We start from the raw sequence: 72,089 nt of genomic DNA on the forward strand, positions 1-72,089 counted from the left end.
GCTGCCTGACTTGAAAATAAAGAGTGTCTGTCAGGCTGACCTTTGCTCAGCCTGACGGGCCTTCTTTATAGTGGCCAAAAGGTGAGGGGATGTGGCCCCTCAGCCTATTAGTTTGGGTGACAGCTGGACAGCAGTGGAACCATCTGAAGGAACCAAAGACAGTCAAAACTGCATCTTTAAAGCTGTATATAGGAGTGTCAGGCTATGTGCTGCTAGCCACAGCCAAGGCACTGCAGAGAAAACATCCATGACGGCTTTGAGGAAGCATAGAAGCCTATAAGGGACATATTTGCAGTGATAGCCTGTGGCACTAGGCTACCTGTACAATATTTGCATTTGCAGAAAAAAACAGAGCAGATGGTGTGGGCCACAGTATCACATCTCGTTTTTGAATGTGAGATATTCACAATTTGTCTGCTGTCTAACAGCACAAATAAAGCCTGACTGCTGCATAGGAGTGTGTGCCAAAATTAGCGATCTGGACCCAGTGTTTAATTTGAGACAGTGGTTTCCGGCGTCCAGCACCAGCTCTTAATTTTTAACACCAGCACAAGTGACAGTCCGCCACATGGTGGCGCTGTCAGTCTAATTTTGAGATGAGCACGACAACAGTATTTAATAATTCAATATACATTAAAAATGACAATTCAGATTATTCCAAACGATTCTTATTGCTTTGAGTGGCCTGGAATAGTCTGAATTGTCACCCTTATACGAGTGCGATGATTAGTAGCTGCGTTGGGACTGCTACTTGCAGGGGCAGTGGGTGGTGCAGGCTGCAGTGGCCTCCTAAGAAGGGCCCTGGCCTTTACTGGGTTTTTTTTAAACTTTTTTTTTTACTTACAAATTAAGCACTGCCTAGACCACCAGTCAAAGAGAATTAATTAGCTGGATGAAGTTAAGATCAGTTGGGAGAACAGTGGCTAACATCAGAGAAGCTGGGCCCACAAGAGTATCAGAAAGTATTGCCTACCTGGAGAGTAGTCTAAGCAGAGAGGCAAGGAAAAGAAAAGGCAGAGTCAGTAACAGAACAAGGGACAAACACTCTGAAGAACTTTAGCAGTGCACTAGACTGTTGGCATTTCTTCTGTAGGGTGGGCAGAGACCATGCATGTTGTCAACTGATTGCTTTGCCGATGCCTTAAAACGGCTCTCCAGCCTAGTCAAAGCTGAACCTGTAGCTTTACTCATCCCTAAGAGCCAAAACACGAGTAGAACCTTCAAAATATTTGGGATCTAAATTATGCAACAAATAATGTAAAAACATGCTAAAGACTATTTTGAAGTGTTTCCTTAACATATGGAATTGTTTCAATTAAGAACTTTAACACAATATGAATTTAGAAACATGTATGCACCTTCCCTCCTCAGAACAATTCCATAAGTGAACCAAATGTTAGGTGCCCTTTACATTATGGCCAACATTACTGTTGTAGATGGAGCAACATTACAGGCTATTTAACCAAATACAGGGGAGTTTTTTGTATAGGACCCATCTTAAACTGAATTATTTGGAGGTGTTCTCAAATGTGACGATCAAGAAAATTATACATTTGGTTTATGCGGGTAAACCAGGATTTGTGCTAAGTTTATGGTTACAGACAGTGCAATTAAGCCACTGACAAAGATTCATATATTTTTCTCCGTCCTGACTAACACCAAAGGACAATGTTTTTGCACAATTTTGTCAGGAGCTAAATAGTACACTGTGTAAAATAAGTACACAGATATGGAAACATCGTTTACCACGCCACGCTGTCAGAACAACGCAGTGCCATTACAACGCAGGCACTACATTGAACACGTCGTTACCACGTGCTCCATTACAATGCAAGACATTGCAACTATTTGCTTTATGGAACTCATTTTTGGATTTTAAATCCAAAACCTTCCCTACTGTTGCACAGACTGGAGTTGAAATAGTAAAACATACTATTCCAAACTCCAGCGCTTCCCTTAAGCAAGACATTGTATTAACTTGCGTTGTAATGGAACATGTGGTAATAACGTGGTTGTTGTAAAGGCATGCGTTGTAAATGCTTGTGTGAAAACGTCATATATCCCACAGATAACATTAAAATCAAGTATACACAAGATCTAAAAGCTAAAATTACTGACTTTCTTAGTTTTATCTTAGTGATGCAACACCTCATGAGGTCAACTGGATGCCTGATTCTTTTGCTGTAAAATGGCAGTAAGAGAAAGCACGTGTGCTTTCCTGCCCAGATGCTCGCCTGTTCAAAACATCACCGGTTGCAGACACACGTCCATGTACTCCACTTTCTGGTTACAGGCCATCACAACGCAAAGGCAGAGCAGTCTCAGAAGGTCAAGGATGGCACAGTCTCCAAGTGGACTGTGAACAGGAGCTCTCCAAGGCTAAAATCAGAGACAAATGCCGCCTTTTGAAACATTCATAACGGACACTGGGCTTACTTTATGGACATGTGATCACCCTACATTGCACAGTGACTGTAGGAGACAGTTATTGGGCGGTTTGGCCCAGTGCTTAATTTGTAAGGAAATAAGTTTGAGGGCTCTCATCAGTAGGCCGCTGCAGCTTGCACCACACATTGTTCCTGCCATGCTGACAGTGATAGAAACAACACAACTGCTAACCATCGCACTCCTACAAGTGTGACAGTTCGCACAATTTCAGGCCCGTAAAGCTATAAGAATGGCTTGGGCGGCAAGTAATAGTCATTTCTAATCTATATTGAATAGATAATGAACTGTTGTTCTGGTCACCTCTAAATTAGATAGCGCCACCTTGTGGCAGACTGCCACAAGCACCGGTGTTGACAATTAAGTGCTGATGCCGAGCACCAGAAACCACCGACTCAAATTAAGCACTGGTTTGGAATAATTAAGTAGAAGACTGTGATGATGGAGTGGCATAATCCAAGGTTTCTTCTCAATCTATGAAACAGACATAAGAACAGAGAAACAAAAGAGTTAAACACAGGCACCTGACAACCTGCACTCCATTTTATCATTCTGCCATACCTAGGATGTTTTCTTTTACTGAAGATCAAGTCCTCTGACAGATGTCTTACAATTCTTTTGTATGTTGCACCACCAAAGCGCTAGACTGTGCTGGATTATGTTATGTGGAATCTAAGAGCACTGCAGCTCATTGGGGGAACCTCAAGTTAGTACTCCTTTTGACTTGAGAGGGAGTACCACTCCAGATGACCAGGCCATGGTATTGCTGATATGTGCTGGCAGTTGATTATCGAAGTGGGGTTCACTGGGAAGACTTCCTACCGACTCACCCTTGTATATCTGTTTAGAATGCTATATTTTTCACCCAAATCTATCAATCAGGATTTATGAAGCACGGCTAATCACCTGATAGGGTATCCTGGCGCTTGCATGTCCCAGCGGCTAATTCGAATAGCCAGATCTTGAGACCCGTTTGAAATTCTGGAAGTGAGGTAATGGTCCGAAGGTGCGTGGGGAGTCTCTTCAGGTCTTTGCTGCGGTGTGGGAGTAGAGTCCTCCACATCTGCTACAGTACTACGGGCAAGTGAAAGGGAGGTGAGGTGTAGTCTTCTCAATGGTTCGTGGAAGTTCAGGCGGTGGTTAATGTAGGTGGGTCCTTGGTTGTGTAGAGCCTTGTGTGCGTGAGTCAGCAGTTTGAATGGGCATCTCTTCTGTACGGGGAGCCTCTGGAGTATCCTGAGGTGGGGTGTGATGTGGGTTCATCAGGGAAGGCCAAGCATGAGTCTGGCTGTGGCATATGTCTATGTAGCAACTAAGGTTGTAGGGCATCCAATAGGGTTTAGTGATAGTGTCAGTGTCCTCTCTTTTCTTCCTACCTCCCCCAAGAACTGCACTCCTGCCAAAATCTGCATGATTTGCATGATTTGCTTGTTTATTACTTGTAATAGCGAAGGAAATCGATTTAGCTGAGTGATGTCTATCCCTTGAGTCCAGTGAAAACCTAAGCCTAATTACCCTTAGTAATGAGCCAATTGTGACTGTTCCAGGGGAGCCTGGGGAGGAAGACCCTGCCAGTGTGAACAATCTAAGGTACAGTGATTGCGGTCTCATAGTTAAAAAAGGAAAAAAGAATGAAATAATAGTAAGGATTAAAAGCGGGTTTAAAGGGACCTTTAGTGAGGCATCTATGAAAAAACACGATATTTTGACCCAGTGGTCGATGGGTGACCCAAATAATCGTGCTTGGGATGTTATTGCAGGGAAGCTTAAGGAAATAGTTGAATCTTGCATAGCCCCATTGGGGGAAATACTGAATGGGCTGGAGGAAGCAATTGGAAAACTTGCTAGTAAACATTAGCTTCCTAATCTGCAGGCCTGTAAAGTTTGGCCGGTCGGCCCCAAGTTCAATCTGATAGTGTGGGGACAACATCTCTGACTTGTGGTAATCCTAATAATCTAGTTAGACCTGCACCTCTCCAAATTGAATAACCCAGAGGGCAGACTGTAGTTTAATCATGACGTGACAGCAAGGGATAACGAAAACCTGACCGGAACCCCCAACGGGCTCTACTGATACACAAGTAAACGGACCCGAAATAAGGGCTAGAAGGAATGTGAGCTCTTGTCACCGATGTAATTTTCCTCTGGAATGTTGCAAATATCTGGTTGTGCTGTCAGATGCCCCCCATCAGCAGCCATAGAAGAATCCACCATACTGCTTAAGAACAAACTAAGCCATTGGCTTCTTAAGAACTCAAACCTTTTTCTCAGAGATTATAGAAACATACTCTTCATTCAAAGAGTTAATTGGATTGTCCCCAGTGTCAATGATTTGGGGATGATTGTGTGGTCATTACTTTTAAGTATCTACAATTGACACACCAACTATTTTTGAATAATCCAGCCGACCACATGCTTAACAATAATATCAACTTGCTCCCACTTGGTTTCTTTTATAGACACCTTAATCCTATTGTTAATCCACCACCCATCTCTTTGACTCAAATGTCCTACCAAAGATAATCTACCCATATTACAGTTTCAAATCGTATCTCCCTGCTATCAAATTTGGAAGAACCTGATTACTGAGTAATACCTCTAATATATACAATCTTTAAAGAGGCAATGGGGTTGCCAGGAACATAGTTGGCAATTTAATGCTCACCAGCATTGTAGGAGAGTAGAATCTGCTTAATATGGTTACCCCCACTTTTTGCTGGTGTTTCACTGTTTTTCGACTTTAGTCTGGCTGGGTTCCTGCTAACCAGGACCCCAGCCTACCTGCTACCTCTCTAAAATGATTGTATGTACATTAGGTACACTCCAGATTGGTTACTGTGTTACCCTTGTGAGTTCCTAGTATATGGTACCTTAGGTACTAAGGGCATAGGTACCCCAGAGGCCTACCAGGGGCTGAAGCATGTATTATGCCTTCCAGAATGGCACCACAGGTCTGCTACTGCAGCCTGGGTAAGGTGGTGAATGCACCCCTTACTAAGACATAGGTTACCTATATGTACCTTAATCACTGACACATATAAACCTATAAGTCACTCCTATGGCAGGCCTTATCAATCCTGAAGGCAGAGTGCTTGGTTTTGTGTGAGAGGGCGCCCATGCATGAGCAGGACCCCTCTGCAGCTTTCGGAATCTATTCTCTGTAGCTGTCCAGTGATGCAGCCAGACCATATACTCTTAAGTGCATTATAACCTCGCCTTAAATGCTAACTTTGGAATGGCTGCATGGAAACATGTTGTGTTTTGTGTCAAACACTTTTGGTGGGGGTAGAATTCCACCCTTCTAGAGGGAGAGACATGTACACAATGACCTAACCGGTAATAGTTTAAAAGAGCCCCAGCATCACAAAATGGATGCTGCAGCCACAGACACGAGTCTGACCTCCTGTTGCTGGATGAAACCTGGACAATAGGTTTCCTATCACAGGGAGGTGTAACCACCTCCCAGACAGGCTTTAGTGTATTGGGCTGGGTGGGTGCATTCAGATAATGCTTTTCAGAGTGTGCTGGGGGCACACTTGGTGTCCCTGTGCATATCCCAGTTCAAACCAGTTGCAGGGGCACTCAGCCCCTGCTGCTCTGTCATGAAACTGGACAAAGGGAAAGGGGTGTAGCCACCCCCTCCCTAGATCCTCCCATTGGTGAGTCCCCAGAGTATGTCCAACCCCCTAACTTAGTATAACTTAGTATAAGTATGGGAACCCAGTCCTTAGGACTTCAGATTACATCTGGACGAAACTCTGCAACATATATCCTGGAACTTCGACATTCTACATCGACTAGAAGACGGAAGAATCTCCCTTGGGGTCAAGGAGTGACTCCCCTGTTCAAACAGGCACCAAAGAAGCATCTTGCTGGTCTGCATTTCCAAGGCTCCCACCAGATCCCGATGGATTTGCGACTCAGGACATAAACTTCCAGACTTCTCAGAGGCTTACACGAGATCCCAGCAAAGCTGAGACCCGCAGCCCTCACGAGTGACATGGGACTGGAACTCCTAGACACAGTGCACATTTGCTAGTGCTTCGACTTCCCGAGATTTCCCACAATTGTGCATTGGGCTACTTGTAGTTCAAGCCCCGAGCATTATCTGCACTGAAGATTGTGGGCCTACACTCCACGAGTGTCCCGTCAGCCCGCTTCTAGCATTTCTACTTAAGGCCCCTTCGCGATCCCTGGTCCGTTGACTGGTGGGTCCATACGAAGGTAACTCTTCTGTTTCTTGGGTTTCTCCTCTTCTAAGTGTCCTTAATCTGTAATTTTCCAACCGCGAGTTTCCCCATAGAAGTTAATGGTGATTCACGGCTGTGTTTCTACACTGCACGCGTCCCGTGTGGGTCCCCTACCTTGGGTGGTTCCTGGTGGCCCCAGCGGTTCTAAAGGCTCTAGGCCTTGTATCTATGTCAGTCGTGGTTCTTATACCACTTTCTTAATATATGGTTTGGTATGCCCCTAGGGCTCAATGTATATTGTGCTAATTTACTGTGTGCTAAATAAGTTTACTGAATGTACTTTTGCCTCTAGCCTCATAAAGAGACTAGAGGGATGTGTTTAGAATAAATACATATATTTTATATATATATCTGGTGTGGTTCTCCTTTCATTTGGTCATTCACGGGATTATAGACTGGTAAAAACAAGCAGCTTTGCATTCCTTCGAGACTTAGCCTGAAGGCTGCTCTCCACAGCTACCACTAGGATAGCTTTCTATATAGGTTTTCTTTAAACCTACCATCAATGAGGGTCATTTGGACTGGTGCAAGGTGCCTACTAGAATAGTGGACAGCATATGCCAGGCCAACTTCTCACATTGGTGTGCAGCGTGTGGGATTCCAGCTTGCCATTTTTTTACCAGATAATCTCAAGTGTTTGATCATTTGAAAACCACTAAAGGTGCCAGAGGTACATATAATACAAGCTTAAATACAGTAAGTTCTACTGAACTTAGAGTTGCGTGTCAAGGGCTTAAGCACACCCTTTCTACAACTCAAGAGAGTTTAGTAGGTAAACAACTAGAATAGGTAGTGCATACACCACACCTCACTAGTTATGTCTTCAGTTCCAGGACCTAGTGTGTCCTTGCCAGATGTCAGTCAATTACAGACATTTAAGTATGACACATTCCCTTTCTCTGAGTTAAGGGCTCTGTGTACTATGAGAAAACTGAAACGCCTCAGAGAGGTATTACTGTTAGATGACCTTAGCAAGGCTTCAGGGCCTGAAGGGATAGGCAGTGGGGTGGGAGCAGCAGATGAGGAAGATCCCAGTGGTCCAATCCCACAGGATCCAGACTCTGATGCTGACCAGGCAGGTGACAATGATCTAGACCTGGGCAATCCAGCTCCTACTGGAGATGGAGATGGAGGCCCAGTGGGTCCCTTCTTTGTCCACCCAGGAAGAGTTTGGGGTGTGCCTAGAAGGCCAAGATCACCTTCAGTGGAATCTAGCCATTCTGACACATCTGTAGGGACCTCTGTCTCATCTCATAGGATGGACACCTCCTAAGAGAAGAGAGAGCATCAGATGAGACTTGAAGAAGCTCAACTGAGAATAAGGAGATAGAAAGTAGCCTTAGGAAGGGAGTCCCTAGAGCTTGAAAGAGCAAGAAAAAAGATGGAGCTGGAGCCCGATGGTGGCAGCAACTTCCCTTGTGGTAGGGAAAGGTCTTATGACCATAGAAACTTAAACAAGATTGTCGCTCCCTACCAGAGTGGAGATGCCATCCACAAATGGATAACTGCACTGGAGAGGGCCTGCAAAGTACAGAAGGAACCCCAGGAGCAGTGGGCAGCAATCTTGTGGTTCTCCTTTGCAGACAAAGGTAGAGGCAAGCTCCTTACTGTCAGAGAAGAGGATGCTGATGATTACAAAGTCCTGAAGAGTGCTCTAATAGATGGGTTTGGCCTAACCACTGAGCAGTATAGAATACAGTTCAGAGATACCCAAAAGACACAGACTCAGCACTGGGTTGACTTTGTAGATTGTGCTACTAAGGCTCTGGTGGGCTGGTTACTGGGCAGTAAAGTGAGTGATTGCACAGGGTTGTATAACTTGATCACAGGGGCGGTGGGTGACATTTGAAAGTGGTGGGGCGCAAAGTGATTAGCAAACAGCACCGTGCGAGCGAGCACAGCGAGCGAGCCCGAACCCCAAAAGGGGGGTTTGGGGGGATAACCCCCCCCAAGAAAAATTTGAGCCCGAACCCCAAAAGGGGGGTTTGGGGGGATAACCCCCCCCCAAGAAAAATTTGAAAAAAAAAGAAGAAAAATCGAGCATTTTCAAGCAAATTTGAGAAAGCAGGAAGGTTAATAAAGCAATTGTGAAAGTGCAGTTATTACATTAATAGATGGCATAACATAGGTAGCTGCTTATTCAGTATAACCACAGAATGACCATGCACGGTTCTACAGCATATTCTAAAGCAGAACAAAACAAGTGGAACTACCCCTCCCTTAAACCATACAAAAGAGGATGAATGAACTAGCCAAATAAAAAAAAAACAGGGGAGGAATAGGAAACATACATGGGCAAAAAAGCGAAATGACAGAGCAAAATTTACAGCGTGATAAACCAGTAAAATTAATAAAATATCAGATATGCATGTAATAGCAACCCAGCAGTAGGCTGCTCTCCCTCCTAGAGAGGGTAGAAGAACTACAAGGGCTGGCTACAGAGCCATGAAACACAGTTGGACGGCTCTCCGGAAGAACCAGTGCACAAATCTGGGGGAGACCCAAAGATTATGTGGTCTTAATGCATTCACCGCCATGTATCTGCAGCAGAAATGCTCTGGGTCTGAGAGAAGCACTGGCTTTTGAGAGATTTTGTTGCTGCCGTCTCTTGCTCAGGAATGTGTGTGTTCTCTTGCTCTCTCCTCTGTGTGCTGCTTCCCCTTTAGTTTCCCCCACCTCGTCACTTTCATTGTTGCTTCACTCTACTCGTCCATAGCTCCCTCCGCTCGTCCCCATCCTGCTCAACTTATTATAAAATATTTCACCTTTTCCCCATTAGCCCCAAGCCATTTGTTGCCTGGCACACCTTCCCATGCCTTCTAACCCTTTCCCAACACTCCTCTTTAATTTTTTTCAAACCTTTCAGTGCCTCCTGCACTATCTCTGAGTTTTTTTTATTTTTTATTTCCATTTCGAGGTTGCTGTGTGCGGGTGTGCTTGCACAACCAGGAGCCGGGGGCAGTTAGGAATACTTTGGTAATACTTTAGCATATCCCATTAAAAGCGTACATCCATCCATCCCATTAAAAACCACATCCACTTTGGGAACTGATGCTTGTCAGACAAGTCCTTTTAGCCAGTGAGAGATCAGTGGTCGTTCAATACTCAAGAGGCAAACTTGAGGCAAAGTTGGCAGGGTATGCTCAGACGTGAGTCCCTTGCTCACTTTGCCACAGGAGACATGGGAGGTGTACTTTCTTAAAGAATGTGACTGGGCTGCAGATGGCTACTAATTTCAAGAGACCTGTAATTTTCAATATACACATGATTGTGTTTTACCTCCTTTGGATCGTCTTACTCTCAAAAATAGCCAACAACTTTCAAAAGCAAGATCAAAGTCCTGAAATACTCTCCTAGACTGCAGTGGTTCTAAAATATCACTTCCAGCTGTGGGCCTCAGAAATATTCTTAAACCTGCTGGTTGATGTTTTATTACTGAGTCACCTGCTTTACTTCCTATGCCCTTACGGGACTCTAACAAGTCCAAGAGGCAGTCTGGCTCTCCACTCAGATCTCAGGCGTATGAAACGTAGAGTTGAGTGATTGCAAGCGGCATCCTGCACAGTTATTGCCTTACACTGACTTTTATCACAACAGCTAACATTTTACACACTGAAGTAATCAGACTTTCAAAAACTAGGCTCCCTTCCAATTTCAGTCTTAGCATTTTTCTCACAAACTGATTAATTCTGGAACTATGTTAGAAAACAGGTACAGCTGTCAATGACATCAAAAGAGTAATTATTGAATGTATGGATATTCTCTCCAGGGCCACTTCAAAGGAATTTATACATGTTACTAATATGATGTGATCATTCAGTACAGCGAAATTGCAAAGGACTGTTGTGGACGTGGTAAATATCAAGATGTACAGGCAACATGTCAACATTAATTGGAGACCCGTGGTTTTGCTTGGCAAAAAATAATGATAGTCTAGATTTTACTTTCTTAAAACTTTCTTCATGTCAGTGAAAGTTAATTTGTAAAAATACCTTTCCCATTATCCCATTCTCTAAATTCACAATTCCAGATTCTGGCAAACACAGATCACAGCCTACATTTAGAGATATCAGCTTGCCCCAAGTCAGTGAGTAGGCCTTGCCTTGATTTGAGTTTTAGTAGTTGTAACCTTGCACTTATAAATGTAAGATAACTAAAATTACATTCAAGTGTTTCAAAATGCAAAGTGAAGTAAACAGCCTTTCCTTGGTTTTTAATGTGCTCGCAAATCTATTGTGTTGCATTTATCCAGTTCATACCAAAATACCAAATACCAAAGCTGGGATCCGATTTAGAAACATTGTGGTTCTTGTCAAGCAGCATGTTAATCTAATTCTATTGTAATACAACGAGAATTTGCATAACTTCACATATGATCAGGCAGGTAAGCCAGAACTACATGCTCTACATTTATATTCCATTGCCACCTTCCTATTTTTTCTAACTATAAATCGACAACTCGCTGGATATATTTAATAAATTTAACTGTAACAGCTCATTCTTGATTGACAATAATTCATCTTTATTTCAGTTCTGTGACATTATTTTATATAACTGAAGTAAATTGTGGTTTTGATTTTCAAATGGTTTTTCTCTTCGCACTTTTCAAATGCAAAGCTCTCAGACAGCCTTTGGGCTAACTTCGGCGCTATACAAAAAAAAATATAATAATAAACTGGGGTCTGGAGGTTCTATAATCAGCACCATGGGCACTACTCACCGAGACCTCACGTTGTCACGATTGGTAACAGCAATTTGGTTTTCTTTGCATTCTGACACCTGCAGGAATGTAAAGAAAAAACAACACCGATCTGAAGGAGCTACACAGGCCTGATAAGGGAGAACTTGAGACGGCTGCAGCCTTAAATGCCCAAATCAGATTAACAATGCTAACGGTTTAACAGCGCAGGAATACGTGATCCGAGGTCTAGCTATTAAATTGGAAAATGACCCACTGAAATGACAGTCATCCGTCACTCACCACAGCAGAACAACACGTGCATTATGCAGTTTTCTATTACAGGAAAGCAGTTCAAGGCTTACTGGCAAATTTGGGATTGGGGGGGGCTGGGAGTGGAGAGGAAAACAATCCTCATTCACGAGTCTTGTTCCGACTTTCATTTTTACATTTGCTTCCCAAAAATGTGCTTCCTCAGGCCACAGCTAGGAATTTATCGGTGGTCTGTTTGAACTTTTTTATTTTTTTAAGTTAACAGAAAAAAAAGCAGACAACTAAGAGCAGGAGCGTGTGATCTGTGGCACCTGGCTGTGAGCACGGCGTCAGCAGAGCCCTGTGTGATCTGTGGCACCTGGCTGTGAGCACGGCAGCGCTGTGTGATCTGTGTCGTGACTGGAGTATTAGAGATACATTACTATGACCCAAATACAGCACTAAACAAATAGGCAGAGATGGCCAACCGCAGCACTCCCTTACTCTGCCAACAACAGTGACACAGGGAGGTGTGAGGGAGGCACAGTGCCCTTTTGAAAGTAGGCTCTGTGCACTGGGAATGCAGTGAGGGTGCGTGTGCCTTATTGAGTGGAGGCACTGTGGAAAAGCAGGAATTGTACAGTGTGGAGTAGAGGGGATGTGCCCTTTGGCGGGGCAAGGTGGGTCTGTGTCCTGTTGGAAGGGGCCATCTGCTGCGCTTGTTTGTGAAATCAAGCCAGTGCCTTGGGTGGGGATTGACTTGTGTGCAGCTTGATCCCAGTCTGTTTGCAGCCACCCAGGTCAGGAACCCCCAAACCGTGCACACCCCGCAGGGCCTCGAGGGTAATGCTAATGATACTTTGGTTTTTTTTAATGATTTTTCTCATGGAGATGAACAAGAAATTATCAGCATTAGGTAGATGGTCGGACAAAGGCGGTGTCAAATAAATACATCCCCAACCCCTCTGATTTCGGGCGCTTATTGCAGTTGGAGGTGACAATCCCAGGAGGGCTGGGATTGTTACAACAGGGGCCAAAAATGGCAGAGATCAAGGGGATAGGGTGATTTTCACAGCTGCAGATGCAGGTGGGGTGTGCTCCTACTTTTAGCCTCCTGTGCACATGTCCACAGAGCCACACCTACAAAACCTTACAGCCACATAGGATTTAAAGCAGACCACTCCATCAGTGGGTACATAAGAAGTAAGAGTGTCCCTAAGTGTGCATTGGACCTACGCGGGGAACTTCCTAGGATAACACAGCTCCCTCTGACCTCAGACATGCACTGAATGCTGAGCCCGAGCTCTGACTTGATTCTTGGAGCAGCAACAGCGCTATCTTATTAGAACCCGGCTACCATCATTAGTTGCAGGGCACTTTAACAGCACCCTGAAAAATTTGAAAGAAAAATCGAGCATTTTCAAGCAAATTTGAGAAAGCAGGAAGGTTAATAAAGCAATTGTGAAAGTGCAGTTATTACATTAATAGATGGCATAACATAGGTAGCTGCTTATTCAGTATAACCACAGAATGACCATGCACGGTTCTACAGCATATTCTAAAGCAGAACAAAACAAGTGGAACTACCCCTCCCTTAAACCATACAAAAGAGGATGAATGAACTAGCCAAATAAAAAAAAAACAGGGGAGGAATAGGAAACATACATGGGCAAAAAAGCGAAATGACAGAGCAAAATTTACAGCGTGATAAACCAGTAAAATTAATAAAATATCAGATATGCATGTAATAGCAACCCAGCAGTAGGCTGCTCTCCCTCCTAGAGAGGGTAGAAGAACTACAAGGGCTGGCTACAGAGCCATGAAACACAGTTGGACGGCTCTCCGGAAGAACCAGTGCACAAATCTGGGGGAGACCCAAAGATTATGTGGTCTTAATGCATTCACCGCCATGTATCTGCAGCAGAAATGCTCTGGGTCTGAGAGAAGCACTGGCTTTTGAGAGATTTTGTTGCTGCCGTCTCTTGCTCAGGAATGTGTGTGTTCTCTTGCTCTCTCCTCTGTGTGCTGCTTCCCCTTTAGTTTCCCCCACCTCGTCACTTTCATTGTTGCTTCACTCTACTCGTCCATAGCTCCCTCCGCTCGTCCCCATCCTGCTCAACTTATTATAAAATATTTCACCTTTTCCCCATTAGCCCCAAGCCATTTGTTGCCTGGCACACCTTCCCATGCCTTCTAACCCTTTCCCAACACTCCTCTTTAATTTTTTTCAAACCTTTCAGTGCCTCCTGCACTATCTCTGAGTTTTTTTTATTTTTTATTTCCATTTCGAGGTTGCTGTGTGCGGGTGTGCTTGCACAACCAGGAGCCGGGGGCAGTTAGGAATACTTTGGTAATACTTTAGCATATCCCATTAAAAGCGTACATCCATCCATCCCATTAAAAACCACATCCACTTTGGGAACTGATGCTTGTCAGACAAGTCCTTTTAGCCAGTGAGAGATCAGTGGTCGTTCAATACTCAAGAGGCAAACTTGAGGCAAAGTTGGCAGGGTATGCTCAGACGTGAGTCCCTTGCTCACTTTGCCACAGGAGACATGGGAGGTGTACTTTCTTAAAGAATGTGACTGGGCTGCAGATGGCTACTAATTTCAAGAGACCTGTAATTTTCAATATACACATGATTGTGTTTTACCTCCTTTGGATCGTCTTACTCTCAAAAATAGCCAACAACTTTCAAAAGCAAGATCAAAGTCCTGAAATACTCTCCTAGACTGCAGTGGTTCTAAAATATCACTTCCAGCTGTGGGCCTCAGAAATATTCTTAAACCTGCTGGTTGATGTTTTATTACTGAGTCACCTGCTTTACTTCCTATGCCCTTACGGGACTCTAACAAGTCCAAGAGGCAGTCTGGCTCTCCACTCAGATCTCAGGCGTATGAAACGTAGAGTTGAGTGATTGCAAGCGGCATCCTGCACAGTTATTGCATTACACTGACTTTTATCACAACAGCTAACATTTTACACACTGAAGTAATCAGACTTTCAAAAACTAGGCTCCCTTCCAATTTCAGTCTTAGCATTTTTCTCACAAACTGATTAATTCTGGAACTATGTTAGAAAACAGGTACAGCTGTCAATGACATCAAAAGAGTAATTATTGAATGTATGGATATTCTCTCCAGGGCCACTTCAAAGGAATTTATACATGTTACTAATATGATGTGATCATTCAGTACAGCGAAATTGCAAAGGACTGTTGTGGACGTGGTAAATATCAAGATGTACAGGCAACATGTCAACATTAATTGGAGACCCGTGGTTTTGCTTGGCAAAAAATAATGATAGTCTAGATTTTACTTTCTTAAAACTTTCTTCATGTCAGTGAAAGTTAATTTGTAAAAATACCTTTCCCATTATCCCATTCTCTAAATTCACAATTCCAGATTCTGGCAAACACAGATCACAGCCTACATTTAGAGATATCAGCTTGCCCCATGTCAGTGAGTAGGCCTTGCCTTGATTTGAGTTTTAGTAGTTGTAACCTTGCACTTATAAATGTAAGATAACTAAAATTACATTCAAGTGTTTCAAAATGCAAAGTGAAGTAAACAGCCTTTCCTTGGTTTTTAATGTGCTCGCAAATCTATTGTGTTGCATTTATCCAGTTCATACCAAAATACCAAATACCAAATACCAAAGCTGGGATCCGATTTAGAAACATTGTGGTTCTTGTCAAGCAGCATGTTAATCTAATTCTATTGTAATACAACGAGAATTTGCATAACTTCACATATGATCAGGCAGGTAAGCCAGAACTACATGCTCTACATTTATATTCCATTGCCACCTTCCTATTTTTTCTAACTATAAATCGACAACTCGCTGGATATATTTAATAAATTTAACTGTAACAGCTCATTCTTGATTGACAATAATTCATCTTTATTTCAGTTCTGTGACATTATTTTATATAACTGAAGTAAATTGTGGTTTTGATTTTCAAATGGTTTTTCTCTTCGCACTTTTCAAATGCAAAGCTCTCAGACAGCCTTTGGGCTAACTTCGGCGCTATACAAAAAAAAATATAATAATAAACTGGGGTCTGGAGGTTCTATAATCAGCACCATGGGCACTACTCACCGAGACCTCACGTTGTCACGATTGGTAACAGCAATTTGGTTTTCTTTGCATTCTGACACCTGCAGGAATGTAAAGAAAAAACAACACAGATCTGAAGGAGCTACACAGGCCTGATAAGGGAGAACTTGAGACGGCTGCAGCCTTAAATGCCCAAATCAGATTAACAATGCTAACGGTTTAACAGCGCAGGAATACGTGATCCGAGGTCTAGCTATTAAATTGGAAAATGACCCACTGAAATGACAGTCATCCGTCACTCACCACAGCAGAACAACACGTGCATTATGCAGTTTTCTATTACAGGAAAGCAGTTCAAGGCTTACTGGCAAATTTGGGATGGGGGGGGGCTGGGAGTGGAGAGGAAAACAATCCTCATTCACGAGTCTTGTTCCGACTTTCATTTTTACATTTGCTTCCCAAAAATGTGCTTCCTCAGGCCACAGCTAGGAATTTATCGGTGGTCTGTTTGAACTTTTTTATTTTTTTAAGTTAACAGAAAAAAAAGCAGACAACTAAGAGCAGGAGCGTGTGATCTGTGGCACCTGGCTGTGAGCACGGCGTCAGCAGAGCCCTGTGTGATCTGTGGCACCTGGCTGTGAGCACGGCAGCGCTGTGTGATCTGTGTCGTGACTGGAGTATTAGAGATACATTACTATGACCCAAATACAGCACTAAACAAATAGGCAGAGATGGCCAACCGCAGCACTCCCTTACTCTACCAACAACAGTGACACAGGGAGGTGTGAGGGAGGCACAGTGCCCTTTTGAAAGTAGGCTCTGTGCACTGGGAATGCAGTGAGGGTGCGTGTGCCTTATTGAGTGGAGGCACTGTGGAAAAGCAGGAATTGTACAGTGTGGAGTAGAGGGGATGTGCCCTTTGGCGGGGCAAGGTGGGTCTGTGTCCTGTTGGAAGGGGCCATCTGCTGCGCTTGTTTGTGAAATCAAGCCAGTGCCTTGGGTGGGGATTGACTTGTGTGCAGCTTGATCCCAGTCTGTTTGCAGCCACCCAGGTCAGGAACCCCCAAACCGTGCACACCCCGCAGGGCCTCGAGGGTAATGCTAATGATACTTTGGGTTTTTTTATGATTTTTCTCATGGAGATGAACAAGAAATTATCAGCATTAGGTAGATGGTCGGACAAAGGCGGTGTCAAATAAATACATCCCCAACCCCTCTGGTTTCGGGCGCTTATTGCAGTTGGAGGTGACAATCCCAGGAGGGCTGGGATTGTTACAACAGGGGCCAAAAATGGCAGAGATCAAGGGGATAGGGTGATTTTCACAGCTGCAGATGCAGGTGGGGTGTGCTCCTACTTTTAGCCTCCTGTGCACATGTCCACAGAGCCACACCTACAAAACCTTACAGCCACATAGGATTTAAAGCAGACCACTCCATCAGTGGGTACATAAGAAGTAAGAGTGTCCCTAAGTGTGCATTGGACCTACGCGGGGAACTTCCTAGGATAACACAGCTCCCTCTGACCTCAGACATGCACTGAATGCTGAGCCCGAGCTCTGACTTGATTCTTGGAGCAGCAACAGCGCTATCTTATTAGAACCCGGCTACCATCATTAGTGTCAGGGCACTTTAACAGCACCCTAAGAAGTCTGAGCACACACACTGCATGCACACTTCCCTCCCCAGGACCTGAGGGAATGTTTGTGGGGCTCACCCTCCTACAATGGTCTGTCTCTTACTGCAGTGAGGGGGAGAGTGTGCTGACAAGCAAAGGGCAGTGCACTTTATTGCATGGGTCACTCTGATTTGGGTCCTGCAACATTAGCCTAGGACTTCTCACTCCTCTCTAGCCTTCTCTTCGTCCACTTAGTTCTCCACCCCCCCCACCCCAGCCCAGTTCCCCATGGTCTTTCTCCATGAAATCCTCATTAACCTCCTGATCCTGCTGCACTCACTCCTGGGACCTTCATTCTCACATGGACTCAATTGCACTGTTCCCTAGGCCCCTCGCTCTCACCTGCGTCCTGCTATGTCCTCCACCTCGGCACACTCCACTGGGATCTGTACTAGCGCTTGATACCTTCGGGACGCGTTCGCTACTTGGCGCTATATAAAGCTGCAAATTACTGTAAAGACCCCACATCACCCACACCTTCGTTATCTGTCCCCAGATTTCATGAAGGGTATTACTGCCCAGCCCCAGCCTCAATAGAATTAATTATTTTTCGTTTGGCAGCGTGTCGTCTCAAACGCTGGTGCTTTCATGCAAAGAACGCTCCAAACTTCAGATTTAAAATTGGCTAAAGCTTAGGGTGGGGCGATTCACTGGGATCATGATGAGGGTACTTACGAGGCGCTGAATGGGCTTTTCAGCACAGGAAATGGGGCCCCATTGAGGGTACAGGTTGTGTCGGCTCCCCATGAGGGGGCGATGAGCCAAATGGGAAGGCGGGGCTGACACCTGATCTTAACTATGTACTAACGCCTTCGAGGGTGCGTGTTTATTATTTCAGGCATCACCATATGTCTTAGTAAAAACACTTGCACGTCCCGTTTTAGGCAAACTGTATTGTAAATGCATTTAGATAGCGCTTGCGACCCCTGACGAGGCAAACCCTTTTTTCTATTAACCGTGTCCAATAAAGGTTTAAATAGCCGAAAAAATGAATTCGCAACCCCAAAAATGAAAAAACCCTGAATTTCGGCACTTAAAACAGGAAGCAGAGTTGTTTTTTTTACTTATTTGCTACTCACCACACTTATCCCCGCAGTCAGGTCTGGCGAGATTCCGTGAGTGTTGTGCAACAACCAGCCAGGCAAACGTCACAGCGCACGTCCAGAATGACCAATCACTGCATGGCTTCACAGTGAAGTCACACAGTGATTGGCCATGCAGTGCTGAGCCAGAGCCAGTGTGCCACCAGCCAATCTGATTGGCTAGCGAGGCGCATTTGCTGCTCGCCCTGTCGCCCTTAGAAAACCCGGGCTGTGGCACCGAACAAGCACCCCTGGGTCCCGCTGGGGAACTTACAGTGCGCATGCTTGTGAAAGTTTTCAACTTTCCCAAGCATGCGCACTATAAGTTCCCCAACGAAACTGTGCCCTACTGTCTGCTGCAGCCTGAGTGTGGACTGTCACTCAAGCTGCAGCAGGCCACCCCCCTACACAATTCCCGCCGGCGGCTGATTGCTAGTAACTGTATTCTCAATGTATTTAATTGCGGCCGGCGGCCGCGATGCGTCCATGGTGGCTGGTGGGGCTACGCCCCTACGCCCCAATGGACGCACCGCTGCTGCTTGATCATGAGGGAGCAGATCCTTAATAACTGTCAGAATCTGCTGTTGTATCAGCACCTGGTAGACTCTGATCTGACCTCTCCCCAAGAATTGGGAAAGAAGGCAGACAAATGGGTCACAACCAGGGTGAAGCAGAAGGTACAGAACCAAGGTGGTGACCAGAAGAAGCAAGATTCTAATAAGGGTGGGGAGAAGGGTAAAGACCAGAAGTCTTCACAAGGCACCCAAAAATCTTCTAGTGGTGGGGATTCCCAATCTTCTAAAAAGAAAGGCCAAAAGAAACCAGAGTGTAAAATCTGTAAACAGAATAGCCACCGGACTAGTGCTTGCACTAAGATAGATGCAACTCCAGCCACCATTGCCCCTAAGGCAACTGTTCCCCCTAGTTCAGCTTCAAGTGGTGGTACTCTGCAGAAGGGTGTAGTAGGGTTAACCCTGGGTACTGAGATGGGCTCTGACCTAGTCAGAGTATAAACTCAGGCCGTCCTGGTCTGTGATGGAGGCATGGATATGTCCTCCTCTGTGAGTCCCAGTAACTTGGGCAAGTACAGAAAGCAGCCTTTGATCAATGGAAAAGAGGCTATGGCCTACAGGGTCACAGGAGCAAGTGGTACTATGGTGAGACCTTGTGGACCCTGGACAGATCATACTTGGTGAACTTTACCAAGTAACCAATGCTAGCAATGTCAGGACCAACCATGCCCTGGCAGTTGTTAATTTCTCCTGGGGAGGGGTAACTGGCCTTAAGAAAGTTGTGGTGAGTGCAGACCTCCCTGTTGAATGCTTGCTTGGCAATGATCTAGATACTTCAGCCTGGTCTGAAGTGGAGTTGAGGACCCATGCAGATATGTTAGGAATCTCTGTACATGTGTTTGCCGTGAATAGGTCACAGGCCAAAATGTCTAGAACTGAACAGGCCCTGGATTCTGGAATAATGGACCAGGTGCCTTCCAAGAAAAGGAGCAGTAGGGTTAAGACAGTGCCCCCCCCCCGACTCAGAGTGATGATTAGTCTCTTGAGGGAGATGATTGTGCTCCTGAAGAAGGAACTGTCCCAGAGGAGCTTGAGCCTGATCAGGTTGAGTTCGTGGGGCAGGGGGCCCTTCCAGGACAGATTGGAGTCAGGAGCAGCTGAGCTGCCCTTCTCTTCTCTTGAACCCCTCAGACAGCAGGCTGCTGCTGAGGCTGCTGGGAATGCTAGTGGCACCCATAAGATTTATTGGGATGATGGACTCCTGTGTTCAGAGAGTAGAGACCCCAAGCCTGGTGCAGCCAGGAGGTTGGTTATACCTTTAAAGTTCAGGGGCTTCCTATTGACACTAGCCCATGATATTCCTTTAGCAGGACACCTGGGCCAAAACAAGACTTGAGACAGAATTGTCCCTCACTTTCATTGGCACCACATGTCTGAAGACACAAAGGAGTTTTGTCGCTGCCGGGCGGTGCCCGGGTGTTTGGGGTTTCTGGGAGAAGATATTTGCTGAAATAAGCGAACTAACGGAGGTCGAGATTACTACTGATCCCCTAGTGGCTCTGTTGGGGTACACTAAAAAGCTACCCAGAGCAGTTAGACGACTGGTTGACATGGGTCTGCTGATGGCCCGCCGAGTGCTGGCTTGCTGCTGGATGAGAGGCCCACTGCCAACGCCAAAACGTTGGGCGCATGACATGCTCTATTGCTGTACTCAATCTGAAAACTATAGCAAACTGCAGCCCCCCACCAGTAGGCCTAAAAATTTCTGGAGCTTATACCACCATATTTGACGAACAAGGGTGACACCAATGGACCCACAACAACACAGGGTGCGGGGTGATGTGCTGTAAGGAGAGACTGGGACAGATCTTGCAGTTACTTTTATGTTGCGGTTACGAACCTGTCACGGAGTCTTCTACTAGTAATGAGATAAACGGATGTGGTGAAATGCCGCCTGCCCTTTAACGGGTTGTTGGCTAAATGGCTGTGTATACTATTTATCAAACAGGCGTTATGAAGCTGTGTGTACGACGGTTGTCGGCAGAGTCAGACGGGGCAGGGGTGGTTTTTGAGGGGGACTGTGATTACAGATTGATGTTCTTCAATTGAAATACAATAAAGAAATTTAATTTAAAAAAAAAGGAGTTTTGTCGCTCCTGTGTCACATGTCCAGCTAGTGGTAAGGCAGGTGGCACCATGAAGGGCCCCCTGATACCACTACCCCTGATACCACTACCTGTGGTGGGGGTTCCCTTTGAGAGAGTGGGGATTGACATTGTTGGACCAATGGATCCTCAGACTGCATCTGGGTACAGGTTTATCCTAGTGGTGGTGGACCATGCCACTAGGTACCTAGAGGCAATTCCTCTTAGGACCACTACAGCACCTGTTGTCGCAAGAGCCCTCTTGGGAGTGTTCTCAAGGGTGGGTTTCCCTAAGGAGGTAATATCTGACAGAGATGCAAACTTTATGTCTAGCTACTTGACTGCAATGTGGAAGGAGTGTTGAGTAAATTACAAATTCACCACGCCCTATCACCCACAGTGCAATGGTTTAGTTGAAAGATTCAACAAGACCTTAAAGGGTATGATCAAGGGTCTCCCAGAAAAGTTTAGGCGGAGATGGGACATCCTACTACCCTGCCTTTTATTTGCATACAGGGAGGTTCCTCAGAAGGAGGTTGGCTACATGCCTTTTGAACTTCTGTTTGGGCATCCTGTAAGAGGCCCATTGTGTCTGGTGAAGGAGGGATGGGAGTTACCTCTCAAACCCCCTTGTGGTAGGTTGCGGCCGTTACAGGGTTAATAAGGATCACAGGTTACCAAAAGGTGTTCAGTTTCTCTCTTTTCCTTTATTATTACTATCTTTGGGGTTCAGGGGGGTAGTAATGTCAAGAGTTTGTTGGGGAGGGTAGAAAGATAACTTCAACCAAAGTTGGCCATAGATAGCTTCTCTTAACACGAGTGTCCCGTCAGCCCGCTTCCAGCAATTCTGCTCGAGGCCCCTTCGCGATCCCTGGTCCGTCGACTGGTGGGTCCCCACAAAGGTAACTCTTCTGTTTCTTGGGCTTCCCTGGTTGCCCCAGATGTGCCCTGACTCCCCTCCAAAGGGTGAGTCCCTCAGACCTTGCTGGTCTGAACTGAAGCCAATCTCTGCTTTCTGCGTGGGTTGCTGTTGCCAAGGCTTGTTGGGTCCAATCCGGAAACCGACACTGCAGCACTCGACATTCTTCGAGGGACAGCTCGAATCCAGCTCCTGGTCATCGTCGACACCTCCTGGTCCTCGCGGCTGAAGAGTCAAGCTTCACCTTCTTTACCTGAAATCACCCGACATCGGTTGGCATCTTCTCATCGCCTTCCTGGTCACTGGCAAGTGCCCCAGACTCTGTCCCCTCTGCTTTCAGGTTCTTCAGATCTACGATCCACCCTTGGATCCACCCGGACACTTTCCACTTGGTCGCCTGCTGCATTTTTCAGCAGCTCTTCATTGAAATCGACGACGAAACCCGACACGAAAAGACACCTATGCACCCGGCTTCCCTGGGTGAGGTAACTCAAGTACTCTAGTTCTCCTGTGGGTGTGACTCTAGAACCTCCTAGTTCTAAAGGGGTTTGCTCCAAGTCCTCTTCTAAGTGTCCTTAATCTGCTATTTTCCAACCGCGACTTTCCCCATAGAAGTTAATGGTGATTTGCGGCTGTGTTTAGACACTGCATGCCTCCCACATGGGTCCCCTGTGTCACTACCTTGGGTGGCTCCTGTTGGCCCCAGCAGTTCTAAAGGCTCTAGGCCTTGTATCTATGTCAGTCGTGGTTCTTATACCACTTTCTTAATATATGGTTTGGTACGCCCGAGGTCTTAACGTATATTGTGCTAATTTACTGTGTGCTAAATAAGTTTACTGAATGTACTTTTGCCTCTAGCCTCATAAAGAGACTAGAGGGATGCCTTTAGAATAAATACATATATTTTATATATATACCTGGTGTGGTTCTCCTTTCATTTGGTCATTCATGAGATTATAGACTGGTAAAACAAGCTGCTTTACATTCCTTCAAGACTTAGCCTGAAGGCTGCTCTCCACAGCTACCACTAGGATAGCTTTCTATATAGGTTGTCTTTAAACCTACCATCAATGAGGGTCGTTTGGACTGGTGCAAGGTGCCCACTAGAATAGTGGACAGCATATGCCAGGCCAACTTCTCACATGCATTACCCCATATACTGAAAAATTTGTTGTACAAATTCCTGTTCTTAAATACCTCTGGTCTTAAGTCTGAGCCATCAAAAAATGATTGGTCAGCATTTGTCGAGACGTATGCTATAGTGATGGTCCAGGAAACTTGGTGCCCTGAAGATATTGTATGGGATAAATATCAAAGCTTTAGCGTTCCTGTCATCCTTTCTAATAGTGGGCGTGCTCGTGAGGGTTACTTACTTTGGATCAAAACTCTGGAGCATTGAACCAATTGTTCTTAACCATACAGGAATTCAAGTTCGTTGGGTTGTTTGTTCTAGGACGTTTAACTTTTATTTAATTAATTTTTACGACTCAGTTAACGTGCAGCATAAGCAAGGAGACTTTGATACACTTTTTCATGTTATATCAGTTTTAAAGAGTGAACTTATTCCAATGATAGTAATGTTATCCTAGAGGTGATTTCAATGCAAAAATTGGAACTAATGCTAATCACACCAATCCTTTTTCAATCTAGTATGGGTGAGATAACACCTTAAGGGCAGACTCCAGAGGGACCAAGCTTTTTTTAGAAATCTGGTCTAATTTGGCCTTTTGAATATGGAAGAAACATTGTGGGATGGAACAAAAGAGAGGGCCACTTTTGTACGCTGGTGACAGGGTATGATTATTGATTATGTTTTTATCACAGAGTTTAAGAATAAGAAGACCCAGTCCGGGGGACCCTTAGAAATATTGTCAGTGACCATAATCCGAATGAGTTATCATTTATCATAGCAACACGCATAGAACTGGCAGAAGAGATGGAGATCAAGAACCTGGAGACCACAGATAAAGGGTTAAGACTCAACTAGAGAGGTCCTCATTTTCTGATACCTGCTTGAACAATCATTGGGGCCAATTTGGATCGAATCAATGGAGGTTTGTTGACAGACAACTGCTCTCCTCAAATTATTATGGAGGTTCCATTTAAGCTCAATTACCCCTTTAAGAGAATTATTTTAGGCCCTGTTCCAACCAAGAAAAGCCCCTCCCCAAGCTGGTTTAACAACGAATGTAGAATAGTTGTGCCTTGAATGGGGAGACGCTTCGTGGCATGTGAGCGGTGTGTTGGGGGCTCTCTCTTCAAACTACCTGCCCCAGGAGCCTTTGGGTGTTATCTGCGCCTGCAGCAGCCCTCCCTTCCTGCCAGGAGCATTTAAAAACAGCTCGCGCCTCCCGCTTCTCGGGAGACGCTTCGTGGCGGGTCAGCGGTGTGTTGGGGGCTCTCTCTTCAAACTACCTGCCCCAGGAGCCTTTGGGTGTTACCAGCGCCTGCAGAAGCCCTCCCTTCCCGCCAGGAGCATTTAAAAACAGCTCGCGCCTCCCGCTTCGCGGGAGACGCTTCGTGGGAGACGCTTCGTGGCGTGACAGCGGTGTGTTGGGGGCTCTCTCTTCAAACTACCTGCCCCAGGAGCCTTTGGGTGTTACCAGCACCTGCAGCAGCCCTCCCTTCCCGCCAGGAGCTCCATAAAGATCAAACGTCATTTCCGCCCCGGGGGACGCGTGCGGGCGTGCGCCGGGCTAAGCCCGGGCAAAGGGCGGGCCGTCTGTGGCCGTCGGGGGCCAGAGGAGGCTGGGCCGGGCAATCCCCTGACATCGTTTCTTGAAGGTACTGTACTGTTGGTGATCTCACGGACATAAAACTATGGGGAAAAGGAAAAGCACTGAGGAAGGGAGTGAGGCTGTGGGTGTGTTGCCCAGGGTGGGGAAAAAGGCAAGGAAGACGAAATTGAAGAAACCAGTATCTCATGCAGGGGGGAACTGTGTAATGGATCGTATCGACGAACTGATTGACGAATGTGGAACATTGTTAACTGCTAAGCACCCTGTATGTGGGAGGGGCCCAGAGGGTGGTGGCAGTAATGTAGCTGTTGAGGGGGGGGCCCAAAGCAGGGTCCAGTGGTGGTCCCCGAAATGTTTTGGGGAAGGAAACAAGATGGTGGAGGCCTAAAACCTGGAAACCCTGAGGGGACTAAAAAACGTGTTGTCTCTGATATAACACAAGTTTTCCACTCTGCTGCTGAGACACCCCCTGCGCTTGACCTGACTATCCTTGTTTGTAAAAACAGGTTTGAAATCTTAGCACAAAAGGATAGTTTCAGCACTTTACTTGGTGCTGAAGTACCCTTGATCGATGTACCCTCGGGAGATGGAGAATTCCTGATGATAGGCGCACATGGCTCCTTAGTGGCAATAGAGGAAGGTACTAATCCCCTGACTCTAGTGGTGAAGCATTTGTGTAAATTGGTAGATGGCATGCAAGACAAAATCGAAAGCCTTACCGCCACAGTAACTAACATTAAGATGGGACTGGACCCCTGTCCAACTTGTACAACAAATGCGAAAGTCAGTGGAGCACGTAGAGAACAGGCTAAAGAGGTAGCTGAACGTAGTATTACCCACATAAGAAAACCCGATACTCCTAAACAACCTGGTATTGCATGTAGCGAAGCAAGTAGAGAAAGGAGTGGTATCCCGCAAGCTTGCAATGTACAGGGAAATGGGGTTAGACAAGCTAATGTAACAGTAGGGCGGAAGCAGACAGGGGCAAAGGGTGGTGGTTCTGTATTGAGTGATAGAGTTACTGATCAGCGGAATGTTACTAGTCATATAAAGACTACAAATGCAACAATGAGTGTATGGGACCAACAATCTAATGCCTGCTTGAATAATCCATCAAAAGTGTATATGGTGAATGTCCCTATGTGAAGAAACAAGGACCCCCTGATATGGATCAAGCTCCTGGGTCAGGGTAAACAATATTTGCAAACTAACATACCCAGGCACGCAGATTAATTACTGGCATCACTTACAAGGCAAAACATGACATTATTAATAATAGTGTCCAATTGCTTCAGAGTAAAAGTGTATTTTAATTTCGTATAGTTTAGAAAATCATTTGATAAAATCATTTACTTGTTAATAAAAATTTTGATAAAACATCATTGTATCGTTGCATACGCATACATGGATGAAAGAGAGAGAATATTCAACAAAAACACTACAACTAATAGATGGTTTCCTGTCAACGCGTTTCGACACGTAGACTGTGTCTTCATCAGGACTGTACCATCACGGTGCTGTGGACGACATTGTAAACACAATTTACTATTCATTCTTTTTATGTTGAAGCAGTTTACATAGGTTAAATACACTTTGCCTAGATTTTTAGAGCCAGTAAGTAATTCATATTATATGATATACCGCCTAACGTTTGATACGTGTGCCCATTGAATACATAGCATAAATACATACATTTTCTATTTTCCTAGATTATCATACATTTTTATCGAGCAGTATATTTCTTGAATGAAGGGTGATACATAGTTCCAAAGAAATGTGAAACGATAGGAATCAGAGGAGGGAGCCAAGCATGGATATAAATTTGACAAAGTATCTGAGAGCTGGGAGTGCATTCTTTTTCTTAGATACCTTTTCCTTATTTATAGTGGTTCAGGATATAGGTTATTTAATGCATATCTAGATTTAATTATTGCTAGGTTTTGAAACTTACCACCTATCTGTGGAAGTTCGGATGGAATTTCCGCGTCGAGACCCTAGAGGTTCTATGCTGCGTTTGATGTCGGTAAGTGACCGTCTGAGGACAAACATGTTGGGTTTTTAGTGGAACGCTCTATATTGGTTCAATACTTGTTTAGACAGACACAGTATTTCATCCTCTTACCTTTTTTTATATATTATAAGAGTTTATCGGTATATTTTCTTGGATAGTGATGTATATACATTGGATTTGGTTGGCCCGTTTCCTGTAATACAGAGGTCACTATATTTCAGTTTAAACATTCATTGTTTTTTTATCCGTGGCCTCATTATCAATTGTGGTTTTTATTCATCTCACCTTTTGGACTATAGATGGAAATTAGATCCAATGATGGTTTTCTTTCTGCCTTAGTCAGCACAGTTAATTTTGTGTAGGTGGGTAATCAATTTATCTGAAAGTAGAGAGTTGTTTATAGTATATTAATTTGATTTTTACTAATATGGGGTCCTATTTTCTAGCCGTTGTTATATGGCAATTTGTCCTCACATTGTCTCTAGTTACCCCTTTTATGTGATCGACAAAACGATACTATTCAAAGTTCACTCGCGCTATTTACTGGTTTACACTCTTGGGTTATGGTGTTGTTATTCCAGCGATGACCGGACGGTTCTCAGCGGAATTCACTTCCTCGGTGATAAACAGGGGAGTCGAGGTGGTTTGTTTTGCCGTGTGGTTTTGTGGCTGAATTACTGTTTTTTATATCTAGAGTTAAAACAACGCCGTTCATTAGCGTACGTCTATCTATATTCATTTACATTTTTATAACTACGGTATTTCCTTACCAATAATAAATGGTTAAGTTGCATCCCATCTCGAGTGCATACAGTGTATGGGTCTTCTAAAGCTTGACCTCGCGGTATAACCGGATCAGTCTCCCATATATCTACATTTAAAAAAAACACGTTTGTTACTACGCCTCTATCTCTGTTTCTTACGTAATTCTACATTATATCGCCGCCTTACTGGTAATTGGGCTGCCTCTCATACAGACTGTATGCAACTTCTTAGTCTGCTGGATAAAAGCCTCGCCATGTGGTTTTAATGGGTTTTATATAAGGCGCATTGCCATTGGTTTGCCTTTTTGCCCTGTTTGTTAAAGGTACATGCAGCATTCGGCGAAGTTCCAAGATGGCGCTCGAAGAGTGACATTATATCTGGCTGTTAGAACGGCAAATTGTGCCGTGTTGTCATATTATTGCCCACGTTGTTGTCACATTATTACTTGCGGTATATTTAATCTATATATTTTAATATTATTCTTATAGTGGGACGACAAAGTGGCATTGCATCAACATATTAGAGCAGCAAATTCTACCTGGTTGTCCTGTTGTTGCGTGCGATGTATTAAGTTTATATATTCCAATAATGCTCCTATACTAAAAAGTTTCACAGTAACATAATCTCAGCAACTTCTGCCTGGTTGTCATGTTATTGCGTGCGATATATTAAATTTATATATTCTAATATTGCTCCTGTACTAAAAGGTATCACAGTGACATAATCTGTGATACACTGCAGTTAAGTCCACCTTCTATCATTGGATAACCCCTTGTATATGGATCTCAGACATGCTGAGATGCTCAGTTAGGCATGGTATATATTGGATGTTATGAGGGGGTCTCTTTACATTTTCATAGGATTGCATTGGCCCAAGGTAGATCATTATTCAGACCATGGGTAAAAGTTTTTAATGAAAAAATCCAGAATACTTTCTTTTTTCTTATCTTGTCTCCTCCGTTGTTATTGGATATATGAATCTTTTCCAGGATACACCACCTGATGTCAGATGGGGCATGTCGGAATTCCCAAAAATGATTTACAAGTGGGGCTGTGAGCTTGTGGGTTTTTATAGCAGATCTATGCTCTGTTAGGCGAGTTTTTATCGCTCGTGCAGTTTCGCCTACATAGCCCATGTTGCACGGGCATACAATCAAGTATACTACATTGCTTGTATTGCATGTCCAGAGTTCCTTCGCTTCTATTGTAAATTCATTATGGATATAGGTTTCTCCTGATATTATGACGTGGCATGACTGGCTTGCACCGCATCTGGAAGTGCCCTTACTGGCATCTGTGCCAGTTATCGATTTTTGTACAAAAGGGGCTTTGGGGGTTGTGCCAGTGAACCTTGATCTAACTACTAGATCTTTTAAGTTTTTGTTGCGACGGTATGCATACATTGGTTTTTTGAGTTTGGGTTTTGATGAATCTGTATTTAATAGGTGCCAATTGGCATTAATGGTCTGTCTAATTGTGGCATTTAGTGTGGAATGTTTTGTAATGCATACCAGTTTTGGTTCCTGTACCGCTTTATCTGACTTTAGAAGGGCGTCTCGGTCGTAGAAGCAGGCTCTTTTAAAGGCTTCTCGAACGAGACGGTGTGGATAACCTCTTTCAAGGAATTTTTGTTTCATTTTTATGGATTGGAGGTCATAATCTTTAATGCTGGTACAGTTCCTCCTGACTCTTATGAACTGTGAAAAGGGAATACCATCTTTTTGATTTCTTGGGTGGTAACTTGTAAAGTGGAGGAGTGTATTCCTCGCTGTAGGCTTGGTGAATAAGTCTACCTCTAATCTGTTAGACTCATTCCTGATATATATATCTAGGAACTCCACCTGTATAGCATTGATATGCGCGGTGAAGCGAAGATTGCTGTCTGCCAAGTTGATCCATTCCAAGAATTCTTGTAGAGTCTGTTCCCCATTGGTCCAGATGAAAAAAATATCATCGATGAACCGGTACCAATGGGAAACAGACTCGTAGAATGGGGCCATTTCATTGTATATATTACGAGATTCAAAAAGGGCCATATATATATTAGCTATGGACGGTGCCATGGCTGCCCCCATGCTAACGCCTTTTATTTGTTGGTACATATGGTCTCCAAATTGAAAAACTTTTTCCTTCAGTACCAACGTCAGGCATTCACAGATAAATTGTTTGTTGCATGGTATTTGGTACTGGTCTATAAACCAAATGGTTGCCTCTATTGCTCCCTTCTGAGGGATGTTGCTATATAATGCTTCAACATCAAGCGTGACCAATAGGTCACTGTTTCCATTGAAGGGTAGATGTTCAACCTTCGAAATGATGGCTCCAGTATCTTTGATATGTGAAGGGGTCAATGGAATATACGGCCTCAGAATATTGTCCAGGTATTTTGATAAGGCCTCTGTGGGTGTGCCTATAGTTGAGACAATGGGGCGATATGGTGGGTCCTCCTGATTTTTGTGCATTTTCGGCACCCCGTAGATGCACAATATCTTTCTCTGTGATTTATTTAGAAATTCATATTCTTTCTTGTTAATTATCCTTCCATCAAAGGCTTTTTTTGTAATTTATTCAATTTTTTTGACTACTTTATCTGTAGGGTTATTGGTGACTTTTTTGTAGAAGAGGGGATCATTCAGCATATTTAGCATGTTAGTTTCATATGTGATGGAATCCATGAGAACAATCCCTTCTCCCTTGTCACTATTTTTAATAACAATGGATTTATGTTTTTTTAGGGAATTTAGGGATGTATACTCATCTTTAGAGATGTTATATCTGGGTTTGGGTATATATCTCAAGGCTTGTTCTAATTTAGTTAGAACAACTTTTTCAAAAATTGCCATCCCCGGACCAAGTTGGTCCAATGTGGGAGTGAACGTGGAAGGTAGAGCTACAATATTATTAGTGTTGCCATCTTGATTTATATCAGTTTTATCCATAAAAAACTTCTGCAGTCTTATCTTTCTGAAGAAAGAGTGCAGGTCTTGATGTAATTCAAATGTATCCACATAGGAGTGGGGGACAAATGTTAGTCCTTTTGTTAGTAGGGATACATCAGATGTCCCCAGATTGTAATTAGAAAGGTTAAATATGGGTATTACATCCATTGTTTTTGGTACTGTTTGTTGCGAGTCTCTAAGAATTGTTGAGGTTCCGGGGGATATTGGTGTGTCTGATAATTGCCTCGGGATTGTGATTGGAACCGTACCCTCTGTCGTCCCCGTCTTGTCCCACGATAACCTAAAAAAGGCTGCCGTGTGTTTCTTCGTCCATTTTGTGGATTATATGGTCCCTCTTCCTGGTAATTAGAGTCTATATCTGAGTCTGGGTCTGACGCGTCTGAAAAATTATTAATTTTCGGTTGATTATGGATAGTTCCTCCTTGTTGATACTCTGTTTTGTAGAAGTTTTCTCCCAAATAGGGATAGGTACGTTCTAATGTGTAGAACCTTTTGTCCTTTGTGAATTTGTCTTCCTTCCTTTTTGTAAGATATTCTGCAAAGGACAAAATGTCTTTTATTAAAGCTTCTAGTTGGTTATCAGCGTCTTCAATTATCATCGATCTTTTTATCTTCTCTTCTAGTTCTTCTATTTCTTTCCTTATGTCTGCGGCTAGCTCTTTCGATGTATTGATAATTAGGATCATAAGGTCCCTTGAGCATCTGCTCGCTATCATGCTCCATTTGTGAAGAAAAGTTTTTATGTCTACAAACAAACCAGGGATATTTCTGATGCGCAGTCCCATGGGGATTATGCCTGCTTTTAAATAATTAAGCATAAATTCGCCATGGGCCTCTATCCTTATAAGTTTTTTCCTAAGATTGGATAAGTTGCCTATGTCACTGTTGTTCTGAGGTTTTGACATAAAGCATCTACTAGAGGGTACCGAAGTACCTACTAGTGCGGCGAAATCCTCTTCGGAGAAACCAAATGTTTCCATTTGGGCCATGTTGGGGAGGTATGGATAACTAGGGGTAAGATTGGATGACAGGGAAAGATAGAATAGATGGAGTAGAGTAGGATCGGATATTACATATAGTACATACAAGTTGAAATACATTTCTAACAGATTTGGAGGTAGAAGGCACTGCGGTTTTTGTAGATATAAATAGCACTACAGTCCCACACGGATCTACCGTGGGTATCACTATGTGAAGAAACAAGGACCCCCTGATATGGATCAAGCTCCTGGGTCAGGGTAAACAATATTTGCAAACTAACATACCCAGGCACGCAGATTAATTACTGGCATCACATACAAGGCAAAACATGACATTATTAATAATAGTGTCCAACTGCTTCAGAGTAAAAGTGTATTTTAATTTCGTATAGTTTAGAAAATCATTTGATAAAATGATTTACTTGTTAATAAAAATTTTGATAAAACATCATTGTATCGTTGCATACGCATACATGGATGAAAGAGAGAGAATATTCAACAAAAACACTACAACTAATAGATGGTTTCCTGTCAACGCGTTTCGACACGTAGACTGTCTTCATCAGGACTGTACCATCACGGTGCTGTGGACGACATTGTAAACACAATTTACAATTCATTCTTTTTATGTTGAAGCAGTTTACATAGGTTAAATACACTTTGCCTAGATTTTTAGAGCCAGTAAGTAATTCATATTATATGATATACCGCCTAACGTTTGATACGTGTGCCCATTGAATACATAGCATAAATACATACATTTTCTATTTTCCTAGATTATCATACATTTTTATCGAGCAGTATATTTCTTGAATGAAGGGTGATACATAGTTCCAAAGAAATGTGAAACGATAGGAATCAGAGGAGGGAGCCAAGCATGGATATAAATTTGACAAAGTATCTGAGAGCTGGGAGTGCATTCTTTTTCTTAGATACCTTTTCCTTATTTATAGTGGTTCAGGATATAGGTTATTTAATGCATATCTAGATTTAATTATTGCTAGGTTTTGAAACTTACCACCTATCTGTGGAAGTTCGGATGGAATTTCCGCGTTGAGACCCTAGAGGTTCTATGCTGCGTTTGATGTCGGTAAGTGACCGTCTGAGGACAGAGATGTTGGTGAATGTCCCTAAATTGAGTCTGGGCAGGGAGCTTGAATCCAGTGAATCTCTTACGAACAAGGCAATCCACTGGATTAGGTATGTCAGGGGTTGCCGTTCGGTAATTAGAGATGATATTCTTAGAGCCCAGAGGATCACGTTTCGAGGGGAAAAAACTGACTGTATTGAGTTGGTTTTCAAAAATAACAACTTGGCAGAAAATCTGATCCAGTTGGAGTTCAGAAGCTGTTCCCCAGACTATTCTATGATTCAAATGAGATCCTCTCCCCCGCAGAAATGGTTGACTGACTCTGATAAGTTAGCGCGAGGGAGTGAACTTGGAAGCTCCAGCTTAGATTGCAATGATTGACTATCCAAGGTAGATGTCCAAGTAGGCCACATTCAAAGTAGAACAGTGGAAAGTCAGAGCCCGTATACAGACCCAAATCTGGGCACCATTTTAATACCAGTGACCCCAAGGTCTCATGAGGACCCCGTTATCTTTACGCCAAACACAAATGTAAGTTTGCACGTTAGCCTTCCACACGACCCTTCTAAACCAAGTCTGATTTTATTCTGGAATATTGCAGGTCTGAAATCGAAGGTTGAATCTCCAGAATGGGTCTTGTTTATTAATTTGCATGACATCTGCTTATTTCAGGAAACTTGGTTACTAGAACCCCTATTCTTTTCTGGGTTATTGAATTTCAGTATACCTGCGCTAAAGGGAACAAGAGGGCGACCTTCGGTGGTTTAGCCATCTGGATCAAACAGGACCTTGACGTTAGTGTAAAGGTCCTCCCTTCTAAACACAGGGACTTACAGATCCTCACCATCAAGCACAGAAATAATCAACCCATTGACATTTATAATTTGTATGCGAGGAGTACGGGGGGAAAAAAATCGGAAGTTTTAGCTCTCCTAGAAGAGCATATAGAATGTTACTCCCAGCATTCACATATAGTCCTAGGAGGTGATTTTAATTCGACCTTTGAGCCCCTGTTAGGTGGTGACTGGAACATCTCGGATGAGGAAGACATGCTGTGGGGAGTACCTAAACTCGAATTAGAACCAGTAAAAAGGTGGTCTGAAATAACAATCCAGATTAACTCACTCTGCTTGAACAATGGGTTGCGTGCTACTAATGGTAGGACACCACATGACAAGCTAGGTGCCACCACTTTTAAGAGTGGGCCTCGAGTAAGCAGAATCGATTATATCCTATTGAGCCTAGGTTTATGGGAATATCTGGAGGACATTATGGTTATTGATAGGATTGAGAGTGATCACAACCCTTTATCCATGTCTTTGTTTTACTGGAAGCCACCTATTGAAGGCAGGGGGCTGGCTGAAGAGCCTTCCCCCAAAATAGTTATTGCAAATCATATGCACCATGTTAAATAGGCCAAAGTGTTGGAACGCAAAGAGCATACAGATTTTATAGCTAGCAAACTAAAGCAAGCCACGTGCCAAATGGAGGTACAAGCGAGTAAAGGGGCCAAGGTTTTAGCTCTAGAATCAAGTACAAAGATACATGAATCCTTCTTTGGTGACCTAAAAAGCTTATTTGTTAGGCCGTGCAAGCCAAACAAAAATCCAACCTGTCATACCCCACGTTGGTATACTGGGGAGTGTAGGCAAGCTCGGCTAGATCTGGGCAGAGCCATCAAAAGTGGATCAGGCACTTGTGTACGCGCTGCAAGGGCAGCCTACAAGAGTATAGTATCCAATTCCAAGCGTGCCTGGGACGAGCATAGGTGGCAAGAGTCAAAGGTTGCAGGAGCCCTAAAAGACTCGAGAAGCTTCTGGAATGTACTCAAATGGGGAAGTGAGGGTAATCCGGACAAGCCCCAAAATTGGGTAGCACAAGAGGAATGGGTGTCCTACTTCAAGCCACAGTATGCTAAGGGAGTGGAACCAAATTTATTTCTGGAGGCTCCATATATACCCTTTATGGAGGATGCATTTAATTTAGGCTATGTGCATCGTGCCCTGGATTTGGTAGTTCCAGGCAGAGCCGCAGGCATAGATGGAGTGCCAGCTGATATATTCCTACAAGATAGAGATTCATGGGGAGGGTACAAACTGTTGTTGGCAAACACAATAGATAAAGTAGCTACCATACCCATATCAGGGCGGAAATTATTCCAGTGTTTAAGAAAGGAGACAAATCACTACCTGGTAATTATCGCCCAATCAGCCTGATCGATACCATGCAAAAGATCTTTGGCAGGCTGATTTTAAACAAGGTACAGGCGTGGGAAAAAGAGGAGAACATTTTATCCCATCTTCAAGCAGGTTTTAGAGCCTCTATCAGCACTATCGATCAAGTATTGCATTTTGCTATGCTTTACTGGAAGACCGTGCTGATAGGAGGGGGTTGTCTTTATCCTGCCTTTATAGATCTAAGGGCAGCGTTCGACCTTGTCCCCCGGCCAACCCTGTGGTGTGTCCTAAATGAAATGGGTATGCCCAGTGCCCTCCTTTCACTAATTATAAGACTCCACGAACGCAACTTTGCACAGATAAGGTGGGGCCACCCAGGAAACGTTACCACCCAGTTTCCCGTGGAAAGAGGGGTTCGGCAAGGTTGCGTCCTTGCGCCAACCTTATTCTCGATGTACATAAATGAAGTGGCTAAACTATTGATTGCAGCCAACGTTGAAGCCCCGACCCTAGCGGGAGCTAAAGTACCTATCCTAATGTTCGCCGACGATTGTCTAGTTATTGCAAAAACCCCGAGTGGATTGCAAAAGGCGTTAGGAATCTTCGAACGCTTTTGTACCACCCGAGGGTTGGAAGTGAATGTTTTAAAGTCAAAATATATGGCTTTTAACCAACATAAATCTTTTAAGGGCAGCATAACCGTGAATAAATTGCCTCTCGAGAAGGTCCAAGCCTTTAGCTACTTGGGTGTAAGCATCAAACACGACTTATCTTGGAATCAACAGGTTGAACTGGCTACTCTCAAGCATCGCCAGCTTGCTGGAGAATTGAGCATGGAACATGCTAGGACTTTTACCAAACCAATTGCTCCTGCTCTTTCTGTTTATAATGGCAAGGTGGTTAGTTCTGCCCTATATGGTGTTGAAATATGGGGGTTTGAGAATCTAGGGAAGATGTCAGCCTCGGAAAACCGATTTCTTAGAAATCTCATTAAACTGCCACAGAGTACCCCCATGTGCCCTTTATTCCACGATTTGGGAATGAGACCAATTGCTCTAATAGCTTCATAGCGCCCAGTTTTATACTGGAGGCGGTTATGGTCAACCCCCGAATTGAGAATATATGCTGCTGGGCTTATGGATGTAATCAAGAGTGACACCCATCATAAAATTAGTGGCTATCCAGAATTGGTGGGACCCTAGTTGAGCTAGGATTAAAAGAACTTTGGGAAGACCCACTCAATGCTAGGTTTCCTCCGAAAAACGTTTTAAAGGGCTTGTATTGGGAGGCTACGGTTTCTAAAGTGTATAGGAATGCTGCCCCTCTTTCATTGACAGGGATCTTCTTGGGTTTTAAAGATGTGGTCAATCTTGAAGCCTTTTGGGGATGTTATTACTAAACCCGTGGACCGAAAGCTCTATTTCCAACTTAGAATCAGCAGCCTACCGGTTAGAGCGTTCACATCTAGATGGGCCAGGGGTGAAAAGGCTGCCTGTCCCGGTTGCCCTGCAGCCTTGGAAACAATTAACCACATACTTTTTGAATGCCCTGTGTATATAGTCCCACGCCGGATATGGTTACGACCCATGTACAAGCTATTGGGCACTAGAAGTGGTATGGTTGCAGCTAGAATAATTTGTACCAGTAACAATCCCCCTGTGTTCATAGCTGTGGCCAAGTTCCTAGGATGGGCTTGGGCAATCAGAAGCAAATTGTTGTCGGGGGTAACCCCTTTTGAGATGACCTAAATTAAGGTGACAAAACATGCACTTTAGTACCTATGAAATTATGTTGTATTTTACAATGAATTCTAGCCTCTTCGGGGCTTCATGACGAGCTCAGCTCGTCATGCAGTACAGTGCTCCTGTGCTCATGACGAGCTGAGCTCGTCATGACCACACCCATTTTTATTATGGCCCAGCACAGGAGACGAATGAGACCAGCAGCGATGGTGTTAAGCTTTCTCATTTTAAACCTTTTAAATAATTTGACGAAAATGTTATGTTTATATGCTTTAATGACAATTGTCGAATAAAGCTTGCTTGACTGACTGACTGGCATCCCTATAAACCAAGATATCATTAGCAGAACCAGAGCTGCCTATAAGCTAGCCATTAAGAAGCAGAAAGCTAAATCAAGGGAAGAAACCAGGTAAAACCTGACTAAAACCTGTAAGGATAAAGACTGTGGTGTATTTTGGAAAATTGTAAATGCTAATAAAAGTGTTCTTGATAATTCGAATGGGCATGGCACTAACATTAGTTCTGAAAGTATGGTGGAGCCCTTCAGTCGCATTTATTCTTTTGACATAAATGAGGACTATTGCACGCAGGAGGGTCATACAAGCTTCCCGTTAAACATCCAATTCTCACTTGAAGAGGTCATGAGTGGCATTAATGCCAGCCCAACCCACAAGTCTCCTGGGCTGATGGGGTCTATATGGGCCTGTATAAACTGAACACTGAGCTATGGGGTTTGAACGGCGTCATGGAAACTAGTATTCCGGCCTCATGGAAGATGGCTATTATCGTTCCCATTTACAAGCTCTGACACATTTTATTTTTCATGTAAATATTATGGGCAGATTTACAAGCCCCTTGCGCCACCGGTGCGTAACTTTTTGTGTAGTACCGGTGGCGCATTTTACTGCTCCATATTTACAAGGACAGGCAAAGCCACCCTGCGTGACTTTTCCTGTACTTGTAAATACGGCCCCTTTACACGCAACACTTTGCGTGAAAGGGGCGTTCCATGGGGGTTGTTGTGGGTGTTCCCACGCAACACCCATGGAACCGGACACATTTCCAGATTTACGAGGAATCGTAAACCTGGAAATGTATCAAAATGCCACGCAAGCCTAGGGGTGGCGTAGCGATGCGCAACGAGGAGAAATGTTTTCATTTGTCCTCGGTTTTTTTTCTCTTTCAATGCGGGCTGCATTATACAGCACACATGAAAAAGGAAAATACCTGTAGTGATTGTCTTTGTGCAGGCTCCTTTCTGCACAAAAGCAAATTCCCCATGACTCAGGCATCCTTGCACCATGGTGCAAGGGTGCCTGCACCAGCGCATGGCAGCTGTTTGTGCTCCAGCAGGGGAGAACACAGGAATGCAACATATCATTATAAATATGTTGCATTCCTGTGCTTTGAAAGTACCGCAGCGTGGCGCAGCCAAAGGGCTTGGCACTTTCTTGTAAGTCCTGCCACTATGGGGCCGATTCCGATCCGGTAAAATATTCCGCCGTACGATTCGTATTCGTAGCCGAATCCGTACGAATGGGAAACTACCGTCCGACCTCCGAATTCCGATCCATTTCCGTTGATTTCCGTACGATTATCAGCGAACCCTACGAACCACAGTCGTTGACCCGTACGAATAAGCCTCGTAAATACCACCGTACGATTCGTTACCAGGCCGTACAAACTCACAATTAAGATTCGGTACGAAAAGCCTGACCCGGGCCAAAGTATTCACGCATTAACATTGATTCATACGGAACATTCGCCTCACAGCAAGCGCCATCAATACATACTACACGTATACCCCTCGCCCAAGCCTACGCGAACCCCCCCACCCGCCAACGGCACGTCCAACTCAATCGCACGTACACGTCCAACTCAATGTCACGTACAAGTACCGCACGCACACCCCCCCAATAAGCCCATGCGACCCCCCCACCCGCCAACGGCCCGTACAAGTCAATCGCACGCGCAAGTACGCACGCACACCCCCCCAACAAGCCTACGCGACCCCCCACCCGCCAACGGCCCGTACAAGTCAATCGCACGCGCAAGTACCGCACGCACCCCCCCAACAAGCCTACACGACCCCCCCACCCGCCAACGGCCCGTACAAGTCCATCGCACGCACAAGTACCGCACGCACCCCCCCCAACAAGCCTACGCGAACCCCCCCACCCGCCAACGGCACGTCCAACTCAATCTCACATACAAGTACTGCACGCACACACCCCCAACAAGCCCACGCGACCCCCCCACCCGCCAACGGCCCGTACAAGTCAATCGCACGCGCAAGTACCGCACGCACACCCCCCCAACAAGCCTACACGACCCCCCCACCCGCCAACGGCCCGTACAAGTCCATCGCACGCGCAAGTACCGCACACCCCCCCAACAAGCCTACGCGAAGCCCCCACCCGCCAACGGCACGTCCAACTCAATCGCACGTACAAGTACCGCACGCACACACCCCCAACAAGCCTACGCGAACCCCCCACCCGCCAACGGCACGTCCAACTCAATCTCACGTACAAGTACCGCACGCACACCCCCCAACAAGCCCATGCGACCCCCCCACCCACCAACGGCCCGTACAAGTCAATCGCACGTGCAAGTACCGCACGCACACCCCCCCAACAAGCCTACGCGAACCCCCCCACCCGCCAACGGCACGTCCAACTCAATCGCACGTACAAGTACCGCACGCACACCCCCCCAACAAGCCTACGCGAACCCCCCCACCCGCCAACGGCACGTCCAACTCAATTGCACGTACAAGTACCGCACGCACACCCCCCCAACAAGCCTACGCAAACCCCCCCACCCGCCAACGGCACGTCCAACTCAATCTCACGTACAAGTACCGCACGCACACCCCCCCAACAAGCCTACGTGACCCCCCCACCCGCCAACGGCCCGTACAAGTCAATCTCACGTACAAGTACCGCACGCACACACCCCCAACAAGCATACGTGACCCCCCCCACCCGCCAACGGCCCGTACAAGTCAATCGCACGCGCAAGTACCGCACGCACACCCCCCCAACAAGCCTACGCGACCACCCCCCACCCGCCAACGGCACGTCCAACTCAATCGCACGTACAAGTACCGCATGCACACCCCCCCAACAAGCCTACGCGAACCCCCCCACCCGCCAACAGCACGTCCAACTCAATCTCACGTACAAGTACCGCACGCACCCCCCCAACAAGCCCACGCGACCCCCCCCACCCGCCAACGGCCCGTACAAGTCAATCGCACGTGCAAGTACCACACGCACACATAACGCCAACACCCAAACGACCACAAGGACCTTGCTAACGAGTCGCACTACAACACTGAACATGTCTCCTGTGTACACACCTTTGACAATCAATGTCCTGGTCACAGCCAAACAGCCAAACAGAGGACAACACCAACACCCACCCCATATAACACACATACCACCAATTCAAAATAAGCCACACCCACCATTTGACCAATAATAGGGTCCACACATACAACCCATCATCCTTTGCAACATACACATTCTTGCGAGGAAACAGAGAGCACACAAACAATTGCAGCCACATACCTTTCCACATACACCCTATCTCATCTACACCCACACCACCCCCTTCACAATCAGACCCACACACCCTCATTCATACACACCATCAACCCCTCAATCACATACACTCCACACCATGACCACACCCAAGAATCCAAAGTTCACTAACCCGGAGATGGAGATACTTACAGATGAAGTCATCAGAGTCGAGCCGCAGCTGTTTGGCGCATTGGTCAGACAGACCAGCATGGCAGAAAGAACACGCCTGTGGGAGAGGATCGTAGACCGGGTCAATGCTGTTGCACCCATCAGGCGCACCAGGGGGGAATGCCAGGCCAGGTGGTACGATCTGCGGAGGATGGTCAAGAGGAAGATGGACCAGGATTATGCCAATGCACACCACACTGGAGGCGGTGGTCCCTGCAGACCTCCTGTATACCATCCCTGGGAGGAGAAGGTCATTGCCCTGCTGCCACCGGTAGGAGTACATGGAATAGTAGGTGCCGTTGAGTCTGGTGAGTGTACAAAAAACACAAGTTACATGAGTAGACTAACAACAGTGCCCAGCAGCATGGGGTGGGTGGGCATGAGTCCAAGCAGTACACTACCAAATGGGGGTAGTTGCAAGGGGGAGGCACAAAGGGTGGAATGTGTAGGGTAGGAGGCTGCTCTCATCCCATATGTCCCAGGGACACACACAAGCATAATGCCCAATGCACAGGGATAGGGAAACATCACACAAGATAGTAGACCACAGCTTCTAAAAATTTACATTTTTATGACACACCTTTCAGAGATGCATCATTTTGTGACACAGTAAGGCAGTGTAGCAAGAGAGCAAGCACAAACAACCTGTCTCCATCCCTGTCTCGCCCTCTCCCTCTGTTGCCCTCTCCCACAGTCACCCTCTCCCACAGTCGCCCTCTCCCTCTGTCTCCCTCTCCCTCTGTCTCTGTCTCCCTCTCCCTCTGTCTCCCTCTGTCTCCCTCTCTCTCTCCCTCTGTCTCCCTCTCCCTCTGTCGCCCTCTGTCTCCCTCTATCTCTGTCTCCCTCTCCCTCTGTATCCCTCTCCCTCTGTCTCCCTCCCCCTCTGTCTCCCTCTCCCTCTGTCTCCCTCTCCCTCTGTCGCCCTCTGTCTCCCTCTGTCTCTGTCTCCCTCTCCCTCTGTCTCCCTCTCCCTCTGTCTCCCTCTACCTCTGTCGCCCTCTGTCTCCCTCTGTCTCTGTCTCCCTTTCCCTCTGTCTTCCTCTCCCTCTGTCTCCCTCTCCCTCTGTCACCCTCTGTCTCCCTCTGTCTCCCTCTGTCTCTGTCTCCCTCTCCCTCTGTCTCCCTCTCCCTCTGTCTCCCTATCCCTCTGTCTCCCTCTCCCTCTCCCTCTGTCTCCCTCTCCCGCTGTCTCCCTCTCCCTCTCCCTCTGTCTCCCTCTCCCTCTGTCTCTGTCTCCCTCTCCCTCTCCCTCTGTCTCCCTATCCCTCTGTCTCCCTCTCCCTCTGTCTCCCTATCCCTCTGTCTCCCTCTCCCTCTGTCTCCCTCTCCCTCTGTCTCCCTCTCCCTCTGTCTCTGTCTCCCTCTGTCGCCCTCTGTCGCCCTCTGTCTCCATCAGTCAGTGTTCCTCCCTCTGTCACCTCAACGCACCTCCCTGGGTCACACACACAGTTGCACACAAGCACTGCACAGGCCTCACAAACACCATAGAGCAGAATGTTACGGGATGTCTCACAAGTACCAGCAGTCATCTGCTATGTGCCTGCAAGACAACCACCATTTGCAGTCAACACTGTACTGTGTCAGGACACACATCTCGGAAAGCTCTGTAGTACACAATGGGCACAGGTGTAGGCAGCACAAGTCCCTCCTGTGATCATTGCACACACAAACACCAGGACAAGGTCACACATCCTGTGCACCAACACAAATCCACGAATATGGCAGCATGCCACATGAGGGGACAGCCAAATCATGAACGATGGACGCTTGCAATTCACAAGCAAAGTAATAGCATGCCCTGTTGTACACACCCCTTACAGAAACTCATCCCCTGGGGCCAGGCATTGGATTGCAACACTGTCCCAATTGTCATGTACCACAACAAAACACTCACTCATATGAATATGCATACAACTCATACATGCACATAGCAGAAGCTCCAGTCCATTGTGCCTTTCAAACAATGCACGTGCCCCATCTCATGAACTTTGTGGATGCACTTAAGTACCAACATGGACATGGGTATTGACAAGGTGATGCGTCTTACAGAAGTGCCAAGTTCTAAAGCCATGATCTAGAAGTGGGTGTACAGGTCCAGGGGTGTTGGCATTGTTTGGCCAGCACGGAACAGCAAAAGACATCCAAAGTAGTAGATGACATGCTAAATAATGATGCTCTGTCTCTTACATCAACATGCTGCATCTAAACTCTGTGCATGCTTGACGCAGACATAAGGATTTACACCGTATCCTGGATGTAGCGTGAAACTGAGCAATGCTTTACACGTGTGGTGCCGGCAACACAAGACACAGCAATGGCTGTGTCAGTCATTGTCAAGAGATTTGAAGAATGTAAATACCCCATCGTACATTTCATTTTCCTACCACTACATACACAACTGAGCAATGTCAACAATGTAAAGCTTGTGGAACTGTGCTGCTGATAATGGATAACTAAACAACATGTCACTTGATAGTGCCTTAACAGTGTCTGTGTCTCCCACACACAGGGCAACGTGCGGAGCTCCCCCCCAGCCAGGGGGGAGAAGGATCCCAGTCCCAGGCTCAGCAGGACCCAGACCCCACCGCCAGCGCCGTCCCTCAACGCACTGTGGATGACCCCAACCAACCTGGCTCCTCTGGATCCCAAACCCCTGCAGCAACTGTACCAGCTACATCTCAGCCAACCACCGGACCCATTCCCACCACATCCCAGCAGACAGGTCAGAGCCCTGCCCATGATTCACAAGAGAGCCAGTCGGAAAATGAGGGACACCCTTTGTCGGGCGCCCCTGAGGTTGGTGACAGCCTCCACCCTGCCAACACTCGGGGGGCCCGTCGATCGGATGTGCCCACAAGCGCAGGCCGTGCTCATGTGGGTCAGGGTGGTGGGAGTGGCGGAAGGCGGAGGCGACAATCTGGACAGTCAGCTGCAGCACCCGGTATGCCTGAACTCGCTAACATCCTGGAGGCATACCGGCGGGACACCAGGGAGGTAAGCCAGCTTGCGGAGGCCCTCAACCAGGTCAAACAACAGCAGGCAGAGCAAATAGCCAGGCAAGACCTGCATTATGGACGGGTGGAGGCACACCAGGCTCAGCTCTTGATGGTGCATCGGGACATTTGCCATATGCTACGTCAGATGGCTGCCAACATGCAGCCCCCTCCCTGTGTCACAAGGCCAGCAACATCACGGTAAAGTGCAACACCAGCCACAGGGAGGGAGGAGGAGGAGGAGGAGGAACCCTTTGACGTAGCGTCCCATGCACCGTCCATGCCTGCACATGAGGGTCCCCCAAGGAAGGTGGGTCGTCCACGTCGAAGACGTTGAGGGCCAGTGGGCCATGGACATCTCCCAGGACACTGGACCTGGCATATTGCCCCTGGGTGCAACAGCATCCCCTATGAGACTCTCCCACATGGACTTGCTGGTCACAGTCTGCCCAATGATGTCAGGCACTGTGGCCTGGACTCTGTTTACTGAAACTGTAAGGCATCTCATCTCCAGCAGTGAACTTTGGATTCCACCCCTTTCTGTACAGCACCTATTCACGTTTCCTGCACAAGATCCCCCAATAAATAATCTAAACCGCATACGCATTTGGTGAGTAATCTTTGAAACAGCATAAATTTATATGTGTGTGCAAATGTAAAAAATGCAAGGGTATACAACAAACAGCAGTCATCCACACACTTGGATCAGAATCTGAGTGAGGACACACATTGGTCAGAAATTCCCAACAACTACATACATGGATGGTAAGACACACCTGTGTGGGACAGTAAATGCTGGAGGGGGGTTTGAATCCCAATACTGCTATCACAGGCAGGCCCAGGAGAGTCACTTTGAGGTGTACATGTCAGTGTCACAAAAGTAGTAGTCCACGTAGGGAGTACCTACAACTGTGTCCTCAGGTATGTGAGCTACCATCAGCATGATGCATTACTGTGTATGTGATGAATGGCACACAGGATAAGGTGGCAGGACAGACTGTGGGCAATGGGCTGTAGCACTCTACACAAGCACACCTGATTAGGTGACCTACCCCTATGGAGCTACAAGTACTATACTACTGTAATGGGAGCAACGCATACAGAACAACTACACACGTCTGACAAATACCTACACCAGAATGGGGAAATCACACCACACCCAAGAGACAGGGTCATGGTGTGTGTCCCATGTGGCAACTTGACTGACTGTGACAGCAATGTTGAAGTGGTGTGAGCAGGTTGTGTACTGGCACGTGACTGTAAGCTATCAGTTTTTTGCTCTAGTGGTGTTGACAAGGTAACACAGTACAATATTGTGCCTATGTAAGGTGTGTGTGTGGTGGACACGGCACATGACCTGGTGGTACGTAGACCCAATGTCATGTGAATCTGCATAGTCGTGCCAGTATGTGTTTGTCAGGTGTCAGTAGCGCCAACAATACTAAGCCACTAACCTTCAGAACGGCCAGCAGGAACGACGCCGTGAAGAGTAGTTCCCAATGTCCCCTAAACACTACACCCTCCACAATGTAGCTGAGCACTATGGGTAGTGAAGTATTCTAGGGAAAAGGGGAAGGGGCAAAAATAATAAAAGAAGCCTGTTCCGTCACAGGCATGGGAGACCTTTTTCTATACTCCCTCTGGGACCCCTGCAGTAGGATGAAAACAAGAACAGAAATGAGTAGCACCGCAATCACTCCCAATCCTACTAAGACAAACACCATCCGTACTCACTTACATGAATGTGTCCCTGTTATAGTTCCAAAGGACTGTTCTTAGTGCAGAGGGATGTCTTTTAAGGAGAGCACCTGTGAGCGCTGGTCTTGCTTGTGGTGAGAAAAGAATGCAGGCAGGCGCAGTCTCTGTCTCTCCTGTGGCTCCTATCTCCGGAGCAACTGAGGTACACGAAGGGTGGCTTGCCAGGACCGTGGGGCACCGGTAAATCCAAGGAAAGAAATGCGTGCCAAAGAAAACAAATGTGAGCAGTTCAAATGTCTCTACGGTTCGGTTCCAGAACCGGGACTGCTTGTCAGAAAAAAAACAAAGTTCCGCTGTAGGGAGGTTAACCACCACGCTCCCACACAGGCAAAGGGTCGGCGTCTCCTGTTCGGCTCCAGGGAACAGAGACGCGGCTCCTCCCTCGGTTCCGCGGAATTGGCCGCGAACAAAGGCAGGAGAACTGAAAGCGCGGTTGCGCTTCAAGGAATGCGTTTCAATCAGGCAGAAAACGCACGTCGGCAGGACTTCGGGAATCGTAGAAAAGCAACGGCAATCAGGATCCAAGCTCCGTAGGCAGATTGTCAAGCCCCGTTTCAAATATAGGCGGGACTTAAATAGGAGTGTGCTCCTTCCTGTCAGTCTGCGATCTGCCTCTTGGCCTTATGGGAGATGTAGTCCCTGACACTTTCATACGTGTCAGGCGCAACCGGGAAAGGTGAGGGTTGGGGGATGCATACCGACTCATGACCATGACAGTGTTGCACACACAGGCATAGCAGCAGCAATGGCTGAGTTCCAAGCATTGTGATAGCAGGAGGGTGAATGTCTGGTGTTGTCTGTGTGTAGGGTGGCAGGAGCATGCTCTATTAATGGATGGAAGGAGGGTCATCCTGTAGGTGTCTGTGTTCCTGGATAGTGTGCGCTGCATGGTGGCTGTGTATGCAGCAGCAATGAGTGAAGACATGACGGCAGGAGGGGTGTGACAAATTGCTAAACAAACACATAACACAAGGGCATCGGCAAGGCACAAAGTGACATGTGGATGTGAAGGCAGGAGTGTCTGCCTCACTCAGGGTCACTGACAATAAAATGGCACAGTAATCACCACAGATCACAGTCACTGGATCAGGGCCCTTACGGACAAGTGGGGCACAAGACACACAACGTCAGCAGGTGTAGACAACACCTACTGTGTTCAAAGCCAAATTGCAGAGACAAAGCCATCTACCTCACACACAACATAGTATTCTAGCCTTCACAAACCCCATGCGTGTGGTCACTATACAGGTACACACATAACAAGCATGAGCTAACTACATGCCAAATAGTATAGATGCACATTAGAAGGACATGTGTGTTGACCCCAAGGTGGCACAATATTCTGTAGGAGTCAGACGTCATGCACAACATGATTATTTACATTGTGAGCCCATGGAGCATTAACAAACATACATGTGCATTGTCAAGAAGTCCAAATTACACAATTCATGATGTCACCTGTAATGCCCCATTACTATTGCCTACAAGGCTGTCAAAGACTGGCCGTACCTTTCTTCATCAGAGTGGTGAGATGCTCAAAGGGTTCCACCTCCAAATAGCCCCTTGGTCTGAGTACAAACGACAGACACAAATGGGTGATCAGGCGAGGGAAGGAGAGGATGGGAACTGCTGGGAGGGAGACCTGAAACAGAGGAAAATAAGCATTAGGAGTACATTCTCATGTCACTGACACTTCAAAAACCTCATTTGCTACACTGTACCAGTCACACCTGTGAAGTGTACTGACTGGAGAAAATGTATGATGAGTAATCATACCATCAAATGAGATACGATGCTGTGACACGGACACATACAAACTAGGACAGTCTGTCATACATTGGAGTCATGTATAACGCTCACAAGTGAGCTACCATGCAAATAGATCAATGTTGTTAAAACTCATTCACTGGCTCAGATGAGGTGGACCTTACAAACAAATGGAAACATATGGAAATGCAACTTACGCTAACTGTAATGTCTGTATCTGATATTGGTTACCCATAAAGGCCATGTAGGCAAACTTGACCTCATCCACAACAGCTGTAAGTATCACATATGATGAGGAAGCTAATGACCGACATGCAATGAAGGCACTCTGTAGCCAGTCTTTTGATGTGTCAAGTATGCATTACAATGCAAAACATGATATGCAGGTAGAAGAAATATTAAATGCAAGTGATGTCCATCCAAGCTACATAATCAGACCCTACCATTGCACAGTAATGCTGCAGGGGACCAGAGATTCATGTGAATGACCGCACTCCACTGGTGCAACACAATAAATCACATATGCATCATCCCAACATTTTATTTTGTCATGCTAAACATACATGGCATCATGTGAATCAAAACAGAACTGCTACTCACTGTGAAGTCTGGCGTAGCAGTATTCTCAACCTGCACTGAGGTAACGACATGACAGTGACATGATATACTGCTGCAAGGGGCAATGCATCCATGTAAACTGATTCACAGGACAGTTGTCTTAACATGTGGAACATACACTGGGCCACACCCACACCACATGGTTTCATGGTAATCAAACTGGACTGGCCCACAAGCTGGAGGTGAGGATCCAGTCACATTCTAATGCACACAGTGAGGCTGCAATCCCCCACAGAGTCTGTGGTTGTGACCTCTGAAACAATGTCAAGCCATGGTATGTGCAATGTTGCAGTGGCAATGTCTATTGATTGCATTGATGCATTGATGCATTCACCAGAGTATCAAAGTACAACAGATGACAGAAGGGGTGACTATCCTGTCATGGGAGTGGCCATACATGTCATAAGTAACATAATGGAGTTGCATGTATGCAAGGTCACACTACATGCACATGAACATGTACCACATGTTTCTACACATACCAACGCTAAACAGCCTCATATGAGTCCTTACCCAAAGTGACTTCTCCACATGTCCAAGCATGCTCCGTTGATGTGGCTGACGTTGCAATCATAATGAGCAATAGCAGGATGACCATGATGACCCCAACGGACAACAGGCAGGGCGAGCTGTGGATGAGAGTGGCACACAAGGGGTCAAGTTCTGTATAATGTCATTTTGGCAATGTCTGTTGAATAGCCAGATGTAGTATAACACCTGTACATTCCAAGTGCACACATAGCACGTATGTGTGTTGCATTACAACTGCACGTGTGACACTGCACAACACACATCCAAGTGACCTTGCATACAGTCTGTTGCATACACAGCATGCTACCCATGCAACTCTATGGTCCATCTTTTACATAAAAGATGATATGACTCACCATCATGAAAAGAAGTTGCGGATGAGGTGACCGCGGATATCATCTTCACCCTCCTCGTCACTGGCATCCTGGCCAAGGCCTTCATCCTCAACGGGCGGATGTTCCAGCTCATCAGGATCAAGGTAGAGTGGCACGGCCTTCTCCACTGCCATGTTGTGTAGCATGCAGCACACGGTGAAGATGTCACACACCTTGCGTGGGCTGTATTGGAGGGCTCCGCCTGTCTTGTCCAGGCACCTGAACCGGCTCTTCAGGAGTCCAAAGGTTCGTTCGATCACCCGCCTGGTCTTCCCATGAGCATTGTTGTAACGCTGGTGTGCAGCTGTCCTGGGGTTGCGTAGCGGAGCCATTAGCCACGGCATGTTTGGATATCCAGCGTCTCCTGCAAATTGACATCATGTACAAGAGTGAATCATATGATGCAGATCATGAAGTTGTGACATACTGACATACAGGGCTGACAGTGTATACTCACCAACTAGACATGCCCGGTGGTTGTGCAGCTGCAGCATCATCTGTGGTACCCTGCTACGCCTCATGATGAAAGCATCGTGGCACGATCCTGGAAAACGTGCACAAACATGTGAGATAATCATGTTGGCAAGACACACCACCAGGGCATTTATCGAGTGGTAGTGTTTCCTGTTGCGATACGCTTGCTCCTGAGCCTGTGGTGGCACCAGAGTAACATGTGTACCATCAATTGCACCAATTACATGTGGCATGCGGCCCAGGGCATAGAATTCCCCCTTGACATCTGTCAACTCTTCTGGAGTAGGGAATGTAATGAATTCATCAAGGTGGAGCAACATTGCTCCCAAAACATCACCCAATACCCGGCTAAACATAGTCTGAGACATCCCTCCCACATCAGCTATGGTAAATTGGAACGTACCTGTGGCAAAGAAATGGAGGGCTGCCATCACCTTTACCTTGGGTGTCAGTGCAGTTGGATACCTGTGGCGTGGTTGTAGGTGAGCCTCAAGCCTGTCCGTCAGGTCCTTGATCAACTGTCTGGTGAAGCGATATCGACGGATGCAATTGCGCTCCCTCATGGCTTCCAAGTCAGGCAACGGCCTTTCCAGAGGGGGTGCCCTGCAAAACACAATTAGTCCAAAATATCTTCAACTGTCTGACTAAGACAATAACAATGTACATGGCACAAGCAACACTGCTTCAAATAATCTAGACAATTTGGAGTGTGGCGTGGGATACACACTGATGTAACGTGTGCCAGCTCCCAGCCACTCCTCCGTGGAAAATAAAAGACCTGTAGTGTGTGGAATGGATATGACATGCATACAAACGATCTGGTGGATAGGTCTTAGTGAGCATGACAATGTATCATGTCAGTGACACACGTCATGTCAATGTCAGTAGGAGGTTGTCTGCACATCCAGATGGCTGACTGCAATACACACACACACACACCACATGTGCCATCATTTGCACTGTTCTGCCTTAGTCATGTTGCGGTGTGTACTTTCAGTTACAATTACATAACCATCATCATACAGCATAAATGTTTGATTTGTCACTAATGGTCTGTGATGCCATCACACATATGAACGGGTCATTAACACACGTGGCATGGTGTGCCTACATTAGTAACCCTGCCATCACAGCAAGGACACAACATAGATGCTCCTACAGCAGATGTACAGAACTGTATGGACTAGTTACTTACCTTTTGTAACCAAATATCAGTAAGGAACAGTAGTCAGTAGCATATTGCCAAATTTCAATACATACCAAGCTTTGGACAAATTAGCCTCCTTGGGTGCCATCGATCTGACCAGTGAGTCGGGGCTATCCAAGCCACACCGGAACAAAACCAGTGTCGCGGATTGGCATCCAACAAGGGCGTGGCCAAGTATTGCCCGTACCTACAACGCACACACTGGCAGCAGTTACACAACCATATCCCACAGAGAGTGTGGGTAGCGGGCAAAGATGCATGTGATGTTGCAAGACATCACTCCCAGACTCAGGGAGGATGATGACATCTTTGCGTAGTGCTTGTACCTCTTGGATACCCTCTACAGCGGAGCAAACAGGAATGTGGTCTGTGGTTTTGAGGCCTGGATGCACATGCTCTCTGGGGTGGGGTGGGAGGACAGGGAACATGGTCAGTCCAGGGAGGGGTGTGGGGGTCTGACAACGTGCCTATCTACAGCCAAACATGCTGCGTGGCTGTACATGCTTGCCAATATACATACAGTACATTCATCAAGATAGGCCTGCAGAGGCTCAGCGTAGCGTTAGTGTTGTTTAAGGACCTCAGTGACAAGTTGGTCCTCACGGCAGCAACGTGGAGATGAAGGGCCATGGTTCCGGCCGCCCACATAAACACAACACTGTACGTTGCCCACTCATCCAAAAACACGTTTGGAGTAGAGACATCACCAGTGTCTGGCTAGGTGTCCAGACCACTCACATCCCCCAGTCCACCTGTCCTGTTGTCTTGGGACTGACACTCACGTGCCAGTGGGTCTTCATGACCCTCCCAATACTCATTAACACCCATTGTAATGAGGTGTGCCCGGATCATTGAATTTTAAATTCCCATGCAGCATTAACAGCGGTGTTCTGCCACACAGTTACCACGGCGGAGCCGTACAGTGTGTGGTATCGGGGCCAGCACCACCCGAGAACTGCGCCACGGCTGACACCTGGGGGATATTTGCCAGTGAGGTTGTGAGTTGAACCAGCGGGGACCAGGATTAACATTCCGATCCTGTCTGTCACAGCGGTTCTGGGACGTATGCGCCGCCTGCGTCCGTGACTCAGCGAGTGATGGCGTCAGGGGCAAATCAACAGAGGCGCTACTGCCCCCAGACGGGTACGCTGGGCCAGAAGCTGACGCTTAGTCCGTTGGTGGGGTGAGGGACATCATGGACATGAGGAAGTGCACTTACTCCTCCTGTGTCACATGCAGGGCAGGGACCGGAGGTCGTGGTGCTGGCTACGACGGCTGCAATTCTGACGGAGCCGTGTGGTCGGTGTCACCCTAATCCCATGCAGCATTGCACTTGCATCGTGGTGATTTGTGATTGCAATTACATATCTCTGACTTCTTTGGGTTACCTGACGAGTTTGCCCTGGAGGACTGATGTCAAAATAAGGGGCTCTGATGTCTCCACACCCACGCACATGCACTCGTCCTACGTCCGGACCATGAGCTATTGTGGTGCAGTGCCAACTGCTGGAGTCTGAGTGGCTTGTGGGACCAATCACACCTGGATTCATATGTCTGGTCCCGCCAGTCGTAGCAGCTCTTGTTGTTGTGCCTGACGTGAGAACCGTGGAGACACAGACGGTGAGGGTCAGTCACCAACATGAGTCGTTTGCATACCTCACAGGCTTTGAAAATGACATCCCTATTGGCACCGTCCTGAGTCTGACAATCAAAGCTAAATGGTCAGAAGTGTTTGTACTATGATTTTGGGTACAAAATGTGTAAGCTTACACTTATACCGGACCTGCGCTGGTGTTGTGAAAAAAGAGGACCTGACGTGTGCACGCAGAGGTGACGTATGACTACTCAGACAACGTCATCACGGCACACACAACGCCAATGACACTTGCAGAGCCGCAGGATTTGCCTACCAACACACAAGTGTGCAGCATAACGGAAATTGCCATATCCAGGATGACATGTGGGGATATTCTGAGGTGAGTAATACGTTACTGATCTGTTCATTGCATATGCAAACAGCATGCACAATGTCGCACATGGCACACACATGACGTGGTCACACAGGGTCTTGCTGTGCGGGTATGACACCTCTGTGACAGTGGGCATGTTGCTATCATCATGTGCCAGTTCCCTGTACTGAATTGTGGGCCATTCCAGTGTTCATGTGCCTCGCAACATGTTGCTGACGTTACTCCGGTGCAAATTGTTGAATGCATGTGATGCACATGTGCAGTATGATTGATGACATGTTGCGCAAGCCCTTCACACATCAACTGAGGCACAAGGTCACAATCCCTGTGCTTCTTCAATGTCTGCCACACCTGGGGCATTCTGATGTATGTATGCCATGCTGATGTATGCATCCACATCGTTGACATGAGTGTAGACTACATCCCTGCTATGTGATTACCTGGTGTAACTCTCCCAATGGTGACATGAAGGTGGACAGGGACGCAGCCTACACAATCGTTCACTTGACCATGTGTGACGCACTGTACCCCAATGGTACGTGCGTGTGTACGCCTCGTTTCCCTATTGCATTTCAGCTATAAGCGAGCGAAGTGCACCCCAATGGTACGTGCGTGTGTCGGCCCCGTTTCCCTATTGCATTTCAGCTATACGCGAGCGAAGTGTACCCCAATGGTACGTGCGTGTATACGCCTCGTTTCCCTATTGCATTTCAGCTATACGCGAGCGAAGTGTACCCCAATGGTACGTGCGTGTGTACGCCTCGTTTCCCTATTGCATTTCAGCTATACGCGAGCTAAGTGTACCCCAATGGTACGTGCGTGTGTCGGCCCCGTTTCCCTATTGCATTTCAGCTATACGCGAGCGAAGTGCACCCCAATGGTACGTGCGTGTGTCGGCCCCGTTTCCCTATTGCATTTCAGCTATACGCGAGCGAAGTGTACCCCAATGGTACGTGCGTGTGTACGCCTCATTTCCCTATTGCTTTTCAGCTATACGCGAGCGAAGTGTACCCCAATGGTACATGCGTGTGTACGCCTCGTTTCCCTATTGCATTTCAGCTATACGCGAGCGAAGTGTACCCCAATGGTACGTGCGTGTGTCGGCCCCGTTTCCCTATTGCATTTCAGCTATACGCGAGCGAAGTGCACCCCAATGGTACGTGCGTGTGTCGGCCCCGTTTCCCTATTGCATTTCAGCTATACGTGAGCGAAGTGTACCCCAATGGTACGTGCGTGTGTACGCCTCGTTACACCATTAAATGGGTTGCATTGGCAACGGCAATGTCACCGTACTTGGGTGGGTATTTGAATAAATACATAGGGAACAGCTAGGGGAACAGTGTACTGTTCAAAATGCAACCAGGTTGTCATGGATACGGAGTTTTTTTAAACTCCTACAGGTGTTCTAGAAAAATCAGTTTGAAAAAAGTATACAATGTTGCTAAAGTTGTTGTTCAGCTCAGGCTCTATTTTCAAACCATGCATATGTGTGTCATGGGCTTATGTGTGATGTGATTGGATGGAACATAGGATGCTAAATATGGTGGCCTATCACACACTACTCCTTGGACTCACAGACCCTCTGCAGCACAGATATAAGGCAGCATGTGGCTGTGGGAGGGCACTTGCCTGCACAACATTGGTGTGGTAACCACAGCTGCTGTCTCTGAATCCTCTGGACCCTGATTAGCTGAGCATGGAGAGGGCACCTGCATTCACTGATGTTGAGAACAAGGCCCTGCTGGATGCCCTCCTGCCAAACTACAGCAAGCTGTATGGGAGACCGGAGGATCAGGTGAGTGATGTGTGCAATACCTTGGAGTGTGCACCTGTTGTGTGTGACATTATAGCCACTGTGTATGTATAGTGGATAGATGCAATGTTGTTGTGAGTGAGTGCCAGGGTGTACAGTGTTGTTACAAGAGAGTTATTTGTTGTAGTGTGGTGTGTGACAGCATGTCACGTGCTGCAGTCCACCCAGATGTAGCATATATTGCTCAGTGAGTGCCATGCTCAAAGAGTGTTTTGCACCCCTCATGTCATCTGTAGACTTTCAATGTGATGCAATGCAGTTGTGTTTGCACACAGGCCACATACTCCTGGACAATGATGCAAATGTGTGTGGCATACGATGCCCTGTTGTCCTCATGTATTTTGTGCACATATGTGTGTCTTTGGAACATGGACCAGGTATACTGATGTTCTTTTACTTTACATTTGTGACAGGTATCTGCCTATGAGAAGGGTGAAATCTGGGTGGACATCGCCAGGGCTGTCAGGAGAGAGGGGCGGCCTCACAGGAGGCTCCGAAACATCAAGAAGAGGTGGCAGGACATCCGGTGCTGGACCCGCCGCATCGCCAGAGTTCAGCTGAAGCTGGAAGCTCCACGCCGGCATGGCGGCACCCGCCACCTCACCCCCCACATGCTCCGGGTCCTGGAAGTGGTGTTCCCAGACCTCCATAGGCAGTTGCAGGAGGGACAGCAGCAAGAAGGGGGTAGGTACATGTCTGTTTGTTGTCATGTGTGTGTGAAATGCTACATGAAGTGCTCCAAGGCATGGTAACACTCCCATAGTTTGAGTGGTGTGGTCAGACAGGCACTTCATGCATTGGCATTTGAATGTCCCAGTGTCAGCAGCTGCTTCTTTACATGCCTTGCCCTACTCCACATTTGAGCTTTGCTTTGGCTAATGCTTGTTTTTAAGTCAACAATAAGAGAGGCAGGGAGATTAAAGGAACTCTCTCTTAGTCCCCGGTTCAGTATAAATCAACAAAAGAAGAGAGGTTATGTGAGCTTCATAAGCCACAGAAAAGGAGCAAAGCCACTCAGGAGTCACACATCCACTCTGGGTGGTTTAGAAGGCCCTCACACACCGACCTGGTTGGTGTCATGCTTCATCATCGGGCCCCACCAAAGAGGCCGAGTGCCTCTTCGGTGTGCTACGACGCCAGGAGACTGCGGAGCTGGTTGTGTGTGTAGGGCGTGCGGTGAGGTATATATTAAAAGTGCCAAAAGGGTATCTAAAAAATTATTTTAATATGTGATCCCTAAGACACGAACAAAGGTGAAAAAAGAACTATGTGTCTGAATGTTATGCCAAGGTAATGGTATGGTTAATTCAGAGTTCTTTAAATTAGTCAGTCAACATGTTTCTGCCTTACAGTGGTTTAGATTTACCTAGGCATTCGTCAGGACTCAATAAACCCCGGCGGTATGGACTCTCTAATCGTCCACCCTAACCTGGGGACGTGAAAGTGAAAAATCAAAAAGGGGGTGAAAAGTGCATAAAAAAGTGGAAGAGCAATTAGCTCATTCCAAAAATTCTCCAAAGTCATGAGAGTATCTGCACCTGTAAATGAAACGATACAGACAAACACGTAGACATACACACATTTAATTAATCAAATGTATTGGTCATAGCATTTATCCAAAGTGCTCCATAATGGTGGCTTAGATAGTGTTGAAAAATTAGACACTAAAATTAACACCGTCCAAATAAACCAGCTGGGATATTACTACTAGTTCTGGGTAGGTGAAGTGAAGAATCTCGTGCCTATAGCAATTGGTGAGGCTAGAAAGGGTTAAAAACATATTAAAACACTCCAAATGGAGGGATCAATGGACCAAAGGTCTGTGACCCCACCGTAATCCTTGAGGGTATGTTGAATATCTCACTTTATAGAATGGCGCTATTTGCACCATGGGTCTCGGGAGGGGGGTTGGAGCGTACCTGGCACATCCTAGAAACAAAAGCGAAGGTTGTCACTATTTGCGATCAGGTTTTACTTAGCTCACTCTTGTAGATGTTGGTACTGCAAGAGAGGTCAGTACTCACGCCCTCAACGCTCTCAGCCCACGTCTGCCACCTAGCATATCCTCAAAACCGGACCCCGACGATAGGGAGCGGGGCCGGTAACTGAAAGATAAATGATTTTGCCGGGCGACGCTCTTCCTGGATGGGCGTGTCCGGTTTCAGATCGAGGCTTGGTGCGCGTCGGCCCATGTAGGTTGGGCGGGTTAAGCCTCAGGACGAGGCTTGGTTGTTGTGATGATGCGCCTCCATTGGAACTGCCTGTAACCAAGGGAGCGCGTCGGTCCTTAGAGACAAGCACAGACGAGCCCCAAGGAGAGGCTTAGTTTAGAAGTTGCTCGCGCTGCCTTCGTTGGTTTTTAGACCACCACTGAAAAGGGCGTCCCTGATAGACAAAAAAGCGTGGGCATATCCAGAGTGAAACCACCAATGTTAAGGCTCATATGTGATTAGGCACGACTGAAATTAATGATGTGCGCATCAGTCATTAAGGTTATCAGGCAATCCAAGAACCCGTGTGGTTATGACTATGAAGCACTCACCACACGACGAACACTCAGAGGTGAGGCAAAACACTGTGGGTCAATGATATTGTTCACATGTGAGGTCGATTTAGAAGGGTAGTACAGAAGGCTCTTACTACGGGAGGAAGACTTAGAGGTGAAGCAAATTACTGTGGGTAAATAATATTATTCACATGTGCTTACAATGTTTAAAAAACCCCCCAATATAGTATAATACTGGTCAGTATCTATGCGTGATGGGCATATTATCCCAGGACAGTATTCCATGGGATGTCATCGTTCAGGCCCGTTACGTTCGTGCCAAGGCGGTACACCCAGCGCTGCTCCTTCTCAAACAGTCTTCTGGTGATGTTAGTTGTACCTGTGACTGACTCAATGACTGTCCACCTCATGTCATTAGTAGTGTGGTTGCAGTCCAGAAAATGGCGACTCAGTTTCGTTGTCAATTTCTTGCACCTGATGTTGCTTCGGTGCTCACAGATACGTTGTTTCACCTTGCGTGTGGTCATGCCAACATATCGCAAGGTGCAAGGGCATGTGATTAAGTAGACAACGTTCTTTGAATTGCAATTTGTGTGCGTCATCTGGGTCCAGATTTTTCCTTGCTCCAACGTGAGGGATTTTGAAGCCTCCGTCAAGTGACACACACTGCAGTCTGAACATGGGTAATGACCAGTTACTTTAGGTAAGCCCCAGGCAGCCAATACAGTTGGATTTTCCAGTGGTGGCTTTTCTTTGGGCCGGGTATGGACTAGGGCATCCTTCAAACTGCGGCCCTTTTTGAATGAAAAAAGGGGCTTTTCCCAATCTTCCTTGGATGATCTTATTATATTCCAATGTTTGTTTATTGTCTTTTTCATATAGTTTGAAAGGCTATTAAAGGTAGTGACGCAAGTGAGAGGAACAGTTGTCTGGGTCTTGATTCTTTCATCCAGTAATGCTTCTCTCGGTTGGTTTCTAGCTCTCTTAAAACCTTTGTTAAGGATTGGTGTTGGATAGCCTCTCTCTTTCAGTTTTTTGGTCAGATCGGAGGATTGTTCTTTGAAATCTGTGATGGTACTACAATTCCTTCTCAATCTGAGATACTGCCCATAAGGCAGATTTTCCTTGAGGGGGCGCGGGTGAAAGCTACTGAACTCCAAAAGATTGTTCTTGGCTGTTGGTTTTTGGTGAGTCTTTGTACTCAGACAGGTACCAGAAATCGTGATTACCACGTCTAAAAAGATGATGTCTGATTTACTGGTGGTATGCGTGAACCTGAGGTTATTGTCAAGAGTGTTGATCCACGCAAGGAACAATTCGAGGTCACTATCAGTCCCAGACCACAGGAGTAGAACGTCGTCAATGTAACGCTTCCATAACAAAATTGAACGGGAAAAGGCGGTGGATGATGGCAAGATATATTTGGCTTCAAAATCAGCCACATAGAGCCCAGCCACGCTCGGGGCAAAAACACTGCCCATAGAGGTCCCAGAGCATTGCAGGAACAACTTATTTTTGAAGGAAAAGAAATTTTCTTTTAATGCTATTGTTGCACAGTCGATGATAAATGATTTCGGTGTCTGATATTCCCAGTCAATCGTGTCTAGTGACTCTGCCAGGACCTTGATGGTATCGTCCTGGGGGATGCTCGTGTATAGACTCTCGACATCCAGAGTCACTAGGGTGACTGAGTTTTCAATAAAGGTGATGTCTGCTAAGAGTCGTAGTAGACTCTTGGTATCCTGTAGGTAAGTTGGTGTTGCCTGTACCAATGGTTTCAGAAATTGGTCACAGAATCGTGATAGAGGCTCTAAAAGGGAGCCTATCCCAGATACTATGGGGCGTCCAGGGGGTGGTAACTTGTTCTTATGCATCTTGGGCAATGTGTAGAAGTACGGTATGACGTTACTACTACTATTGAGGAAATCCGCCTCGTTTTTAGACAAATAACCATCGTCTTCCGCTTGTCTCACTAGCGTCGTGATTTTTTTGGTTAGATCAGCAGTTGGGTCTTGATTCAGAGGGGTGTAGTTTCTAGAGTCTTGCAGTAGTACCTCACAGGTTTGCTCGTAGTCTGTGGTATTTTGGATAACAATTCCACCACCTTTGTCAGCAGGCTTTATTGTTATTGAGGTGTCGTTCTGTAGTTGTTGGAGAGCATGGTACTCTGGAGTCGAAAAATTTCCAAATGTTCTGAGGTTCTGGCAGGACTCAATATCCTTAAAGACCGCCTGTTCAAAAGCAGTAATTGCAGCTGGAACAGTATGAGAAGGCGGAATGAACGTGGAACTTGGTCTCAAGCCGGTGTCGCCATTTCGAACAGATTCGTTGGAATCTGTTTTGCCTTCAAAGAAAGCCTTCAGTTTTAACTTACGAAAAAAACCAGCAAGTTCGCAATGTAGTTTGAACTTGTCTGGTCTTGCAGTGGGGACAAACCCCAATCCTTTCTCTAAGACCTGAACCTCAGTCGGAGTTAGTACTTTGGTGGAGAGATTGGTTACTAGACTCACAGCCCGCTCGGTCCTGGTTGGGGGTTGTTGCTGCGGGTGTTGTTCGCCACTGAGTCGTCTTCTGCCCAGGACACCCGGTTGCTGCCTCTCCTCTTTCCTCTCCCCCTCCGGCCGTTCTCTAAAAAAGGCGGCCGGTATTGATTCTGGAAGTTCATTGGGGGCATGAAGCCTGGATTCCAGCCCATGAAGGGATATTGTGGTTGATGATAAGGGAAGGGAGGAGGGCCCATTCCCATCGGAGGCTGTTGCCATTGTTGATGGCTCTGGTTCCCTGATCTCCCTCTGTTGTTTCTATTACCACGATTTCCTCTTTTTCGGGTTTGTTTAAAGGAGTCATTGCTAGACCCGCTGCTTTGAGCAGAGTCATCATCTGAGTAATCAGATTTGCTTGCACCTCTTGCCGGGGGTGTAAAGGTAGCAGCCGAGTACGGATAGACTTTGTCAAACTCGAATTTCTTTTGGTCTTTCTGAAGCTTAGATACTTTTGATTGCATTAGGTTTTCTTTATACTCAGCGAGTTCCTTATTCAACTCGTCTAGTCTTTTTTTGTATCCGGTTATTGTTGCTTTAAAATGGGATTCTGTTTCTCTAATTTCCACCATTAGAGCTTCCGATAGTCTCAAAGCTGTTTTTATAATCAGGACGAGCCAGTCACGTGTGCAATGCCACGCGATCATAGCCCAGTCCTTCCTGAAGGTAGCATCATTTAAAAAGATGCGTGGGGCATTGGTGACTAACAATCCCTGTGGAGCTGTATCGGAAAGGAGGTATTGTTTTAGGATTGTGCCATGTAAGATGGTGCGAATATGTTCACGTTTCTTCTCAGTGAGGTTTTCCCACTCGGTGGTATTAGCTATAGCTTGTGAGATGTGAGGGTCAGCGAAAAGAGTGGCGTCCGACATGAGTGCCTCCACTTCAGATTCAGAATATGTCAGGCCCAAGTTCGCCATGGTGAGACCACAGGTAGGAGATAGGAGTGGGGAGAATATTAAAACAGGCAATGGTAAGAAAATGTTACTTTGCCAGAATTAAGATCAATCTCTCACAGCTATGCGCTGCTAAGTTACAAGTCAACAATAGGAGAGGCAGGGAGATTAAAGGAACTCTCTCTTAGTCCCCGGTTCAGTATAAATCAACAAAAGAAGAGAGGTTATGTGAGCTTCATAAGCCACAGAAAAGGAGCAAAGCCACTCAGGAGTCACACATCCACTCTGGGTGGTTTAGAAGGCCCTCACACACCGACCTGGTTGGTGTCATGCTTCATCATCGGGCCCCACCAAAGAGGCCGAGTGCCTCTTCGGTGTGCTACGACGCCAGGAGACTGCGGAGCTGGTTGTGTGTGTAGGGCGTGCGGTGAGGTATATATTAAAAGTGCCAAAAGGGTATCTAAAAAATTATTTTAATATGTGATCCCTAAGACACGAACAAAGGTGAAAAAAGAACTATGTGTCTGAATGTTATGCCAAGGTAATGGTATGGTTAATTCAGAGTTCTTTAAATTAGTCAGTCAACATGTTTCTGCCTTACAGTGGTTTAGATTTACCTAGGCATTCGTCAGGACTCAATAAACCCCGGCGGTATGGACTCTCTAATCGTCCACCCTAACCTGGGGACGTGAAAGTGAAAAATCAAAAAGGGGGTGAAAAGTGCATAAAAAAGTGGAAGAGCAATTAGCTCATTCCAAAAATTCTCCAAAGTCAGGAGAGTATCTGCACCTGTAAATGAAACGATACAGACAAACACGTAGACATACACACATTTAATTAATCAAATGTATTGGTCATAGCATTTATCCAAAGTGCTCCATAATGGTGGCTTAGATAGTGTTGAAAAATTAGACACTAAAATTAACACCGTCCAAATAAACCAGCTGGGATATTACTACTAGTTCTGGGTAGGTGAAGTGAAGAATCTCGTGCCTATAGCAATTGGTGAGGCTAGAAAGGGTTAAAAACATATTAAAACACTCCAAATGGAGGGATCAATGGACCAAAGGTCTGTGACCCCACCGTAATCCTTGAGGGTATGTTGAATATCTCACTTTATAGAATGGCGCTATTTGCACCATGGGTCTCGGGAGGGGGGTTGGAGCGTACCTGGCACATCCTAGAAACAAAAGCGAAGGTTGTCACTATTTGCGATCAGGTTTTACTTAGCTCACTCTTGTAGATGTTGGTACTGCAAGAGAGGTCAGTACTCACGCCCTCAACGCTCTCAGCCCACGTCTGCCACCTAGCATATCCTCAAAACCGGACCCCGACGATAGGGAGCGGGGCCGGTAACTGAAAGATAAATGATTTTGCCGGGCGACGCTCTTCCTGGATGGGCGTGTCCGGTTTCAGATCGAGGCTTGGTGCGCGTCGGCCCATGTAGGTTGGGCGTGTTAAGCCTCAGGACGAGGCTTGGTTGTTGTGATGACGCGCCTCCATTGGAACTGCCTGTAACCAAGGGAGCGCGTCGGTCCTTAGAGACAAGCACAGACGAGCCCCAAGGAGAGGCTTAGTTTAGAAGTTGCTCGCGCTGCCTTCGTTGGTTTTTAGACCACCACTGAAAAGGGCGTCCCTGATAGACAAAAAAGCGTGGGCATATCCAGAGTGAAACCACCAATGTTAAGGCTCATATGTGATTAGGCACGACTGAAATTAATGATGTGCGCATCAGTCATTAAGGTTATCAGGCAATCCAAGAACCCGTGTGGTTATGACTATGAAGCACTCACCACACGACGAACACTCAGAGGTGAGGCAAAACACTGTGGGTCAATGATATTGTTCACATGTGAGGTCGATTTAGAAGGGTAGTACAGAAGGCTCTTACTACGGGAGGAAGACTTAGAGGTGAAGCAAATTACTGTGGGTAAATAATATTATTCACATGTGCTTACAATGTTTAAAAACCCCCCCAATATAGTATAATACTGGTCAGTATCTATGCGTGATGGGCATATTATCCCAGGACAGTATTCCATGGGATGTCATCGTTCAGGCCCGTTACGTTCGTGCCAAGGCGGTACACCCAGCGCTGCTCCTTCTCAAACAGTCTTCTGGTGATGTTAGTTGTACCTGTGACTGACTCAATGACTGTCCACCTCATGTCATTAGTAGTGTGGTTGCAGTCCAGAAAATGGCGACTCAGTTTCGTTGTCAATTTCTTGCACCTGATGTTGCTTCGGTGCTCACAGATACGTTGTTTCACCTTGCGTGTGGTCATGCCAACATATCGCAAGGTGCAAGGGCATGTGATTAAGTAGACAACGTTCTTTGAATTGCAATTTGTGTGCGTCATCTGGGTCCAGATTTTTCCTTGCTCCAACGTGAGGGATTTTGAAGCCTCCGTCAAGTGACACACACTGCAGTCTGAACATGGGTAATGACCAGTTACTTTAGGTAAGCCCCAGGCAGCCAATACAGTTGGATTTTCCAGTGGTGGCTTTTCTTTGGGCCGGGTATGGACTAGGGCATCCTTCAAACTGCGGCCCTTTTTGAATGAAAAAAGGGGCTTTTCCCAATCTTCCTTGGATGATCTTATTATATTCCAATGTTTGTTTATTGTCTTTTTCATATAGTTTGAAAGGCTATTAAAGGTAGTGACGCAAGTGAGAGGAACAGTTGTCTGGGTCTTGATTCTTTCATTCAGTAATGCTTCTCTCGGTTGGTTTCTAGCTCTCTTAAAACCTTTGTTAAGGATTGGTGTTGGATAGCCTCTCTCTTTCAGTTTTTTGGTCAGATCGGAGGATTGTTCCTTGAAATCTGTGATGGTACTACAATTCCTTCTCAATCTGAGATACTGCCCATAAGGCAGATTTTCCTTGAGGGGGCGCGGGTGAAAGCTACTGAACTCCAAAAGATTGTTCTTGGCTGTTGGTTTTTGGTGAGTCTTTGTACTCAGACAGGTACCAGAAATCGTGATTACCACGTCTAAAAAGATGATGTCTGATTTACTGGTGGTATGCGTGAACCTGAGGTTATTGTCAAGAGTGTTGATCCACGCAAGGAACAATTCGAGGTCACTATCAGTCCCAGACCACAGGAGTAGAACGTCGTCAATGTAACGCTTCCATAACAAGATTGAACGGGAAAAGGCGGTGGATGATGGCAAGATATATTTGGCTTCAAAATCAGCCACATAGAGCCCAGCCACGCTCGGGGCAAAAACACTGCCCATAGATGTCCCAGAGCATTGCAGGAACAACTTATTTTTGAAGGAAAAGAAATTTTCTTTTAATGCTATTGTTGCACAGTCGATGATAAATGATTTCGGTGTCTGATATTCCCAGTCAATCGTGTCTAGTGACTCTGCCAGGACCTTGATGGTATCGTCCTGGGGGATGCTCGTGTATAGACTCTCGACATCCAGAGTCACTAGGGTGACTGAGTTTTCAATAAAGGTGATGTCTGCTAAGAGTCGTAGTAGACTCTTGGTATCCTGTAGGTAAGTTGGTGTTGCCTGTACCAATGGTTTCAGAAATTGGTCACAGAATCGTGATAGAGGCTCTAAAAGGGAGCCTATCCCAGATACTATGGGGCGTCCAGGGGGTGGTAACTTGTTCTTATGCATCTTGGGCAATGTGTAGAAGTACGGTATGACGTTACTACTACTATTGAGGAAATCCGCCTCGTTTTTAGACAAATAACCATCGTCTTCCGCGGGCTGAGAGCGTTGAGGGCGTGAGTACTGACCTCTCTTGCAGTACCAACATCTACAAGAGTGAGCTAAGTAAAACCTGATCGCAAATAGTGACAACCTTCGCTTTTGTTTCTAGGATGTGCCAGGTACGCTCCAACCCCCCTCCCGAGACCCATGGTGCAAATAGCGCCATTCTATAAAGTGAGATATTCAACATACCCTCAAGGATTACGGTGGGGTCACAGACCTTTGGTCCATTGATCCCTCCATTTGGAGTGTTTTAATATGTTTTAAACCCTTTCTAGCCTCACCAATTGCTATAGGCACGAGATTCTTCACTTCACCTACCCAGAACTAGTAGTAATATCCCAGCTGGTTTATTTGGACGGTGTTAATTTTAGTGTCTAATTTTTCAACACTATCTAAGCCACCATTATGGAGCACTTTGGATAAATGCTATGACCAATACATTTGATTAATTAAATGTGTGTATGTCTACGTGTTTGTCTGTATCGTTTCATTTACAGGTGCAGATACTCTCCTGACGTTGGAGAATTTTTGGAATGAGCTAATTGCTCTTCCACTTTTTTATGCACTTTTCACCCCCTTTTTGATTTTTCACTTTCACGTCCCCAGGTTAGGGTGGACGATTAGAGAGTCCATACCGCCGGGGTTTATTGAGTCCTGACGAATGCCTAGGTAAATCTAAACCACTGTAAGGCAGAAACATGTTGACTGACTAATTTAAAGAACTCTGAATTAACCATACCATTACCTTGGCATAACATTCAGACACATAGTTCTTTTTTCACCTTTGTTCGTGTCTTAGGGATCACATATTAAAATAATTTTTTAGATACCCTTTTGGCACTTTTAATATATACCTCACCGCACGCCCTACACACACAACCAGCTCCGCAGTCTCCTGGCGTCGTAGCACACCGAAGAGGCACTCGGCCTCTTTGGTGGGGCCCGATGATGAAGCATGACACCAACCAGGTCGGTGTGTGAGGGCCTTCTAAACCACCCAGAGTGGATGTGTGACTCCTGAGTGGCTTTGCTCCTTTTCTGTGGCTTATGAAGCTCACATAACCTCTCTTCTTTTGTTGATTTATACTGAACCGGGGACTAAGAGAGAGTTCCTTTAATCTCCCTGCCTCTCCTATTGTTGACTTGTAACTTAGCAGCGCATAGCTGTGAGAGATTGATCTTAATTCTGGCAAAGTAACATTTTCTTACCATTGCCTGTTTTAATATTCTCCCCACTCCTATCTCCTACCTGTGGTCTCACCATGGCGAACTTGGGCCTGACATATTCTGAATCTGAAGTGGAGGCACTCATGTCGGACGCCACTCTTTTCGCTGACCCTCACATCTCACAAGCTATAGCTAATACCACCGAGTGGGAAAACCTCACTGAGAAGAAACGTGAACATATTCGCACCATCTTACATGGCACAATCCTAAAACAATACCTCCTTTCCGATACAGCTCCACGGGGATTGTTAGTCACCAATGCCCCACGCATCTTTTTAAATGATGCTACCTTCAGGAAGGACTGGGCTATGATCGCGTGGCATTGCACGCGTGACTGGCTCGTCCTGATTATAAAAACAGCTTTGAGACTATCGGAAGCTCTAATGGTGGAAATTAGAGAAACAGAATCCCATTTTAAAGCAACAATAACCGGATACAAAAAAAGACTAGACGAGTTGAATAAGGAACTCGCTGAGTATAAAGAAAACCTAATGCAATCAAAAGTATCTAAGCTTCAGAAAGACCAAAAGAAATTCGAGTTTGACAAAGTCTATCCGTACTCGGCTGCTACCTTTACACCCCCGGCAAGAGGTGCAAGCAAATCTGATTACTCAGATGATGACTCTGCTCAAAGCAGCGGGTCTAGCAATGACTCCTTTAAACAAACCCGAAAAAGAGGAAATCGTGGTAATAGAAACAACAGAGGGAGATCAGGGAACCAGAGCCATCAACAATGGCAACAGCCTCCGATGGGAATGGGCCCTCCTCCCTTCCCTTATCATCAACCACAATATCCCTTCATGGGCTGGAATCCAGGCTTCATGCCCCCAATGAACTTCCAGAATCAATACCGGCCGCCTTTTTTAGAGAACGGCCGGAGGGGGAGAGGAAAGAGGAGAGGCAGCAACCGGGTGTCCTGGGCAGAAGACGACTCAGTGGCGAACAACACCCGCAGCAACAACCCCCAACCAGGACCGAGCGGGCTGTGAGTCTAGTAACCAATCTCTCCACCAAAGTACTAACTCCGACTGAGGTTCAGGTCTTAGAGAAAGGATTGGGGTTTGTCCCCACTGCAAGACCAGACAAGTTCAAACTACATTGCGAACTTGCTGGTTTTTTTCGTAAGTTAAAACTGAAGGCTTTCTTTGAAGGCAAAACAGATTCCAACGAATCTGTTCGAAATGGCGACACCGGCTTGAGACCAAGTTCCACGTTCATTCCGCCTTCTCATACTGTTCCAGCTGCAATTACTGCTTTTGAACAGGCGGTCTTTAAGGATATTGAGTCCTGCCAGAACCTCAGAACATTTGGAAATTTTTCGACTCCAGAGTACCATGCTCTCCAACAACTACAGAACGACACCTCAATAACAATAAAGCCTGCTGACAAAGGTGGTGGAATTGTTATCCAAAATACCACAGACTACGAGCAAACCTGTGAGGTACTACTGCAAGACTCTAGAAACTACACCCCTCTGAATCAAGACCCAACTGCTGATCTAACCAAAAAAATCACGACGCTAGTGAGACAAGCGGAAGACGATGGTTATTTGTCTAAAAACGAGGCGGATTTCCTCAATAGTAGTAGTAACGTCATACCGTACTTCTACACATTGCCCAAGATGCATAAGAACAAGTTACCACCCCCTGGACGCCCCATAGTATCTGGGATAGGCTCCCTTTTAGAGCCTCTATCACGATTCTGTGACCAATTTCTGAAACCATTGGTACAGGCAACACCAACTTACCTACAGGATACCAAGAGTCTACTACGACTCTTAGCAGACATCACCTTTATTGAAAACTCAGTCACCCTAGTGACTCTGGATGTCGAGAGTCTATACACGAGCATCCCCCAGGACGATACCATCAAGGTCCTGGCAGAGTCACTAGACACGATTGACTGGGAATATCAGACACCGAAATCATTTATCATCGACTGTGCAACAATAGCATTAAAAGAAAATTTCTTTTCCTTCAAAAATAAGTTGTTCCTGCAATGCTCTGGGACCTCTATGGGCAGTGTTTTTGCCCCGAGCGTGGCTGGGCTCTATGTGGCTGATTTTGAAGCCAAATATATCTTGCCATCATCCACCGCCTTTTCCCGTTCAATTTTGTTATGGAAGCGTTACATTGACGACGTTCTACTCCTGTGGTCTGGGACTGATAGTGACCTCGAATTGTTCCTTGCGTGGATCAACACTCTTGACAATAACCTCAGGTTCACGCATACCACCAGTAAATCAGACATCATCTTTTTAGACGTGGTAATCACGATTTCTGGTACCTGTCTGAGTACAAAGACTCACCAAAAACCAACAGCCAAGAACAATCTTTTGGAGTTCAGTAGCTTTCACCCGCGCCCCCTCAAGGAAAATCTGCCTTATGGGCAGTATCTCAGATTGAGAAGGAATTGTAGTACCATCACAGATTTCAAAGAACAATCCTCCGATCTGACCAAAAAACTGAAAGAGAGAGGCTATCCAACACCAATCCTTAACAAAGGTTTTAAGAGAGCTAGAAACCAACCGAGAGAAGCATTACTGGATGAAAGAATCAAGACCCAGACAACTGTTCCTCTCACTTGCGTCACTACCTTTAATAGCCTTTCAAACTATATGAAAAAGACAATAAACAAACATTGGAATATAATAAGATCATCCAAGGAAGATTGGGAAAAGCCCCTTTTTTCATTCAAAAAGGGCCGCAGTTTGAAGGATGCCCTAGTCCATACCCGGCCCAAAGAAAAGCCACCACTGGAAAATCCAACTGTATTGGCTGCCTGGGGCTTACCTAAAGTAACTGGTCATTACCCATGTTCAGACTGCAGTGTGTGTCACTTGACGGAGGCTTCAAAATCCCTCACGTTGGAGCAAGGAAAAATCTGGACCCAGATGACGCACACAAATTGCAATTCAAAGAACGTTGTCTACTTAATCACATGCCCTTGCACCTTGCGATATGTTGGCATGACCACACGCAAGGTGAAACAACGTATCTGTGAGCACCGAAGCAACATCAGGTGCAAGAAATTGACAACGAAACTGAGTCGCCATTTTCTGGACTGCAACCACACTACTAATGACATGAGGTGGACAGTCATTGAGTCAGTCACAGGTACAACTAACATCACCAGAAGACTGTTTGAGAAGGAGCAGCGCTGGGTGTACCGCCTTGGCACGAACGTAACGGGCCTGAACGATGACATCCCATGGAATACTGTCCTGGGATAATATGCCCATCACGCATAGATACTGACCAGTATTATACTATATTGGGGGGGTTTTTAAACATTGTAAGCACATGTGAATAATATTATTTACCCACAGTAATTTGCTTCACCTCTAAGTCTTCCTCCCGTAGTAAGAGCCTTCTGTACTACCCTTCTAAATCGACCTCACATGTGAACAATATCATTGACCCACAGTGTTTTGCCTCACCTCTGAGTGTTCGTCGTGTGGTGAGTGCTTCATAGTCATAACCACACGGGTTCTTGGATTGCCTGATAACCTTAATGACTGATGCGCACATCATTAATTTCAGTTGTGCCTAATCACATATGAGCCTTAACATTGGTGGTTTCACTCTGGATATGCCCACGCTTTTTTGTCTATCAGGGACGCCCTTTTCAGTGGTGGTCTAAAAACCAACGAAGGCAGCGCGAGCAACTTCTAAACTAAGCCTCTCCTTGGGGCTCGTCTGTGCTTGTCTCTAAGGACCGACGCGCTCCCTTGGTTACAGGCAGTTCCAATGGAGGCGCGTCATCACAACAACCAAGCCTCGTCCTGAGGCTTAACCCGCCCAACCTACATGGGCCGACGCGCACCAAGCCTCGATCTGAAACCGGACACGCCCATCCAGGAAGAGCGTCGCCCGGCAAAATCATTTATCTTTCAGTTACCGGCCCCGCTCCCTATCGTCGGGGTCCGGTTTTGAGGATATGCTAGGTGGCAGACGTGGGCTGAGAGCGTTGAGGGCGTGAGTACTGACCTCTCTTGCAGTACCAACATCTACAAGAGTGAGCTAAGTAAAACCTGATCGCAAATAGTGACAACCTTCGCTTTTGTTTCTAGGATGTGCCAGGTACGCTCCAACCCCCCTCCCGAGACCCATGGTGCAAATAGCGCCATTCTATAAAGTGAGATATTCAACATACCCTCAAGGATTACGGTGGGGTCACAGACCTTTGGTCCATTGATCCCTCCATTTGGAGTGTTTTAATATGTTTTTAACCCTTTCTAGCCTCACCAATTGCTATAGGCACGAGATTCTTCACTTCACCTACCCAGAACTAGTAGTAATATCCCAGCTGGTTTATTTGGACGGTGTTAATTTTAGTGTCTAATTTTTCAACACTATCTAAGCCACCATTATGGAGCACTTTGGATAAATGCTATGACCAATACATTTGATTAATTAAATGTGTGTATGTCTACGTGTTTGTCTGTATCGTTTCATTTACAGGTGCAGATACTCTCCTGACTTTGGAGAATTTTTGGAATGAGCTAATTGCTCTTCCACTTTTTTATGCACTTTTCACCCCCTTTTTGATTTTTCACTTTCACGTCCCCAGGTTAGGGTGGACGATTAGAGAGTCCATACCGCCGGGGTTTATTGAGTCCTGACGAATGCCTAGGTAAATCTAAACCACTGTAAGGCAGAAACATGTTGACTGACTAATTTAAAGAACTCTGAATTAACCATACCATTACCTTGGCATAACATTCAGACACATAGTTCTTTTTTCACCTTTGTTCGTGTCTTAGGGATCACATATTAAAATAATTTTTTAGATACCCTTTTGGCACTTTTAATATATACCTCACCGCACGCCCTACACACACAACCAGCTCCGCAGTCTCCTGGCGTCGTAGCACACCGAAGAGGCACTCGGCCTCTTTGGTGGGGCCCGATGATGAAGCATGACACCAACCAGGTCGGTGTGTGAGGGCCTTCTAAACCACCCAGAGTGGATGTGTGACTCCTGAGTGGCTTTGCTCCTTTTCTGTGGCTTATGAAGCTCACATAACCTCTCTTCTTTTGTTGATTTATACTGAACCGGGGACTAAGAGAGAGTTCCTTTAATCTCCCTGCCTCTCCTATTGTTGACTTGTAACATAGCAGCGCATAGCTGTGAGAGATTGATCTTAATTCTGGCAAAGTAACATTTTCTTACCATTGCCTGTTTTAATATTCTCCCCACTCCTATCTCCTACCTGTGGTCTCACCATGGCGAACTTGGGCCTGACATATTCTGAATCTGAAGTGGAGGCACTCATGTCGGACGCCACTCTTTTCGCTGACCCTCACATCTCACAAGCTATAGCTACTACCACCGAGTGGGAAAACCTCACTGAGAAGAAACGTGAACATATTCGCACCATCTTACATGGCACAATCCTAAAACAATACCTCCTTTCCGATACAGCTCCACGGGGATTGTTAGTCACCAATGCCCCACGCATCTTTTTAAATGATGCTACCTTCAGGAAGGACTGGGCTATGATCGCGTGGCATTGCACGCGTGACTGGCTCGTCCTGATTATAAAAACAGCTTTGAGACTATCGGAAGCTCTAATGGTGGAAATTAGAGAAACAGAATCCCATTTTAAAGCAACAATAACCGGATACAAAAAAAGACTAGACGAGTTGAATAAGGAACTCGCTGAGTATAAAGAAAACCTAATGCAATCAAAAGTATCTAAGCTTCAGAAAGACCAAAAGAAATTCGAGTTTGACAAAGTCTATCCGTACTCGGCTGCTACCTTTACACCCCCGGCAAGAGGTGCAAGCAAATCTGATTACTCAGATGATGACTCTGCTCAAAGCAGCGGGTCTAGCAATGACTCCTTTAAACAAACCCGAAAAAGAGGAAATCGTGGTAATAGAAACAACAGAGGGAGATCAGGGAACCAGAGCCATCAACAATGGCAACAGCCTCCGATGGGAATGGGCCCTCCTCCCTTCCCTTATCATCAACCACAATATCCCTTCATGGGCTGGAATCCAGGCTTCATGCCCCCAATGAACTTCCAGAATCAATACCGGCCGCCTTTTTTAGAGAACGGCCGGAGGGGGAGAGGAAAGAGGAGAGGCAGCAACCGGGTGTCCTGGGCAGAAGACGACTCAGTGGCGAACAACACCCGCAGCAACAACCCCCAACCAGGACCGAGCGGGCTGTGAGTCTAGTAACCAATCTCTCCACCAAAGTACTAACTCCGACTGAGGTTCAGGTCTTAGAGAAAGGATTGGGGTTTGTCCCCACTGCAAGACCAGACAAGTTCAAACTACATTGCGAACTTGCTGGTTTTTTTCGTAAGTTAAAACTGAAGGCTTTCTTTGAAGGCAAAACAGATTCCAACGAATCTGTTCGAAATGGCGACACCGGCTTGAGACCAATTTCCACGTTCATTCCGCCTTCTCATACTGTTCCAGCTGCAATTACTGCTTTTGAACAGGCGGTCTTTAAGGATATTGAGTCCTGCCAGAACCTCAGAACATTTGGAAATTTTTCGACTCCAGAGTACCATGCTCTCCAACAACTACAGAACGACACCTCAATAACAATAAAGCCTGCTGACAAAGGTGGTGGAATTGTTATCCAAAATACCACAGACTACGAGCAAACCTGTGAGGTACTACTGCAAGACTCTAGAAACTACACCCCTCTGAATCAAGACCCAACTGCTGATCTAACCAAAAAAATCACGACGCTAGTGAGACAAGCGGAAGACGATGGTTATTTGTCTAAAAACGAGGCGGATTTCCTCAATAGTAGTAGTAACGTCATACCGTACTTCTACACATTGCCCAAGATGCATAAGAACAAGTTACCACCCCCTGGACGCCCCATAGTATCTGGGATAGGCTCCCTTTTAGAGCCTCTATCACGATTCTGTGACCAATTTCTGAAACCATTGGTACAGGCAACACCAACTTACCTACAGGATACCAAGAGTCTACTACGACTCTTAGCAGACATCACCTTTATTGAAAACTCAGTCACCCTAGTGACTCTGGATGTCGAGAGTCTATACACGAGCATCCCCCAGGACGATACCATCAAGGTCCTGGCAGAGTCACTAGACACGATTGACTGGGAATATCAGACACCGAAATCATTTATCATCGACTGTGCAACAATAGCATTAAAAGAAAATTTCTTTTCCTTCAAAAATAAGTTGTTCCTGCAATGCTCTGGGACCTCTATGGGCAGTGTTTTTGCCCCGAGCGTGGCTGGGCTCTATGTGGCTGATTTTGAAGCCAAATATATCTTGCCATCATCCACCGCCTTTTCCCGTTCAATTTTGTTATGGAAGCGTTACATTGACGACGTTCTACTCCTGTGGTCTGGGACTGATAGTGACCTCGAATTGTTCCTTGCGTGGATCAACACTCTTGACAATAACCTCAGGTTCACGCATACCACCAGTAAATCAGACATCATCT

This window comes from Lissotriton helveticus, chromosome 5_1 (assembly GCF_964261635.1).
Source record: "Lissotriton helveticus chromosome 5_1, aLisHel1.1, whole genome shotgun sequence".
NCBI classification, from domain to species: Eukaryota; Metazoa; Chordata; class Amphibia; order Caudata; family Salamandridae; genus Lissotriton; species Lissotriton helveticus.